A 72089-nucleotide genomic window follows, 5' to 3' on the forward strand; every position below is an offset into this window, starting at 1 on the left:
CTACCTTCGGGATTAGTTTTAGACCTGAATAATTGTTATTTGGTGCCAGCGTTGAGCATGAACATTATATCTAGATCTTGTTTGATGCGAGTGGTTATTCATTTAAATCAGAGAATAATGGTTGTTCTCTTAATATGAGTAATATCTTTTATGGTCACCCTTGAAGAGTGGTCTATTTTTATTGAATCTCGATCATGGTGATACATATATTCATAAGATTGATGCCAAAAGATGCAAAGTTGATAATGATAGTGCAACATATTTGTGGCACTACCGTTTAGGTCATATTGGTGTAAAGCGCATGAAGAAACTCCATGCGGATGGACTTTTGGAATCACTTGATTATGAATCATTTGATGCTTGCGCACCATGCCTCATGGGCAAGATGACTAAGACTCCGTTCTCCAGAACAATGGAGCGAGCCACTGACTTATTGGAAATAATACATACCGATGTATGCGGTCCGATGAGTGTTGAGGCTCGCAGCGGGTATCGTTATTTTTTGACCTTCACAGATGATTTGAGCAGATATGGGTATATCTACTTAATGAAACACAAGTCTGAAACATTTGAAAAGTTCAAAGAATTTCAGAGAGAAGTGGAAAATCATCGTAACAAGAAAATAAAGTTTCTATGATCTGATCACGGAGGCGAATATTTGAGTTACGAGTTTGTCCTTCATTTAAAATAATGTGGAATAGTTTCACAACTGACGCCACCTGGAACACCATAGCGTAATGGTGTGTCCGAACGTCGTAACCGTACCTTATTAGATATAGTGTGGTCTATAATGTCTCTTACCGATTTACCACTATCATTTTGGGTTTATGCATTAGAGACAACTGCATTCACTTTAAATAGGGCACCATCTAAATTCGTTGAGACGACACCGTATGAACTATGGTTTGGCAAGAAACCAAAGCTGTCGTTTCTTAAAGTTTGGGGTTGCGATGCTTATGTGAAAAAGCTTCAGCCTGATAAGCTCAAACCCAAGTCGGAGAAATGCGTCTTCATAGGATACCCAAAAGAAACTGTTGGGTACACCTTCTATCACAGATTCGAAGGCAAGATCTTTGTTGCCAAGAATGGATCCTTTCTAGAGAAGGAGTTTCTCTCGAAAGAAGTGAGTGGGAGGAAAGTAGAACTTGATGAGGTAATTGTGCCTTCTCTCGAATTGGAAAGTAGCTCATCACAGAAAACCGTTCCCGTGATGCCTACACCAACTAGTGAGGAAGCTAACGATGATGATCATGAAACTTAAGATCAAGTTACTACCGAACCTCGTAGGTCAACCAGAGCACGTTACGCACTAGAGTGGTACGGTAATCTTGTTCTGGAAGTCATGTTACTAGACCATGACGAACGTACGAACTATAAGGAAGCGATGATGAGCCCAGATTCTGCGAAATGGCTTGAGGCCATGAAATCTGAGATGGCATCCATGTATGAGAACAAAGTATGGACTCTGGTTGACTTGCCCGATGATCGGCAAGCCATAGAGAATAAATGGATCTTCAAGAAGAAGACTGACGCTGATGGTAATGTTACTGTCTACAAAGCTCGACTTGTTGCGAAAGGTTTTCGACAAGTTCAAGTAGTTGACTACGATGAGACCTTCTGACCCGTAGCGATGCTTAAGTCTGTTCGAATCATGTTAGCAATTGCCGCATTTTATGATTATGAAATCTGGCAAATGGACGTCAAAACTGCATTCCTTAATGGATTTCTTAAAGAAGAGTTGTATATGATGCAACCAGAAGGTTTTGTCGATCCTAAAGGTGCTAACAAAGTGTGCAAGCTCCAGCGATCCATTTATGGACTGGTGCAAGCATCTCGGAGTTGTAATATACGCTTTGATGAAGTGATCAAAGCATATGGTTTTATACAGACTTTTGGAGAAGCTTGTATTTACAAGAAAGTGAGTGGGGGCTCTGTAGCATTTCTAATATTATATGTGGATGCCATATTGTTGATTGGAAATGATATAGAATTTCTGGATAACATAAAAGGATACTTGAATAAGAGTTTTTCAATGAAAGACCTCGGTGAAGCTGCTTATATATTGGGCATCAAGATCTATAGAGATAGATCAAGACGCTTAATTGGACTTTCACAAAGCACATACCTTGATAAAGTTTTGAAGAAATTCAAAATGGATCAGTCAAAGAAAGGGTTCTTGCCTGTATTACAAGGTGTGAAGTTGAGTCAGACTCAATGCCCGATCACTACAGAAGATAGAGAGGAAATGAAAGTCATTCCCTATGCTTCGGCCATAGGTTCTATCATGTATGCAATGCTGTGTACCAGACCTGATGTGTGCCTTGCTATAAGTCTAGCAGGGAGGTACCAAAGTAATCCAGGAGTTGATCACTGGACAGCGGTCAAGAACATCCTGAAGTACCTGAAAAGAACTAAGGATATGTTTCTCGTTTATGGAGGTGACAAAGAGCTTGTCGTAAATGGTTACGTCGATGATAGCTTTGACACTGATCCGGATGACTCTAAGTCACAAACCGGATACATATTTATATTGAATGGTCGAGCTGTCAGTTGGTGCAGTTCCAAGGAAAGCATCGTGGCGGAATCTACGTGTGAAGCGGAGTACATAGCTGCTTCGGAAGCAGCAAATGAAGGAGTTCATATCCGATCTAGGTGTAATACCTAGTGCATGGGGTCCAATGAAAATCTTTTGTGACAATACTGGAGCAATTGCCTTGGCAAAGGAATCCATATTTCACAAGAGAACCAAACACATCAAGAGACGCTTCAGCTCCATCCGTGATCAAGTCAAGGAGGGAGACATAGAGGTTTGCAAAATACATATGGATCTGAATGTGGTAGACCCTTGACTAAGCCTCTTCCATGAGCAAAACATGATCAACACCAAGACTCCATGGGTGTTAGAATCATTACAATGTAATCTAGATTATTGACTCTAGTGCAAGTGGGAGACTGAAGGAAATATGCCCTAGAGGCAATAATAAAGTTGTTATTAATATTTGATTATATCATGATAAATGTTTATTATTCATGCTAGAATTGTATTAACCGGAAACTTGATACATGTGTGGATACATAGACAAAACATAGTGTCCCTAGTATGCCTCTACTAGACTACCTCGTTTAGCAAAGATGGTTAAGTTTCCTAAGCATAGACATGTGTTGTCATTTGATGAATGGGATCACATCATTAGGTGAATGATGTGATGGACAAGACCCATCCGTTAGCTTAGCATAATGATCGTTAAGTTTTATTGCTATTGCTTTCTTCATGACTTATACATATTCCTTTGACTATGAGATTATGCAACTCCCGGATACCGGAGGGAATACCTTGTGTGCTATCAAACGTCACAACGTAACTGGGTGATTATAAAGATGCTCTAAAGGTATATCCGAAGGTGTTTGTTTGGTTGGCATAGATCGAGATTATGATTTGTCACTCCAAGTATCGGAGAGGTATCTCTGGGCCCTCTCGGTAATGCACATCATGATAAGCCTTGCAAGCAATGTGACTAATGAGTTAGTTGTGGGATGATGCATTATGGAACGAGTAAAGAGACTTGCCGGTAATGAGATTGAACTAGGTATGAAGATACCGATGATCGAATCTCGGGCAAGCAACATACCGATGACAAAGGGAATTACGTATGTTGTCATTACGGTTTGACCGATAAAGATCTTCGTAGAATATGTAGGAACCAATATGAGCATCCAGGTTCCGCTGTTGGTTATTGACCAGAGAGGTGTCTCGGTCATGTCTACATAGTTCTCGAACCCGTAGGGTCCGCATGCTTAACGTTCGATGACGATATGTATTATATGAGTTATGTGATTTGGTGACTGAATGTTGTTCGGAGTCCCGGATGAGATTACGGACATGATAATGAGTCTCTAAATGGTCAAGAGGTAAAGATTGATATATTGGATGATAGTATTCGGACACCGAAAGTGTTTCGGATTGTATTGGGTACATATCGGAGTACCGGGGGGGTTACCGGAACCCCCCGGGGGAAGATATGGGGCCATATAGGCCATAGGAGGGAGGCACACCAGCCCACTTAGGGGTGGCGCGCCCCCCACAAGGGAGGAGTAAGAATTGGACTAGGGGAGGGGGTGGCGCCCCCCTTTCCTTCTCCCTCGCTCTCTCTCCTTCCCCCTTCCCCCCTCCAGTAAAAGGAAGGGGGGGAATCCTACTAGGAGCCCAAGTAGGACTCCTCCTACTTGGTGCGCGCCTAGGGCCGGCCTCCTCCCCTCTCCCTCCTTTATATATGGAGGTGGGGGCGCCTCTAACACACATCAATTGTTCCAAGCCGTGTGCGGCGCCTCCCTCCACAGTTTACGCCTCCAGTCATATTCACGTAGTGCTTAGGCGAAGCCCTGTGCGGATCACATCACCATCACCGCCACCAGGCTGTTGTGCTGACGGAACTCTCCCTTGACACTTTGCTGGATCAAGAGTTCAAGGGACGTCATCGAGCTGAACGTGTGCAGAACTCGGAGGTGCCGTGCGTTCAGTGCTTGATCGGTTGAATCAAGAAGATGTTCGACTACATCAACCGCGTTAAGCTAACGCTTCGGCTCTCGGTCTACGAGGGTACGTGGACACACTCTACCCCTGTCGTTGCTATGCATCTCCTAGATAGATCTTGCATGAGTGTAGGATTTTTTTTGAAATTGCATGCTACGTTCCCCAACAATTAGTTGAAGAACTCTTACAGCTGTGGAATGAAAAAGGTGTACGTGTGTGGGATGAGCACAATCAGGAGGAATTTGACCTACATGCGTTGCTGTTTGTGACCATCAATGATTGGCATGCTCTCAGTAACCTTTCAGGACTGACAAACAAGGGATACCGCGCATGCACGCACTGTTTTGATGATACCGATAGTATATATTTGGATAATTGTAAGAAGAATGTGTACTTGGGAGATCGTCGATTTCTTCTAAGCAGGCATCCCGTAAGAAAGAAAGGCAAGCATTTCAAAAGGTGAGGCAGATCATCAGAAGAAGCCTCGCCACCGTATTGGTCGTGATATACTTGATATGGTCAAGGATTTAAAAGTAATCTTTGGAAAGGGTCCTGGCGGACAATCTGTTTCGAATGACGCTGACGGACGCGCACCCATGTGGAAGAAGAAATCTATATTTTGGGACCTACCCTATTGGAAAGACCTAGAGGTCCGCTCTGCAATCGACGTGATGCACGTGACGAAGAATCTTTGCGTGACCCTGCTTGGCTTCTTGGGCGTGTATGGAAAGACAAAAGATACACCGGAGGCATGGGAGGACCAACAACGTATGTACGGAAAAGATGACATACATCAGGGTCATGCCAACTACGCTCTTACCAAAGAAGAGAAGGAAATCTTCTTTGAATGCCTGCTCAGTATGAAGGTCCCATCTGGCTTCTCGTCGAATATAAAGGGAATAATAAATATGACAGAGAAAAATTCTAGAACCTAAAGTCTCATGGCTACCACGTAATTATGTCGCAACTGCTTCCGGTTGCATTGAGGGGGCTTCTACAAGAAAACGTTTGATTAGCGATTACGAAGCTATGTGCATTCCTCAATGCAATCTCTCAGAAGGTAATCGATCCAGAAATCATACCAAGTGTCACAGCCCTAGACTCATGTTTGTAAATAGTGGCATTGCATCCATGCATCATGTCTATTTTTATCTGGAACTTGAATTGGGGATGTTCAAACCCTAGCACTAAATGAATCCAAATAGGTTCAAATAAAATCATTTTCAATGAACCCAAAATGCCCTTTGAAAATGTTCATGATTTCTGATAAAGGTGAAAACCTCTGCCAAAAGTGATGAACATATTTCTAGGTCATTTCTGGATTTTTTGAATTAAATCTTAGTGTATTTGAATTTGAGCATTTACTTGCTATACCTATTTTAAATGCTCAAATAATTCTGAAACTAAATGTGGGCCACTGAAATAATTCAGAAAGTGTCCACAAGTTATTACAGGATTTTACAAAATGCTTTAGTATTTTATTGAAGCCAAAAGAGATTGCAGAAAAATAGAAAACAGAAACAAAACAACAGAGGGAGAGAGAGAGATAGTACCTGTGCCACTTACGTGTGCGGCCGATGAGCCGGCCCAGCGCACCTGGCCGTTGCCAGTCGTCTCCCACCTCTACTAGTAGGCAGAGGCAGAGACAACGCACGGGCGCGCGCGAGCGCCACGCCACCAGGCTACCTGCCTGCGTCCGAGGACAGCGCGACACCGCGAATCCCCTCCTCGGTGTCGTCCCAATCCCTCTAGCTCGCTCACTCTTCCCCCTACTATCTCCCTCGCCGTTACCGACCTCACCGAACGCGCCCGCCGCCGCCGACGAGCACCACCGCGGCCATCGCCTCTCCCTAGTTCCCTCGAGCAGTCCAGAAGCTCCTCCTCGTCGCCCTAGTCCTCTCCGCTGAGCCACGCGGCACCGGACGCCTCCGAACGCCGTCACCGCGGTCGTCTTCTACCTCGGGCAACTGAGATCGCCGGCGCCCGTTCGTCGTCCACGGTGCCTCCCTGAGCCCGCCGAGTCCTCCATTGGAATCCCAGTGAGCTCCTCCGTCTCCCCCCCGTGCTCTAATTTGCGTGCTAGCCACCGCCCCGCGAGTCCCAAGCGCCGCCGTCCGCCATGGCTGATGAGGTCCTCGCTCCTGAGCACCTCCGCTCGGTCCAGTGGCACCAGCGTGCTCTTGGAGCTCCCAGGAGTCCGCCCTGCTGCTTAGCTCGCTATTTTGCAGGATGTCTCAAATTTTTTTGAGCATTTACAGCCGTTATGCTGTCCGAGGCATCCCAGGTTTCTAAATAGTCTGCTGCAAATGCAAACCCCTTCTTTCTGTTCCTGATGTTTATTTGGGCCAGTTTAACCACACTAATCGGTGAGTTGAGGTACTCTGTTGCCTCGACATATATGTTGGAGCTATTATTATGACCCTAGGTGTCATAGAGGATCACCTAGTAATCTAGCCATGTTTCGTATTCCTAGTGTGATGATTCTGGCCACCATTCTCGAAAGCATCCCGTGATGCCATTTAGTTAGTAGGCCTTCTATTTCTGGGTTCTTAGGCCCAAGGTTCACTCTACTTACCTCGTGTTGATAGTGTTGCTCGTACCTTTAGGATATTGGTAACCTTTGCGATAGTCCTCGAGGTCCGTGGTATTTCCTTCTTCCAAATACCATGAACTGCTTATGGCAGAAGTTCTTGAACCACAAGATCACAACAAGAGTGCACTCGATGAGTTCCCCATTCTATATTGTGACTCTGCCAGTTCTACCTTTCTACATGGGTTATCCGGAAGAAACTTGTTGAACTTTGTTCGACATACTAACCTATGCATCCACAACTCAGAAAGATATATGTCCCTTTGAGTTGTCCCTCTTTAGTTGTTTTTCGACCAACGTCTATCAATTGATAGTCAGGAGTAGTTGTGCATTCGTGTTCATCATTGCCTTTTACTCTTGAGGTCCGTCAAATCGTTCTATTCCGGAATGGCTAGGAGAAACAAACTCCAGTACCTCATCCATATCTAGGATTTGGTCAAAGCAGTTGTATTCCGCAGATCAAAATGCCAGTCCAGCTTTTGTTCTGTTCTACCTGGAGTATTACCGTCTTATGCCAAGAATGTCATGGGAATTGCACACCATCTTATGAATTCTTGATACAGTGATACCTCTTGCCATCATTGTTCATTCCTCGGTCCCCGTGTTATTGTAACCGGAACACCGACATGTGAATCACGATGTGTGAATTCAATACTCCTAGCAACTCCGTTGCTTGGTAGTTAATGGACAATAACCTCATCCTCAGCGTGTTGATTATTGAATCGTCACCCTAAGGTTGATCGTGCTACCTAGTTCATATTTCTGGTGCACTCCTCGATCAATGAGTTAGGATTGTGTCAACCCCTTGTTTATTTGATCACATCGTCTTGCCTCGAAAGCAATATTGTTCTCGAGCTTAATAACATATCGGTGGTTCCTGATTTTTCGAATATCTTCTCGGAAGTATCACCAGGTTGTTCCCTGACCGTTATGGTTGAGCTCGTGATCAAGTTGGTTTCCTCTGAACCATCCCTTCTCCAAGAATCTGTGTTGGATACCCTGAACTAGTTAGTTAAGCTAAACAACAACTTGGAGAGTTGGAAGGTAAAAGCTTTGCCTAACTTAGTTCATTTCAAAGGGGTATCTTTTGTATGTGTGTATTGAAGAAGACATCTTTCATCGATTGACCTTCGTGATCAATTGATGGATCTATTGTCTTGTCCAAACTTTGATTTGAGTGTGGGCTATCGTCAAATCAAATCAGTACCAACGATGTTCGTAATGTTGTCTTACTCGTGGTTGTTTCCTCGAGCATACACCATTATATCCTTTGGTCTGACCAAGGCTACCACCGTGTTCACTTAATTGTGGAATTCCATCTATATGGAAGCCTGGATGGATTGTTGTTGAGCCCATTGACAACATTTTCATCCTGTCCATGATTCATATTGAACATCAAAGTTAGTGTTGGAAACTTTTGAAAGCATTTTCTTCATGCTAGCTCATGAAGTATATGTTATGGTGAAAGAAGTGACTTCCCCTGAGTTCATGTGCATCTGATGCAAGTTGCCGCCATGGATTCGAGAAAGTTATTTTTCTTCCTCCGGAATCATCCCAAGCCAGTCATGCATATGTGCGAAGTATTATGTGGTTTGGAGACTTGCAACCTTCATTCTATGTGTATCCCTAGCACACCAAGCCACTGATTGATTTGTTCAAGGATAAGAAGTTCAAGTGTTATTCCTGAAGGGCCCGGACAGATATGCACAAGACTTCGTTATTTCAATGATGGTTCCCAATCAGAACTCGGTAGTGTTTCGTTGCAAGACTACTATGTGGTCATGCTTGTCTTGGACAACATGTTCACATGTATGTAGCAGAACCAGCTCATGTTTTGGAGCTTGCTATCGTAGTTCATCTCCCGAGAGTCTCGCAATGTTATCTCGTCGATTTGTGTTGCAACTCTTCTTTTCAGACTGTGAGTCTGAAGTATCCTATTTCTAACCAGATCTGAATCTCAGGCAGATATGATGGTTGGAACATTTTCCCAAGAACTATAAGAATGGTCTCTGTAACCCGGTAACGTGGATGTTGTAGCCAACACACCCAGCCGGAAGACCTATTATTGTAGTATCTTGATTGAGTAAGTTGGCCACCTCCCCATAAGGATTTCGTAGGAATTACTCCAGTAGTTATTCCTTATGGACTCTTGTGCTCCCGAAGTCCGACCTTTTACTTGATGTTCTAGATACCGAACCATATCTATGAATGGGTTACGCTAGCACATCAAGGAGAACATTAGAAACGGAGTGCTAAATGTCTCTCGGTCGATTATCCAGATTCCGTTCCCCTGGCCTCGCTAAGGTGAATCCTGAGAAAGTGTTGTCTTCCTTTGCATATGCATTGTCCATCACTATTCATCATGGTAGTATGATGTGTTATCAGGATCCTCGACACGGATGTTGGTAAGACCTTGATGAGTATGGAAATGCTCAAGTTCTTGAGAGCACGCTCAGGCACTAGGTTATATCCTCGGTACGAATTGAAGTGTGCCTTCCGTTTGCCGAGTTGTTCTATAATCATAGTTCCTTTCCGATATGAGTACGCCATTTCTTCAAACTCCTTCAAATGATCGTTTTTGAATTTCCTTAGGCTGGTATAGAGACTTTCAATGATTTCTGTATCAAAAGTAATTCTTTTGCCACTTAAGGGAATAATTTTACGAGTCACCTCCCCCAAGGTGTTCCGTTATGGAATCATGGCAATTATCTCCTCGCTACTATGAAACCATGCACCATCTTCCTAAGCATGGAATTGTTGCCTACCAAATTGAACCCAGCCATATGCTCCTTTCCATCACCCCTGATGTGTGCTTTGTGTCTTAGCTTAAGAGATGTTCTTACATCTCACTCCATGAGTTGATCTTGAGTGCTCGATCTTCGAGGATATCGTTTCCTCTAGAGTTTCTTTCTGTCGTCAACGCGTTGAATGAAGATCTCGAAAGCAAAGACGTCAAGATCAATATGAAGCAATGAATTAACATCTCCGAGAAGGACAGTTGGATCATGAAGATTGTGTAGTTTTGGGTCCCCTCTGTCTTCTTACCTCACGTCTGAATCTCGGGACGAGATTCTTGTTTAGTGGGGGTGAGTTGTCACAGCCCTAGACTCATGTTTGTAAATAGTGGCATTGCATCCATGCATCATGTCTATTTTTATCTGGAACTTGAATTGGGGATGTTCAAACCCTAGCACTAACTGAATCCAAATAGGTTCAAATAAAATCATTTTCAATGAACCCAAAATGCCCTTTGAAAATGTTCATGATTTCTGATAAAGGTGAAAACCTCTGCCAAAAGTGATGAACATATTTCTAGGTGATTTCTGGATTTTTTGAATTAAATCTTAGTGTATTTGAATTTGAGCATTTACTTGCTATACCTATTTTAAATGCTCAAATAATTCTGAAACTAAATGCGGGCCACTGAAATAATTCAGAAAGTGTCCGCAAGTTATTACAGGATTTTACAAAATGCTTTAGTATTTTATTAAAGCCAAAAGAGATTGCAGAAAAATAGAAAACAGAAACAAAACAACAGAGAGAGAGAGAGAGAGAGAGAGAGATAGTACTTGGGCCACTTACCTGTGCGGCCGATGAGCCGGCCCAGCGCACCTGGCCGTTGCCAGTCGTCTCCCACCTCTGCCAGTAGGCAGAGGCAGAGAAAATGCACGGGCGCGCGCGAGCGCCACGCCACCAGGCTGCCTGCCTGCGTTCGAGGACAGCGCGACACCGCGAATCCCCTCCTCGGTGTCGTCCCAATCCCTCTAGCTCGCTCACTTTTCCCCCTGCTATCTCCCTCGCTGTTCCCGACCTCAGCGAACGCGCCCGCCGCCGCCGACGAGAACCACCGCGGCCATCACCTCTCCCTTGTTCCCTCGAGTAGTCCAGAAGCTCCTTCTCGTCGCCCTAGTCCTCTCCGCCGAGCCACGCGGTACCGGACGCCTCCGAACGCTGTCACCGCGGTCGTCTTCTACCTCGGGCAACTGAGATCGCCGGTGCCCGTTCGTCGTCCACAGTGCCTCCCCGAGCCCGCCGAGTCCTCCATTGGAATCCCAGTGAGCTCCTCCGTCTTTCCCCTCTCCCCCGTGCTCTAATTTGCGCGCTAGCCACCGCCCCGCGAGTCCCGAGCGCCGCCGTCCACCATGGCTGATGAGGTCCTCGCTCCCGAGCACCTCCGCTCGGTCCAGTGGCACCAGCGTGCTCCTGGAGCTCCCAGGAGTCCGCCCCGCTGCTTAGTTCGCTCGTCAGCCAAGCGTAGCGCCTCTCCCACGCTAAGCCAAACTCCGGCCGCCGCATCACTTGAGGTCGTGCTCAACCCTGGCCACCCCCGCCTCCGTTGTTTGCTCCATCGGATGCGCGTCACTCCCTGGAGCACGTAGGTGCAAGCTGCTCTTCAAATCGGGCCCTGTAGCGAAAGTCCGACGCCCTCCGTCGCAGATTTGGTCACCGGCGTTTACACGCCGGTGGTGATGACGTGGCACCGTCATTAGGGATTAATCGCATTTAATTTAAACACACCAGCCGCTGACATCGGGGCCCCACCCGCTAAATAACCTCGGGTTATTTTTTGATTAGATTTAGTTAAACCAGGCGGGACCCACACGTCAGAGTTGACCGTGCTGACGTGGCCGTTGACCAGTCCCACCTGTCTGTGACTCGAGCCAGCACCGTGAGACTGACCAGTGGGACCCACTGATCAGGTTTGACCTGGACCGCCCCAGTTGACCTGCCGACGCAATGCTGACGCAGTAACTCATTTTCTGGATTTATTCTTATTCAGGAAATTCCAGGAAATAGTGCTAACTTCTAAAAATCATAGAAATTAATCTGTAACTCCAAATGCAAAGTGTTATATATGAAAAATGATCAGAAAAATCCAATCTATCGATCTGCACTGGTTTCATGCATGTTTAAACAAGTTAACTTGCTGTTTAGTGCAAACATGATAAAGCACTATTTAAGATCACAAGTGAGTTTGAACTTTGAATCTTTGGTTCAAAATAGCTCAAACCCATCTGGTTGTGGTTGCATTAGCCCAACACACTCATTTTACCATGTCATGATCATGCATCATATGGTTGCATTGCATTGATTGTGTTTCTTCTCTGTTGCCGGTATTTGTTCCCCCTCAGTAAGACGTGGTTTCGACGATGAGTTCGATGAGACCGATGAAGAGTTTTACTATCTTCAAAAGTGCCAGCCAAGCAAAACCCCCTTGTTCATTCCGATACAATCCCACCCTCTCACTCCTGCTCTCTTTTACTGCATTAGAAGAACAACGATTCAACTGTTACATGTTGCGGTAGTTGAACCCCTTTTCCTCTGCATGACCTGTCATTGCCACAGTAAATAGATGAAACCCACTAGCATGAGTAGGAGTTGTTTGAGCCCTGATGTGCCTACTCATTCATGCTTGTTTGTCATGCCTGCTACTGCTTAGAGTTGAGTCAGGTCTGATTCATCGGGGATGAATCAAAATGCGGCGAACATGTCCTACTGTGTGTGAGCTAAGTGTGTGAACACGACTTGGTAAAGGTATCGATGAGAGGCCATGTAGGAGTACATGGTGGGTTGTTTCATTGGAACCGTCCTTAAGCACTGAGATCTGTACGTGTGATTTAAGATTCAGCTACTACCATGCATTGGGCCCTGAAATATGACCCCGCTCGACTTATTGACCGCCCTTGTCCTCTGTCCAAGAGTTGCAAGTAGTTTCTGGTGTTTGTAGTATACTGGAGGCCGTGCACAGCGCTGACCCTCAGGGTGGGCTGTGATGTGGTAGGTACGTGGCCGGGTATGCCAGGCGCCCGTTTGGTGACTCGGGAACCCTGTACACATCGTTTGGGGCCGTTGAGGACACCCCGGCCGGATTTCCTTGCGGATGGAACCCGAATAGGCGATAAACCTGGACTAGAGACTTGTGTGGTTAGTCAGGTCGTGGTCTACACCCACGTCGGCTTTCGCTTGAAGTCTGCCGAGCACATGTCGTGTGCAGACGCTAAGTGGTGGAAACATGTATGAAGAAGTACACCCCTGCAGGGTTAACATCATCTATTCGAATAGCCGCGTCCGCGGTAAAGGACTACTTGGTTGCCTATACAGTTCATAGACAAGTGAAAGTGGATACTCTAAAATGCGCAAGATAAGCGTGAGTGCTATGGGTGGCGTTCTCGTAGGGAGACGGGAGTGGATCCATAGTGGTATATTGATATGGTGAATATGTGGACTCGTGTGCGCCACCTCAAAAGAGTTACTTGCAGTCGTAGATTAGGATAGCCACCGAGTCAAAGCTGGGTTTCTGCAGTTAAACTCCACCACCCCCTTTGTTGACACCGATGCATATGTAGTTAGTTCTGATGTAAGTCTTGCTGGGTACATTTGTACTCACGTTTGCTTAATTTATGTTTTGCAGAGATACTTCAGTCTCGCTAGTAGTTCCGCATGGACTTCGACGTTTAGCTTGTTACCTCAGCTACGATCTTGTGCCCTCGGCAGGGTCTTGTAGATAGTCAGGCTTCTCAGCCTTTTCCTTTTGTAGTTGTCTGTACTCAAACAAGATAAGCTTCCGCATGTGCTATTGCTTGTATGCCCTGAATGCTGGGTCAGGATACCCATGTTTGTAATATATGGCTCTTCGGAGCCTAATGAATAAATACTTTGAGTCGTAGAGTTTTGTTGTGATGCCATGTTGTATTTGCACATATCGAGCATATTGTGTGTATGACTTTGAAATGCTTGGTATGTGTGGGATCCGACAACCTAGTTGTCTATCCTTGGTAGCCTCTCTTATGGGGAAATGTAGTCTGGTGCTTCCACTGAGCCATGGTAGTCTGCTACAGCCCGGTTTACCGGAGTCCTGCTAGCCCAGTTACTACTGCTCCGGAACACCTAGACTGGCCGGCATGTGATCCACTTCATTCCTGTGTCTGTCCCTTCGGGGAAATGTCACGCGGTGACTTCCGAAGTCCTGCTAGCCTGCTACAGCCCGGGTTCCCGGAGTCCTGTTAGCCCAGTTGCTACAGCCTGGATTCACACGCTGATGACCGACACGTTCGATGCTGGTTCATGTATGCCTATCCCCGTAAGTTAGTGCCACTTTGGGTTCACGACTAGTCATGTCGGCCCAGGTTCTCTGTCATATGGATGCTAGCGACACTATCATATACGTGAGCCAAAAGGCGCAAACGATTCCGGGCCAGGGAAGGTGGCACCCGTGGGAATACCGTGTGTGAGGCCGCAAAGTGATATGATGTGTTACATGCTAGATCGATGTGACTTAGAATCGGGGTCCTGACACCAAGGTTAGAGAATGATTTGGTGCAATGTCCTGTCAGTTTCGAGTTGGTGTTCCCACCATCCTTCTTCAATATCATGACACACGTCCTAGTTCACCTAGGCGAAGAGATTGCCGTTCTGGGTCCTGTATTTCTACACAATATGTTCCCCTTTGAGAGGTTCATGGGAGTCTTAAAGAAATATGTTCATAACCGTGCTAGGCCAGAAGGAAGCATTTCCAAGGGCCATGAAAATGAGGAGGTCATTGAGTTTTGTGTTGACTTTATTCCTGACCTTAAGCCGATTGGTGTTCCTGAATCGCGGCATGAGGGCAGACTGGGTGGAAAAGGCACGCTAGGACCAAAAGTAATAATATGTATGGACGGGCATTCTCTCACTCAAGCACACTAGACAGTTCTACAAAATTCCGCCTTGGTGGCTCCGTATATCGAGGAACACAAGAATATTCTACGCTCCAAACACCCGGAGCAGTCTGACGTCTGGATTACACGTGAATAAACAGGGACTTTTGCCGGTTGGTTGCAAACACGTGCCATGCATGACGACGCTGTTGAAGATGACCTGTACTTGCTGTCCCAGTTACCATCTTCAAATAGAATGACTTTCAAAGGGTACGAGATAAATGGGAATACATTTTACACGATCGCCCAAGATAAAAAAGAGCACCTACCAAAACAGTGGTGTCCGCTTTGATGTAGCAACCAAGAGGGGAAAGGACACATATTATGGTTACATAGAGGAGATATGGGAGCTTGACTATGGATGTGGTTGTGAAGGTCCCTTTGTTTCGGTGCAAATGGGTCAATCTGATAGGAGGCGGGGTAACGGAAGACCCGCAGTACGGAATGACAACAGTGGATCTCAACAATCTTGCATACGCAGAAGAACCATTCGTCCTAGCCAATGATGTGGCGCAGGTTTTGTATGTGAAGGACATGTCTACCAAGCCGAGAAAAAGAAAATATAAGGAAGCGAATACATCATATGATGAGCCAAAGCGCCACATAGTTCTTTCAGGGAAAAGAAACACCGTGGGAGTGGAGGACAAGACATACATGTTAGAAGATTATGAAAAGTTTCATGAAATTGCTCCCTTCACAGTGAATATTGACCCGAGCATCCAGTTAAATGATGAAGATTGTCCATGGTTACGGTTAAATGATGAACATTGTCCATGAATATCGACTCTCGGATGTGACCGTCTTCACTGTCATCACTTTCTTCTCTAGTGAGTTTCTGGACTGATATATCTGGAAAGTCCCACTTCGGACGAACCGAAGGGAATGTTTGTAATAGTTAGGGTGCTTATGTGTTTTGGCATTTGAAACGCGAAGAAATATTATGTACAAACAGATATTATGCAAAAACTGGATGCACTTCATGTGCAAAATGGACAATCTCTTTTGAAGTATCAGGGTTTTGGACGAAAACTCATCTGTTACAAAGGCATTTCATTTTTTCAAACTTATTTCAACTCCAGACTTTTGTGCGTTCAGTATGCACCATTCGAAGCCACGTCATCAATTTTCAACCCTTCCTGACTTCATTTGCTATTTTTCATGCATTTACTGATTTTTTTTGAGTTAAAGGACCCTGAAATTGAAAAGAACTACAAATGAAGTCTGAAAAGGTGGAAAGTTGGCATGGTATCATCATTTCACCCACATAGCATGTGCTAAAAAGTTGGGAGGGTTGCGGAAAAATCTGGATGCACTTCGTGTACGAAATGGACAATCTCTTTCCGAGTATCAGGGTTTCGGACAAAAACTCGTGTGTTACAAAGGCATTTCAGTTTTTAAATAACCTAAGAATTACCAAATTGAATATAATGATAAAACACACTAATATTAAACAACAGAACAAAGAATCATTGAAAAATCTATTTTTAAAGTAAAGTTATTCACAAACTAGTGATTCACACAAATTTCAAATAATTCAAATTTAAACTATTCAAATTTGAAAACTACTGGCACTGACAGAAAGTTTATAATTTTTTTACCTTAAGAAAAAAGATTCACAAAGAAACTCTAAATAAAGCAAAAAACAACTCAAAAACAAAAGAAAATAAATAAAGCAGAAAACAAAAAAAATGAAAAATAAGTAAACAAAAAAAGCCCGCCTACTGGGCCACCACGGCCTGCATACGACTAGAAACCCAACCTCTAGTTGGGCCAGGATGCAGGCCCGCAAGGCCCAGTAGGCCCAACAAGGCAGCGTAGGTGCGGTAGGCCCAGAAGGCCTGCATTAGAGAGGAGCTCGATGGAGAGGCTGCGCCGGGGCTTATAAACAGGTGCTGGCTCCTCTCAGCTAGCAAGGTGGGACTAAACATCCACCGTGCCCCTCGCCTGGCAGCACACCACCTTTAGTCGTGATTGGTGGCTCCAACTGCGACTAAAGGCCTGCTTCCCGCCGCTTGGTCTGGCCAAAATTGACCTTTAGTCCCGGCTGGTGGCTCCAACCGGGACTAAAGGTGCCTCCTATATAAGCAGCACTTACAAAAATTTCCTCAAATCCTCCATTCTTCTCGACAATGCCGAACGCCACCACGCCGCCAGGCTACCGGAGCTCGCCATCGCCGTCCGTCCGCACGCCCCTGCCCCTCGACGTCGTCGTCCATCCGCGCCCCTACCGCACCTCGCCGCCACCGTCCGTCTGCGCCTCTGCCGCACCTCGACGTCGTGGCCGCCGCGCCCCTGCACCTCGCCGTCGCCATCCGTCCGCGCCCTTGCCCCTCGACATCTCCGTCCGTGCGTCCGTGCCCCTGCCGCACCTCGACGCCGCCCTCCGTCCGCTGTATGCACATGAATGTTTGATGTTTTATTTAGATGTTTTAGTTGTTTTAGATGATTATTTAGTATATATGTATCTATAGAATTTTTTTTCACTATACATGTTGGTATATTAGTATATATAGAAAAAAGTTGAGGAAATTTTGACATTTGAAGAATTAATTAGTATATTAGTATATATGTATGTATAGAAATTAATTAGTTTAGATGTTTTAGATGATTAGTTTTTCACTAGTATATATTTATGTATGAATGCATGTTAGATGGATATAATTAGTGTTTAATTAGTATAGATTTTTTTATATAATGTTGTTTTTATGTTTTTTAATGGATGTATAGAAGTATGCTTAATTATTTTTTATTTTTCTAATTTTTAATTTTATATAATGTTGTATATCATAGTATAGAAAAAAATTGCATATAAAAAGTAGCATAGGAAAAAGTTGACCATATATATATTTGTTAGAAGGACTATAAGTGGGAAAAGTTTCGGAATTTTTTGAGAAAGGAATATTATATAGGGTAGTTATAACCTAGGAATGGGACATTATAATTGAAAAGAGGATATTTCGCATATATAGGAATTTTTTTCATAAGAATTTGTTCTCGACATCAACGATGCCCGGCCCGCATCCTCGTCGTTGACTTGTTCGCGACGACGTCCTGCTTCTGAGGCGCCATGTCCGGGACTGGGCTCCGCCGGGCTGGCACTAGGAGGTGCTACCTTCAGGGGCGCGCAGCTTAGTGAGGAACCCGGCCCCGGGTCCCGTCGTTGACCCGGAGCTCCTTTGGTGGCGTTCGCGTGGGCCACTTTCGGTGCAGAGGCAGCCGGCCCCGCCGGAGGTGGTACGTCGCCGTGTCAGGGAGGAGGACGAGCGCGTCTGTGGCTACATGGATGCGTGGACGTCAGGTTCTCCAATACCTGGCAGGTTCTTTAGGATATCACCCAAGCTATGATCCTGTGATCGTTCTTTCGCTTTGGGTGTCCACCGCCCGCGCCTCAGGAACCGCGAGTGAACTAGATTCTTTGATAATATTCGAGATGATGTATTCGAGAATATATTATTCGATGATATTTGAGACGATGTATTTGAGATTATATTCGATGATGCATATTAATTATCTGGATTATTTGAGATGCATATTATCTACTATGATTCAGTTTTTCCTTATTAATTGCATGCATGCATTCTAATTCGAATACAAAATTGTTTTATCTTTCTTTTAGATTAGTTAAATAAAAGCTATGGACAATACCGACAGAGAAGGAGAAGAGACTATGTTCGACATCATACGCTCCCCGAGCCCAGATGGGAATGAAGAAGATGACGGCTCGCAATATCTGAACAATACTGGTGAGGGTATGATATTTGATGAAGATGAATGAATAGATGAAGTCTAGAACAATGATGACGAAGGAAATGTTGTTCTTCAAATAACAAAGACTGGCGAGGTATATTTATATAAGCAGGCATCTGGTGATCATCACATGTTTTAATTGATTTGTATATATATTAACAAATCGATCTTTCTTCTTTTAGCCCCCTGGGTCGAGCAAATCTTCTACAAGCAGCAGGACAGTTCGAGGCCCGACCAAAAAGTTGAAGGATGGCGTAAAGTACAACATCGATGCCATCAAACCTAATGGTGAACCGCGCGAACCTAAGAAGAATGCGAACAAGTTCATTCGTCAATGCGGAGTTATTATCAGGGACCAAATCCCGATCTCCGTTCAAGAATGGAAAAAGTCAGCAAAGGAAGATCCAGATGTTACTTTTGTCGACCAAAGAGCAAAAGATCTGCTTTGGGAATCTCTCATGTCACATTTCACCCTACCAGATCATTTGATAGATGCAGATCTGGAGAAAGTCAAGAACTGTGCTCTTAAGAAGATGGCGATATCATTCAACAACCACAAGAAAAATATATGGGCCGCGTATGTCGATGCAGGAAAGAAGACTCCAGAGTTCAAGGGAACACTGGAGAAGGCAAGAGATCACTGGGACGCTTTCGTGAACTTCAAGGAATCGGAAGTAGGTCAAGAACGGTCGAGAAAAAACAAGATTAATGCCACGAAAAAGCAGTGGCACCATAATCTGGGGCAAGGTGGCTGCGAGGTGGCCCGGCCTAAGTGGGATCTCACTAAGCAAGAGATGATGCTGCAGGGGTCACTCTAGTTACATTGAGCTGGCCCCACAAGTGCAGGACTTGGTTCTATGCGCATGGGGGGAAGTTGGACCCATTGACATGCGAGGTTTTGGAGTGGGCAAGTCTTAAAGGAGCCACCGATAGTTTAGTTGTTGCAATAGAAGATGCTCGAATGGGTGTGTTCACACCCAACAGAGAGAACGACGAGCTTACGCGCACCCTAAAGAATCCTGAACACCCGGGAAGAACACAAGGCAAAGGCGTTGTTTCGTGGTTTGAGGGGTTTGCGGACTAGAATGCCGACTACAGAAGCCGTGCGAGAAAGAAGCAGCAAGAGGAGGAGCAGAGGAAGCTGGAGGAGGAGCAGAGGAAGCAGGAAGCAGACCGCCTTCGCATCGTAGAATCAAAGCACGCGGAGTTGGAACTCGCTTTCAAGCGACAACAGCAGTGGATCGACTCACTTAGCTATGAAAGGGGGTCTCAACAGCGGCAACAGCTAGCGGATCCATCATTGGATAGCACCGTCACATCCATGCCGAGAAGCAGCGTGGGTTCTGCCCTGGGTGATGATGCATTGCTGGGTAGATACCACGTGGATGATATCATAGCTACGACAACTTGTGAGCTACACATAAAAGTGAAGAACATATCCATGAAGGTGGCGGATGGCTATGCTTATACAAATCCCCCTAAAGCAACCTTCCATTGCAATCCGATTCCAGCTGGCTATGCTCATGTCGGGGTTGATGAGGTGGTGATAGGATATTCAGGGCTAGATCTTGACATTCCTAGAGGTGACGAGGAGCACACACTGGGAGAGGCCATACATCATATCATTCTATGGAGAAAGGATTGCACCGTCTTTCCAAGGCCATCCACACCACGTCAGCTGGCTCCTCCTCCAAGTCCGCCACCGCGTCAACAGACTCCTGCTCCTCCAAGTCCGCCACCGCGTCAGCAGACTCCTGCTCCTCCAAGTCCGCCCACTACAACGAGAACCCCCCTACAGCTACGCATTCACTCCAACAAAACATCGATGCGTTGCTAGGATTAAAGTCCCCGCTTGCCACTTCCCACTTCGCACGACTATTGACCACTTTGTTGAAAAAGGAAAAAGAAACACATCCTAGCGATAAAGTACCCACATCGCCGCCGCCTACCTTCATCCTATCGTGCGAGGCCGGATCCGGTTCCTCCGGTCCCTCCTCCCTCCCCACTCAGGCCGCCTCAACCGTGCTCCGCGATCCCAACGTCGAGGGTTTCCTCATCAGTCCGGCGCCACCCTTCCCTCCCACCCCGAACGGCAACCCCGCGGAATCGGAGGAGCGACACGATGTCGACCGCGGCGATGGTGTAGGTCGGCGACGTGCCGGACCCGAAGGTGCGGAACCACCTGGAGCAGGACACCCTCGAGTGGATCTTCGTCGGTGTCATGGGCGGCGTCGGCAAGACCATCTGCAGCTCCATCGTCTCCATCTGCGTCTGCTAGTCCGTGTTCGTCATCTCCAGCGACCCTGTTCTTCATCCTCAGGGACGCCTTCCAGCAGTGCTTCACCAAGTTCTTCACCCTCGTCAAGGGCTTCTGCAACCTTTACGCCAAGGTGATTATTTTCTCCCCTCTCTGTTTGCTTTCCTCCAGTTCACTCCATCGGCCCTGGGATCTGCGTTAGTACTTAATTTGAGGTATGTGTGGCTGGTTGCCTACTGATGAACCTGTATCTTCACGAACAGAATGGAGATTCTACTTGTGCTTCTAATATGGCGGTGATTTCATCTTATGCTTTCCTTGAAAATTACAGTTGACATAAGTTCTATGACTAGTGGAAAATAAGTATGCTGTTTGGAAATTTCCTTTTTTTTTAATATATTCTGCCGAGGAGACTTTCAGCAGTCAAAGATTGAGGTGGCTGACTTGGAGAAAAAAGTGTACCAATTATCTAGCAATTACCTCTGGTTCGCCACAAAGAGATATTTCATGTTAGTTGAACCCTTATTATTGCATCAGTTTTCGTAACTTTTATGATCCATGTTATATATATACTCCCCTAGTCTAACATTTGTTCTCTTACTGTAGATTAGTCCAATGGAGTACTATTCTGTAGTTTTTGATACAGCTCCTACAATCATACATTATTATGGTTACTAAAGTTGCAGTAATGCAGGAGAAGGGTCTAGAGAAAATGACAGACTTAAAGAATAGATTCAGTCATCTGTTGAATCAGGTATTCCTTAATATTGAGAAATTTCAACCTATTGGGAAACTATGATTGTTGTTTGTCCACACATGTATGCCCATGGTTGTGTGCGGAGGATAAATTTTATTTAGGGTTGGGCGAACACTAAAGCTGTCCGCTGCTCTTGCCGATGTTCGCTTGCCTGCCGTCGCCGACCATTGTCCGTTTAGCTGCCGTTGCTGCCACAATGGACTAGTCAGCTAGCCGGTAGGGTCCATCACTCTCACTCGCATGGTGTCGCTACGTGCGCATGATGCCTCATAGCTTGGTCGCTTCAGCTTAGGGATTAGCAGTCTGTGGCGGTTACCAAACAATGACTAGGCCAGCATCAGGACCATGCCCATATCTCACCAACGGTCAAGTGCTTACATATTACTCCCTCCGTCCCATAATGTAAGACGTTTTTTAACACTAGTCTAGTGTCAAAAGGCATCTTAAATTATGGGACGGAGGGAGTATATATCAAATCACTCCACATTGGTTGTAGTACATTGTATAACTTAAAAATAATTAGCATGAGTGCGTTTGGTTCATCAGAGTATGAACTAATTCTGTGGAATATGGAGGTAAATCAATTCTAAATCCAATCAATTGTAACCTCTACTTGTGAGTACTGCAGGGCACATCTTGTTTCCATCCGAAGACTACATAATGACAAATGGATACACTCTTATAAAAGCAAGTTGGCAACCTTTTTTCCTATAAAGATGTAATAAATTTGGCTGTAGCTTTTGAACTTATTGATGTTATTTGTGTTTCTCTGCCATCTTACCAAGAAATGAGACATGCTATATTGTAAGTGAACATTCTGTTATTTGGTGACAAACTAACAAAATGCACGCACATGTTTTCCATTCAATTTCACCACTACTTTTTTTGTATATGTTTTTAATTCTACTAGTAAATGTACAGTTTGTGCATCTGTCATGTTTTCTTGTCTATTTGGTTGAGCAAATAGTGCATCTAAAATTGGAAAAGGGTCTGTAAGCATTCTGTATGGCTGGATATTGAAGTTTCAATTGTTTTCTCCTGTAGGGTTTCTTATGTTTGCAATTCAACAAACAACGTAGCTTTAAATTTTAGTACGGTAAAGAGGTGTGATAATCAAGCTATCTTCTTAGTTCTTTGTTAGTATTATTTGCGCAATACTACACAATGCACATTGTATCAGGTCATTCATTTCATATACAAGGTGGAAAAGTGTTGATGGTTTAGAACATGCCACTAAATATATGTAATAGGAATAATTATCGCATGACCTTCAACCTTTATATGTTGCTTCTTTAAATTTTATGTTTCTATCAACCTGGTTTTTCTCTACCATAAGTTACTGATCTTGTTTCTTTGTTGTTGTAGATTGCCAAGAAAAATAGATGATGCATGGCACATGCTGATTGCGAGGTCAAGAATTGGGCTTCTACTAGATAGTTTAGCATTATGTTTTAGAACATCACTTTCATGGTCACATTATGTTCTACAATGGCTGAAACATTGATTGCATGGTCAATAATTGGGCTACTACTAGATAGTTTCACAAGCTGTAATCTTTGGATTATGTTCTTTGTAATGCCAAATGCAACAGAGTTAATTTTATATATGAGATCTTTATGTTTATTATATCATGACTTCTGTGCACTGTTTGAATTGACCTAATAATTTTGGATGTAAATATATGAAATGCCATTAATTGTCCATGCTATGTAGTTGTTGCAATGATCCATTTGGGAATCCTCATATGTAGGGTAACCAACAATGCATATGAAGCGTTGTTATGGTCTTACTATATACGTTGCTGGTGTTGCAACGCATCTCCACATTGCTTACCAACGCATGTGTATACGTTGTTGTAGACTCTTGCAACGCCACCAAAGGCAATAGATATTCATCCGTTGGTGTAGACCTCAGCAACGTTTATACGGGCATACAACAACGCATCATTGCGTTGCTAAAGGGGGGTTATTGTTGTAGTGGCCACCACGTCAGCCCACTCCTCCTCCAAGTCCGGCACCGCGTCAGCCGACTCCTCCTCCAAGTCAGGCACCACGTCAGCCGTCTCCGCCGCCTCAGTGTGCTTCGCCGCCTCAGCAACAGTGGAAGAGAGGCGCCGCAGCTATGACGGCTAGCGGTACAACATGAGGCAAGAAATACAAATTTGGTCCAAGCCTCAAGCCTCTTCCGAAGTTGCCTTACCACTTGACTGAAGAGGAAAACGAAGCTGAAGTGGCTGCCCAATTGGCGGCACATTTTGAACCGACCCCCCCCCCCTCCACCAAAGGAGAAAGTACCTGAGAAAGTGCAACAACACTTTATTGATAATGATCAGCCGACTGTGAAGCATAGGGACTCAGGCTATGAGCGCCAAATCAAGAAGTCCTATCATGCACAAAACTCGAAGGCGTCGAGCTCGAGCTTGAGCCAAGCAGCTGTTAAAAAAAGCGGGAAAACTATTACCCAGCTGGGAGAACAGGCGGTGCAATCGACCCCCCCGCTCATTGTACAAACACATGTGAGTACCAGCGCTGATTAGCTGGTAATAACCGATGATCATAGAAGGCAGGCTAAAGAGGCCGGTGTCACTGTAGAACAACTCCTAGGCATCAAGGACTTCCAAATGTTTAAAGAGGAGGAACTACAATGGAAATATGTCCGCGGCCAACCTATGGTCAAGCCTGGGCAGACCCCGCTTCTATCAACGAGAATGTATGAATTGCATCAATGGTACATGAGAGAAGTAAAGACTACCGATCGAGAGTCCCTCATGGTGAAAGTCAAGGCAGAGCATTACTTCCATGAAAAAGATATGTGGGTTGAGTTTCAAGAAATGTTTCAGTTATTCAATCAAGACGCACTCAACAAATCTATCGTCAGTTGCTATCGTCTATAAGTGATTTCTTTCTATAATTTAAGTCTGTAGCTAGTTGTAGTGCTCGTTCATTACCTGTAATTATCCTCACTATATTCTTTTATGTGGTATTATGCAGAATGAAGATGTATGAAATGAAAAGAGATGGACGCTATGGCATTGGGTTCATTGACCCAAATACCATTAATCAAGAGACATGGTCACATGATTATGATCGACCATACACAGAGAAAAGCTTGCTAGAGTTCTAGAAGCACCTAAATACCCAACCAGAAATACTACTTCCTTACAACTTCGGGTGAGTCACACTATCTTGTACTACAAATTCTGTTTTTGCTTACTAGATGTTAATAAGTGTAGTTGATGAGTTATGCACATGTCCGCTTAATTGTACAAACGTGTGCGCATGCAGTTTTCACTGGATCCTGCTAATCATTGCAGTTGATGAGGGAAAAATTCAAGTACTGGACTCACTACTTGAAGACATTGATGACTACGCAATCGTGAGGGAGATGGTCGACAGGTAATTTCAATCATTATCGCACAATGTCGGCCTCTTTAGTTCATTTGCTAATATCAACTAATTAATAACTCCTTTATTCATTTTCTTAGCCGACGGGCAGGGCTTGGGAAAAGTTCATCAAGCAGGTTGAAGGCCCATGGAAACAAAAGCTGAAATGGGTGCGATGCAAGGTAACTAATTAAGTAGTACTAGCTAGCTACCATCTCTTTAATTCTAGTTTCAATACCATTATCATGCTTGATTGATTATTATCTGATTGAATTATATTCTCGTAAAGACCATGAGGCAGACGCCGGGGACTAATTTATGTGCATACTACATTTGCGAGAACATTCGCATTATGACGTCCAAAAGGACCAAAGATGATAGACAAGTTTGGATACGTTTGCCAGAACACTATTCACAATTTTTCTATCATTATCTAATATATACACACACAACTAATACATTCATGTTGATCTCCTTTCTTTAAAGATGTCGCAGATGCGGGATATGCTCGTACCAAAGGATCGCGTACGAGCAATTCAAGAGGAAATAGCGGGATTTTTGCTCGACCAGGTCATAGATCCCAAAGGAGAATACCATTACAAGTTGTAATGCCTCCATGTAATGATCTGCAAATTGTAGGAGAAATTGTATTTACCAAATTATATATATATATATATATATTTGAATGGTCGTGCGAGAAATTCGATGATATATATATATATATGATCGGTTCTACAAGAAATTCTATTTATATATATGCATAACATGTACAATATGTAGTAGCGTAAAATATGTTTGAAATGAAAAAGAATTAAATGGAAAACACAAAATTAAAAGGAAAAATAAACCATAAAACAATAAACCCCTAAACCTTTTAGTCCCGGTTGGTGTAACCAACCGGGACTAAAGGCCCCCAGCCCCCCGGCGTGGGCTCGTGCCACGTGGTGGGCCTTTGGTCCCAGTTCGTGATGAACCGGCACTAAAGGGGGGGGGAGAGCTTTAGTCCCCACCCTTTAGTGCCGGTTGTAGAACCGACACCAATGGTCCTTACGAACCGGGACAATAGCCCGATTCTGCACTAGTGTGAGACCAAGATCCGTGTCGGTGTGACCGAATCGTCAGGGTTTCTGGCAGTGGCTATGTCAAATGAACTCGATGGCTCCAGGTAGAACAAATTGGCCGAGCCGAGTTGGAGTTTAGGGTTTTGAAATATTTGGATGGAGAAAGTGGCTGAGGGTTTTGGAGCAATATCACTAAGCACTTTGAGCAAGTAGACCATTAAGCAACACCTTATCCCCTTTTAATATTATTGGCTTTCCTATGGACTCAATGTGATCTTGGATCACTAAAATAGAAATGAAGAGTCTTGAGCTTTTGCCAAACTTTGTCCTTAGCATTTTGAGGGGTCCACATCTCTATGTCATGCCAAGCCAATCATTAAATATCCTGAAATATTTATCTTGAACGGATATTAGCTCAATGAGCTATATGTTGTTATGAATTACCAAAACCACCCGGAGATTAGTTGAACTTCCAGTCTCCCCTTTTTTGGTAATTGATGACAATATATAGATCAAAGCTTCGACAAATGATTAAATGAATGAAATACATCATCGCTTTGAGAAGTATGTGATAAGCAAGAGCTCCCGCTAAATTTGTGCATTATTAAAAATTTGTGTTTGAATGAAAATGCACAATCGATTAGGATCATGGGTCACTCTTCCATGTTACATACATTTTGGTGGAGCACACAAAATGATAAGAGTGAAATAACATGCTAACATCTCCAATGACATAAGTGAATGATCATACACAAATAACTGTAGGGATAAGCATTAAGCACACATTAAGCAGAGTATGATCAACCACATAGGGACAAACGTAGTATCTCACAAGCATCAAACGATCAAGTATCACGAATCAAACAAACATAGTAGCAAAAACTCAATAAAACCGAATAGCAAAAAAAGCGAGACTCTCTCTCTCTCTTGAAGCCTATGATCTATACAATTTCTCCCCTTTGGCAACAAGTACCAACAAGCTTGAAAAGGTATAGAGCTATGCGTCTCTCTAGGCATGATCCTCCGAAGCTCCTGAAGGGGTCTTCTGGCTTCTGGCTCCTGTGTGCGTAGATGGCGTTGAGAAAACTACGTCTGCAAATGCCTCTAAAGATGTCTGCTAGATTGGTGGTGTAGACACTGGAGGTAGCACTATAGCAGTAGTGGCAGGTGCAGAGTGAGTGGTCCTTGTGTCTGCAACTGGCACAACTGAAGATCTGGGTGCCCTTAGCACACTCTGGAACCTCTTAGTAGTAGGGTGCTCATTTCTATCCTCAGCATCATCTCTAAGCTTCTCCACAATAGACTGAATCTCTGTGACCTTGACATCAAGATTGTACATCTTGTCCTCCACAATCCGCTCTAAGATCTCCTGGTTCTTGTCTAAGTTGGCAAGACTTCGCTCAATCCTCAGTGTTGCTTCCAGTAGATATGTCATCTGATCCTGCTTGGTCTTGAGATTTGCAATGGGTGCATCTAGAGCTGTAGCTTCTGTTGTTGCTGCTGCCTAAGCCTTCTCTTGAGCCTCAACTGATGTGGGGTGTGAGGCATCCATCACCACCACATTATCCATGAACTCTGGCTGAAGAGGAGGTGCTCACGATCTAGTAGATATGTGTCTATACCAACCTTGGAGTTGACAAGCTTCTGAATGTGTGGAGCATATCCACAAGACCTCTTCTGGTTAGCGGCCGTCCTCTTGACCGTCTCAACAATTAAACTCATAACCTTGAACTTGTGAGATGGGGAGTCAAACAAGTGAAGCAAATTGATGGATGGCCACAGATCATCCTCTCATCTCTAGATTTGGGCAACCGAGTGTGCCTCAAAATGGTGTTTGTGGTGGCCAAACCAGCTACCAGATGCTTGACTGACCCAAGCTTGTGAGTTTCCAAATCATCATCAGGAATGGGCTTATACATATTAGCCATGGAATTGTGGTCCATCCTGGGTTTGCCATAAACATCAACATCATCTTCCTCTTCCCTAGGAGCATTAAGAAGTGCAGCCCACTTAGAGATTGATGACTGGTACTTGGAACCCTCTATCATCCATGCAATTCTCCGATCTGGATAGAAGTGTGTTGTGGAGTAGAATTGCATGATCATCTCATCATTCCACTTGGTGAGCTTCTGACCAACAAATGCATCCACTCCTACAAGTCTAAAGCTCTCATGACATGGGGGAAATAATCTTCATTAGCGTCAATATATTTCCAGTCCACCCATGTCATGTGACTGACAATGGGCTTCTTATCAAGCAAAACTGTCTCATAGAAATCTTGTTGATCTCTGGTGTGGAAATGGTAGTCACAAGTAGTCCTCCTCCTAACTGAATAGGGATCCACTTTCCTCCAGTCTCTAAGTCCCTTATCCTTCCTGAGCATCATGTTTTCTGCAACAGGGTGTGCATTGTCATGATCAGAGATCTTAGGCTTGAGCTTCCTGAGCACTAGTGGCTCATCATCATCCTGAACTTCTAGCACTGGGGCCATGTTCTTCTTAGCAGCTGGAATGTTTCTTGTTGACCTCTTGGGTGCAGAAACCTTGGGCTTGGACTTGGGTTTGGAGGGAGCAACTGTCTTCATGGCATCAGACATGAGTTTTTGTGCCTTAGCAGGAGGAGCTTCTGCTTCTGGTTCTTCCTCCTCATCCATTATCATGGATGGTCTGTCAATCACTCTAGCAGTAGTCTTCCTTATCCTCTTCTTCTTCTTCTTCTTCTTCTTCTTCTTCTTCTTGCTGGCATCACCTTTAGCACCACTTGGCTTCTCAAGTATAAAAGTCATTGTCTCTTGTGGAGCTGAGGATTTTCGTGGTTTCGACATTTGGACTCTCCTGACAGCAGTCCTTTCCTTGGCACCTAGCTTAGTGCTAGTTGCAGAGCCATACTCCTTCCTCAGTACCGCCTTCTTCTTGGAAGTGGCCTCATTAGCCACAAAGTCCTCATCCTCACCGTCCGAGGTTCTCTTCTTTCTTGTTCTAGTGGCAGCCTTTGGCAAATTGCTTGGAGTGCTCCTGCTGCCCTCATCATAGCTCTCATTGGGACTAGAGCCCTCACTGAGCTCAACATTGTGTTCAGGCTGGTTTTGTTTGTCACTGGCACTTGACATCTTGCAAAGCTGACCCTGTGAATAGAGGGTATGGGCAGAGTAGACGAGTTATCAGAAAAAGTAGATAATTTTTCAAAAAATCGAGTCCAAACTTTAGTTTTAGTTATCTACAGAAAGCATTTCGGAGTGACACCGAAGCACTCACAGAGCCTAAACAGACCATTTCGGTTGGACCGAGTTGTGGTTCGGTGGCTCCGAGATGCTAGGGTTTCACTAAAACTTTACTTTTGGTCTCACGGATCAGTACATTTCAGTGGAACTGAGTTGTACTTGTGCAATGGCCAGGGCCAATCGATGGGACCGAAAATCTCAATTCGATCGATGGAAACCTAACCCTATTTTTTTGCTTGAATCTATTCTAATGGATTAATTTGGTGGATAGATCAATCTTAAATGTGGCAAGATACCAGGCAAATTCCTTGTGCATTGAATCAGATAAAGAAAGCACGAGGAGATCGAATCTCACCCTAACTCGGTGACGATACTCTACGGCGGCAACGGTGGAGTAGATTCCATTGACGGCGGCGGATTACTGCGGCGAAGACGCACAAGAGATGACGGCGATGATCCGGAGACCAAGGGGGCGGCAGCAATGGGGTGTAGGCTTGAAACATTTGAAGAAGTTTTCAACCGTATGGGCCACTAGATATATATACCCATGTGCTGTCGGTGTCACCGAGTGGGACAAATCGGTGGCACCAAGATGTGCAACTGCGTGCGGTTACAGCAACTTGTTGTGACCGAGTTGGTCTAATCAGTAACACCGAGATGAAAATCTAGATCAATCTAACTGCTTTCGGTGTGACCGATTTTGAGTGTTTTGGTCTAACCGAAAAGCAATAGAACGTTTTGGAAGGAATCCCTTGTCGGATCGGTGGCTCCGAGTGCTCCTCACCCTGAGGGTCCGAAAAAAAGCTTGTTCAATTTTTGTGATATAGCATGAATAGAGTTTGAGACAAGAAGAACATAGACAGCTAGAGAAAATTCTTAGGCATTCTTGTACATCCACTTGGCCAATAAAAACCAAGACAATCAAAACAACAAATGGATGTCCCCGAATGAAGAAAATATGCAACCAACATGCTCACACAATAAGATAGCAAATGAAATATGTGTCAAAGCATGCCCAATCAATTCTAGCATTTATCAAGCAATTGGCGATGACTAGGTCATCTATATATATGAGTATATTGACTTAGGAGTCAAAGGAGAACATTTGATCATAGGTCATACTCATCGTTTAAGCACAAGTGGGGTTACCAGTTTCACATAAAACATTAATGTCTTCACACCATTAAAGTTGCTTTAGCTCAAATTTGAGAGCAAAGCTCCCTCTAGATGTGATATCCCCCTAAGAGGGATGAACTAACCTTGGGTTTTGTCGATGATGACTTCATGTAGATAGTGAAGACGTGGATGATCAATGTTGATGTAGATCATTCGGAGCAATCCTTTGGAGTGTTGCACTTTCAATACCTACATGGGTTAGTCCCACAAGGACCATACAAGGATATTCATAGACATAGAGTGAATTGCACATATAATGATGTCCATGAAAGCATTAGGTTACCTTGTCCCTTGTCTTACCAACAAGAGGATTTGTGACTCCATGAACTAGTGCAAGATGCGAAAGTTGATTGCAAAAGTCCTTGCCAATATGAATGTGAGTGAAGTATGTTGGCAGAGTCACCCTCAAGAACACTCTAGTTGTTCTTCTTTGGGACCCACATCAACTTGATGGGAATCCTTGGAGTTGTAGTTGTACTTGATGTAGTCTTGGGAACCCACTTGACCATGGACTTAGGAGCTTGTTCAAATGAGTCAATCTCTTCTTGTAGCTTGTCCTTGCCTTTTAGCTTGTGGTCTTGTGGTGGAAGATCATCTTGGGCTTGTGTTCCCTCAAAAGAAGTGGGGTCATACTTCTCTTATTGAGGAATGAACTTTGTCTTAGGGTATTGATCTTCTTCCCATTCAACTCCATTGGCATTGAACTTTCGTTCAAAACCAACACCTTGATTCTTCCGATGTCTTCCTTGCTTGCGTACAATTTCCTCAAATTTCTTACTCCTGGCAAGGCTCTTGTGAACACCTTTATCTGTAATTCCCTTCAATAAGCTATTTTCTTTATCAAGTGTAACTTGGCTAAGAGAATCATTAATGGAATCAAGAGAACTACTAGACGCAACAATATTGGATTTAGCATGGTTATTGTTACTACTAGAAGAAGAATCTTTCTTTCTCTTGTTTCTAGACTTTACTTGTGGCATATAAGTAGACAAGAGGAGACGTTTGGCAATGTAAGAAGAACTCTTCTTTCAAAGATCATCATTGATAGCTTTTAGGACTTGCTCTTGCTCTAAATTTAGCTTCTCAAAGCATAGCTTCTCATTAGTCCTTAGGAGCTCTCTATGATCCTCTTGAGTAGTTTCATGAGCTAACTTAAGAGTGTTTAATTCTTTAGTTAGACGCTCAATATCCTTCTTATCATTGTTATTAGTTTCATCTTGATTTGCATGATTACAAGCAAGTTCATTACAGTTTTCATCACTGGTTTTGTCAACAAGTAAATCATCATCACCTAGCAAATCATCTTCATCACTATCAAAATCAAGATACTCGGGGTGTGATACCTTGGGGACTTTAACCATGAAGCATCTTCCAATTCCTTCATTTGGTGAATCAAATATGTCGTGGGAGTTGTATGACACTAGTGCAAGACCGGCAACACCTTCATCTTGAGTATAGTCGGAGTTGGACTGATAACTTCTCTCGGAGTAGCTGCCAGAGTCGGAGTCGGAGCTGGATACCCATTCACCAACGTGAGCTTGATGTCTTCGTCTTGTGTAGCTCTTTGATGACTTGTCCTTCCTTTCCGAATCCTTACTTCTTTGAGAGGGTCTTCGTTCATAACGATCATCTCTACTTCTTGTCTCTCTTGGAGGTGATTCATCTCTACTACTTCTCCTTTTTGGTGAGTCTTCTCTTTTCTTATAGGGAGCCGTACACTCATTGGAGTAGTGTCCGGGTCTTCCACAATTGTAGAAATTAAGATCACGACTAGAATATCTTTTCTCATTGTAGGACCTTGATTTGGAGCTTCTCTCTTTGCTTCTACTCTTGTAGAACTTATTGAAGTTCTTCACCATTAAGCTCAGTTCTTCATTGGAGACTTGCTTTTCACTTGATGTTGTAGGAGCATAACTTGAAGCTTTGTAAGCACCACTAGACTTGTTCTGAAGCTCTTCCTTATCCTTGAGTGACATCTCATGAGCAACAATTCTACCAATGACTTCCGTGGGCTTGAGATCTTTGTAATTGGGCATCATTTGGATCAATGTGCACACGGTATCATATTTTCCATCCAAGGCTCTAAGGATCTTCTTGTTGATGAATTTTTCGGTCATTTCTTCAGTTCCTAAGCCGACAATCTCATTTGTGATGATAGCAAGCCTAGAGTACATTTCGGTGACTCCTTCACCATCCTTCATCTTGAACTTGTCAAGTTGACTTTGAAGGACATCCAATAGATTCCTTGACGGACTCGGTACCTTCGTGCATATCAACCAAAGTATCCCAAATTTCCTTTGCATTTTCAAGGCGGCTAATTTTGTTGAATTCTTCGGGGCACAATCCATTGAAGAGAATATCACAAGCTTGAGCATTGTATTGCAACATCTTCAATTCCTCCGTGGTCGCTTCACGATCCGGTTCTTTACCATCCTCGAAGATATCAACTTGCAAGGCAACACGCACAACAGCCAAGACGGTGGGGTTATGACCAAGAAAATATGCATTTTCATCTTATGCTTCCAACTAGCAAAGTTTGTACCATCAAAATAAGGACCTCTACAGTGATAGTTACCCTCGCTAGACGCCATACTCTCCTAGGTTGTGAAACCGAGGCTATGATCCCAAAGCTATGAAAATCAAGGCTAACGGAGACCAAAGCTCTGATAGCACTTGTAGGATCGAAAGTATGTCTAGAGGGGGGGTGATTAGACTACTTGACCAAATAAAATCTTTCCTTTTCCCAGTTTTAGTTGTGGGAAGATTTTAGCAATTAACACAAGTCAAGTAATCAACCTACACATGCAATTCTAAGAGTATAGGAGCAGAATGTAAAACATTACATATGAAGGTAAAGGGAAGGGTTTGGAGAAGGCAAATACAATGGTGACACGGAGATTTTTGGCGTGGTTCCGATAGGTGGTGCTATCGTACGTCCACATTAACGGATACTTCAACCCACGAAGGGTAACGGTTGCGCGAGACCACGGAAGGCTCCACCCACGAAGGGTCCACGAAGAAGCAACATTGTCTATACCACCATGGTCATCGTCCACAAAGGACTTGCCTCACTCGGGTAGATCTTCACGAAGTAGGCGATCTCCTTGCCCTTACAAACTTCTTGGTTCAACTCCACATCACAACGGAGGCTCCCAAGAGACACCTAACCAATCTAGGAGACACCACTCTCCAAAAGGTAATGTACAGTGTGTTGATGATGAACTCCTTGCTCTTATGCTTCAAATGATAGTCTCCCTAACACTCAACTCTCTCTCATAGATTTGGCTATGGTGGAAGAGGGATTTGAGTGGAAAGCAACTTGGGAAAGGCTAGAAATCAAGGTTCAAATGGTAGGAATGGAATCTCTAGATCTCAACACATAAGTAGGTGGTTCTCTCTCAGAAAATGAATGGTGGAAGTGTAGGCACATTCTGATGGCTCTCACAAATGGAGAAGGGGGTGGAGGGTGTTGGTGCAATATCTGCCTACCTTGTGTTTTGGAGATTGTTGACAGAAACAAGTATGGACCGATTTGTTTGCTAGTGCATACAGAGAGAAAAAGTCCATACACAATCGAAGAGAATGCTATCTCCGGTGCTAAGTTCGAGGAAATTCACTGAAGTATATCTGCGTTGCAGAGAAGAACGAGCTATATTTGTCGAAGTCATATAGTCGAGAGGATTGATGTGAAGAAAATGACCCCTCAAAAGTTTCTTGCTGAAGCAAAGCTTTTGATTCAGTATAGTCATCCGAAGAAATTGACTATAGTGATGGAAGTTGAAGACAAAGTGAAGACGTAGTATTCATTTCGTTGTTGTTCTTTCACTCAGTTGAGTCATACGACCTCCGTACTATTAATAGGGGTATAGGTTCTCGAAGCTTAGATCCGCTGTGATGGTTAGCCAAAACCTATGAAAGTTTCGAGAGAAATCTCTTTGTGTTCCGAGCACATACTTGTCAGCAAGAGACTGTGATCTTCTTCGCTGCGAGAGATCAAGGAATATGCTTTTGACAAAGAAGATTAATTATGTTCATTTCCTGCTATTTATTATTTCGCTGGTGTGATTGGGATAAGTTTCAAAATATCTGGGTACTTCGACCGCTTGAATCAGTTGGGAGTTAATCTTCCAAATGAAGTAGCGATTGATAGAGTTCTTCAGTCACCGCGACCAAGCTACAAGGGCTTTGTGATGAACTATAATATGCAAGGGATGGAGAAAATGATCCCTGAGCTCTTCGCGATGCTTAAGGCCGCGGAGGTAGAAATCAAGAAAGAGCATCAAGTGTTGATGGTGAATAAGACCACTAGTTTCAAGAAAAAGTTCAAGGGAAAGAAAGGGAACTTCAAGAAGAATGGCAAGGCAGTTGCCGCTCCCGTGAAGAAACCCAAGGCTAGACCCAAACCTGAGACTGAGTGTTTCTATTGCAAGGGGAATGGCCACCGGAAGCGGAACTGCCCCAAGTACTTGGCAGATAAGAAGTCTGGCAATGTCAACAATAGTATATGTGATATACATGTTATTCATGTGTACCTTACTAGTGCTCGTAGTAGCGCCTGGGTATTTGATACTGGTTCGGTTGCTATTTGTAACTCGAAATAGGAGCTGCGGAATAAACGGAGACTAGCTAAGGACGAGGTGACAATGCGCGTCAGAAAAGGTTCCAAGGTTGATGTGATCGCCGTCGGCACGCCCCCTCTACGTTTACCTTTGGGATTATTTTTAAACCTAAATAATTGTTATTTAGTACCTGCGTTGAGCATGAACATTATATCTGGATCTTGTTTATTGCGAGACAATTATTCATTTAAGTCACAGAATAATGGTTGTTCTATTTATATGGATAATATATTTTATGGTCATGCACCCCTTGTGAATGTTTTATTCGTGTTGAATCTCGATCGTAGTGATGCACATAATCATAATATTGATGCCAAAATATGTAAAGTTAATGATGATAGTTCCACATACTTGTGGCACTGCCGCTTAGGTCATATTGGTGTAAAGCGCATGAAGAAACTCCATGCTGATGGACTTTTGGAATCACTTGATTATGAATCATTTGAGACATGTGAACCATGCCTCATGGGCAAGATGACTAAGACCCCGTTTTCCAGAACAATGGAGCGGGCTAGTGACTTATTGGAAATAATACATACTGATGTATGTGGTCCGATGAGTGTTGAAGCATGCGGTGGGTATCATTATTTTCTTACTTCACGGATGATTTGAGTAGATACATGTATATTTACTTGATGAAACACAAGTCTCAGACATTTGAAAAGTTCAAAGAATTCCAGAATGAAGTGGAGAATCATCATAACAAGGAAATAAAGTTTCTACGATCCGATCATGGAGGTGAATATTTGAGTTACGAGTTTGGTGCTCATTTAAGACAATGTGGAATTGTTTCACAACTCACGCCACCTGGAACACCACATCGTAATGCTGCGTCCGAACGTCAGAACCGTACTTTATTAGATATGATGCATTCTATGATGTCTCTTACCAATTTGCCACTATTATTTTGGGGTTATGCATTAGAGTCAGCCGCATTCACTTTAAATAGGGCACCTTCTAAATCCTTTGAGACGACACCGTGTGCATTATGGTATGGCAAAACCTAAGTTGTCATTTCTTAAAGTTTGGGGATGCGACGCTTATGTCCAGAGGCTTCAGCGTGATAAGTTCGAACCCAAAGCAGAGAAATGCGTCTTCATAGGATACCCTAAAGAGACCATTGGGTATACCTTCTATCACAGATTCGAGGGCAAGATTTTTATTGCTAAGAATGGGTCCTTTCTAGAGAAGGAGTTTCTCTCGAAAGAAGTGAGTGGGAGGAAAGTAGAATTTGATGAGGTAATTGTACCTTCTCTCGAATTGGAAGGTAGCACATCACAGAAAGCAGCTCCCGTGATGCCTAGACCAACCGAAGAGGAAGCTAATAATGACAATGCCCTTTGGCCAAAAAAACGCTGGCGCAACAGGATGGCTCTCCTCTCCTCTCCTCTCCTCTTCCACCACCCACCATACCCTACCAATCTACCATGATGTCTACTGATCTAAGCCTCCATGGATGGGCTACTGCATTGGGACTTCCCCCCCGGCCTAGCGGTCGCGACTCAGGTGCGTCGTCGTTTTGGATCTACTGTTCACTTCTCCAACTCTGGTACGGCCAAGGAGTCTTTCTTGGTTATTAGTTTCTCCTCGGCCTCATTCCCTCTCAATGAAGAATCTTTGGCCATTGCGCTTCAATGTTGTATTGGTGGTCTGCCCTCGGGGTTACACGTTCATCATTTGGAGGGCAGAAAGTTTTGGTTTTCAATTGCTTCTAATCGGGTTGGTCATTTCATCTATGGGCTTAAGGATAGAGTGTGGCTGGATTTTGTCTGTCATTTCAGTCTTTTCCGACCAACCATTCATGTGCCCACTAAAAACCCTTTGACTTGGCACCTGGATCAAACCAACCACGAAGTCACGGCTAGATCTCCTGTGGCAGTCAAGTCGCGTTATCTATCGTCTAACAATGTTGGTGATGCTCATGCTTCTTCTTTGGTGACCCTCTCCAAAGTGGGGTTTCCCCTAGATGATGATCGGACTTGTGTCCAGACGGTGACAGCCAGCCGACAAACGCCGGCAAACCGACATGACCCTCCTAGTTTGGAACAATTACCGTCTCCTCATGGGCAGTTAATGCAAAATTCCCTGGTTCTCGGAGCAATTCAAATTAGCATTAATGAGCGGCCATCTGAGAAGGATTCTGTCAATGCTCGACATTTTGAGGGGGTACACTTCAAACTTCATGCGTGGAATCAGATCCCACGATTTATGCTACGTCACATTCTGGATCACCATCGAGCGGGTATCTCGGAGGAGTATATTGCCTCATTATGGAAAATCCCTTCTGTTCCACCCATGGATTACATCTATGAAAAAATGACCATTTGCCATAAGTGCAACGCTAATGATCATTTGGCCATTAATTGCCCAGGGCCCCCTTGCCAAGTTTGTTTTCACAGGCCTTGTACGTGCTCCTCTATGGGCCATGCATGCACTCAACACCCAAAGGAGGCGGTCTGCTATGTTTGTGGGTCCAGGGCCCATCAATTTTTTGCATGCCCGGCTAATTACTATTGTGGTACTTGTGGTTTTCCGGGGCATAAAAAATGCCTGTAATTCGACTGGGGCGACTCGCATGAAATGGAATAAAAAAGATTGTCTTGGATCGGCTTCCCCTTTAACAAATGATTCCCTCTTTAACAATAATGATCCTGCTCGGCCAACACATGGAAACAATATTTCAAGGGATAAGGATCCAGTCTTTTCAGGGTCACAGTTCCAGGAAATAAATGATACTGCCCTTAATTTGGGTCAGGCAGCTAGGCGAAGGCAGACCGTCCGATGCAAATCTTGCGGTTGTCAGGGTCACAGGGCGGCATCTTGCTTCAGGTTGGCGCACCGTAATCGAGGAGTTTGGAGACCAAAGTCTCGGCCTGAGCCTGGCGATACGCATTCTGCTCTCTCGCTGTCTGTGCCCTCCTCTGCTCCTGCTCCACCCACCGCGGCAATGGCCAACTATCCTCTCAATGTCGTCCTCTCCCGCCGGGAATGACGATCGAGCTTGGGCATGCAGATCGGTTGGTTAGGGATGATATGGTGGTTAGCGCCATCCCTCCACTGTGCCATGACTTCTTGGCCATTGCGGAGGCCAATCGCTTCATCCCGCATCATCAAAAGGCCGACATCCGCAACATCATCGAAGGTTTGCTACATGAGTCACACTATTTCCCAACAGAAGTATCAGATCATCCTCTTGGTGTGGGTATTTTCGGTTTTGTGAACTCTGTAGTCAGAGATACTGTAGTTGGTACAACTTTTGAACTGGATGAAAATGAAGTAGAGGAGCACACTGTGATCTCTTTTGTCCCGCATGATGCTGCTCTGAACATGCGTCTCACCACCTTTGGCCCTGAGGTGTGGCTCCTATATGTGGGTTTTCCATATTATTATCAAACCCAGCACTATATGCACAAGTCAGTCGACAAGTTTGGTGCTTTGGTAGATTGGAATAACCCTAGAGGGTATAGAAGATTTGTGCTCATTAAGGCCAGAGTCATCCATATGCGTCTGGTTCCTAAAAGTCTTGTGGTCCGTCAGCTTGGTGGAGCCCGTCAGAGTTGGACTGTTGCTGTCACCATGCTCCATAGTAGTGATTAGAACGCTCACTTGCCGGAAGTGCCACTGGCTGGGGAAGACCCACCTCCAGAGAATAGCATTCCTCATCCTTTGCACGGTGATGGGCTTAATGCTGAACAGATGTACCAGCAGCAACTACAGAATTGGTTGGCTCAAAACGCTGCTCCCAATGATGATCCTAATTTGGCAGATGAGTATGTTGTTATGGATCAGGATAATGATATCGACATTCATCCTGAATGGGGTGTCTGACCTCCCCCTCCCCCACAGGAGCCACCAATGCTCTACAACTTCCAGGAATGGCTTGCTGGTGAAGGTCTGCAGGTGGATCATGACATTGTGCCTCCTAATAATACTCATGACAGCCCTGCTACTGCATGGAATGATTCCATCTCTATGAGCAATAGTACTGATTCTAGTGCCACTGTGTCAGATTCTTATGTTTTGGTGCCTCTAGCTCTCATGAATCAATTCTGGCCATAGGAGGCTTCTAGCTCTGCACCACCTGCATCTGCATCTTCTGAACTAGTGCCAGTTGACAATATATTGCCCAATAACAATCTTGACATTCCTCTTACTGTTTCTGCTGCTGGTTTGCATGTGGACATGGTCACCCATGGCAATTTTACTCCTGCTATGCTGTTAAGAGACTGCATTCTAATGATCATGCTTAACACTTATCTTAATGCAGCAGTCAGGCCTATAATTGCTTCCTTTGGCCCTTGGTGTGATCATTATGGTTTCAGGCAGAACTCTGTAACTTTCAATATCACTGTTGCTGAAACTGCAGGTACTCTGAATATTATCTTTGCTTCCAAAGCCACCACCAAGTTTGGGTCCTCTTCTGTGCATATTGAGGAAGTCACTGAGGCCTCTCATTGGGAGTTAAATTATTCTCAGGAGCTGACCATCACTGCTGGTAGTGAGGGCCAGACTGAAGAGATACAGGACATACCAGACATTATCTCCTTTTTCACTCCAAACCCGGAGCCGTTGACTACTTCTGCTGCCATTCTTGAGATCACAGAGACGCACATACAACTCTGACTGAACCCCCAGTGTTCACTGAACCTGATACACAGATTGAACAAGTTGTGGTTAACTCTATGGATGAGGTGAGGAACTCAGCCGTGGTTGATAATCACAAGGGGAAGAATCCTATGCCTACCTCCTCTGTTTCTCTTCATCGGAGCACCAGGTCCAACAAGTATGATGGTTTTAAGGTCCCTGCCATAATTGACAGCAAGCCAAGAGCCTCCAAGGTGAAACCTAGGATCAATCCATCAGCTAAATCTTCTGTGGTTATTACTGATCTCGAAGACACTACTGAAGTTCCACCTCTGATGCCCATTGCAATGATCCAGCTTGTTGGCACAGTCAAGTGTGCCATCCCTGCAGTGGAGCTCTCTGAAGATGCTCTCAGTGATGATAAGGAGGATACTTCTTCCTCCTCGCCTAGTGCTTAAGCTTTTTCAGTTATTTCATGGTACTTTTGGTTAATTGGAACGCGCTTTGTTGGAACGTTCGTGGCTTAAATTCAGAACAAAAACAACTAGCTTTGTTTAGTGCCATCACCTCTAGTGGATGTGCCGTAATATGTTTGCTAGAAACTAAGAAGCAAGAGTTTGATAATAATTTTATTAAGTCTTGCTGCCCACGCTGTTTTGATAAGTTCAAATTTATTCCCTCCCGCGGGGCTTCAGGTGGAATTGCCACTGTTTGGAATAGCTCCATTTTCACAGCCACGGTTCTGGCCTACATAGATTTTGCTCTGGTTATTCGCTTTCAATCCACACAATCAGCACAGTTTGGGACCCTAGTGAATGTGTATGGCCCTTGCCAAGGTGAAGAACACAGAGAGTTCATTCAGTGTCTCCTTGATTTGAACATCCCTCTCAATGAAGATTGGCTCCTGTTGGGGGACTTTAATTTCATTCGAAGCCCAAATAACCGTAATAAACCTGGTGGAAATTTTGGGGACATGATCACTTTTAATGACTTCATTCGCACCCAGAGTTTAGTGGAACTCCCAATCAAAGGTCGAGCTTACACCTGGAGCAATATGCAGGTTGACCCCCTCCTAGAACAAATTGATTGGTTTTTTACGAGCAACAATTGGACATCAACTTACCCTAAAACCCTAGTTAAGCCCCTAGGTCGGCCGGTCTCTGATCATATTCCTTGTGTTGTCAGCATTGAGACTTCCATCCCCCGGTCCAAAATTTTCAGATTTGAATCCTATTGGGTTCACCACCCTGGTTTTCTGGAAACGGTCAGTAAAGCTTGGTCCAAACCTGTTCGCTCTGAGAACATGGCCACTGTTCTATCTCGAAAGTTCAAACTGCTGAGGCATGATCTTAAGAACTGGAGTAAAGGTATTTACAAACTATCCATTGCTATTGAAAACTCTAACAGAGCACTTTTTGAACTTGATGAGCTCAAAAATAAAAGACGTCTCACCATTCCTGAGGCCAACTTTCGTTGAATTCTCAAAAAGCACATCTTGAGGCTTCTTGCTTACCAGAAAGAATATTGGCGATGATGATGCACCATCCGTTGGGTCAAGTTTGGTGATGAGCAACCTAAGTTTTTCCAAGCCATGGCTTCAGAACGATATAGACGAAATAATATTGCCTCACTTACCACAGATGATGGATATTGTGTGGAATATCATGGATGGAAAGAGTCAGCTATTTTACAAGCATTCAGAAAGCGCCTTGGTTCATCTGCAGAACAGGAAATGAAGTTTGACCTAGCTAGAATCATCAAAAGGGTAGAGGATCTATATCAACTCATAGTGCCATTCACACGCCAAGAAATTGACGATGTGATAAAATACATGCCTGCTGATAGAGTGCCGGGTCCGGATGGTTTCACTGGTCACTTCCTCAAAACTTGTTGGCACGTGATTAAAGAGGACTTCTACAAATTATGCAATCAATTCCATGATGGAAATCTGAACCTTGAGAGCATCAATGATGGTTTCATTACCTTGATACCAAAAATTAATGCACCAACTTCAGTCAATGATTTCAGGCCCATCACTTTACTTAACTGCTGTCTCAAGATAATTACAATGTTACTTGCCAATTGATTACAAAGCTTATACTAAAGATTGTGCGTCGAAATCAATACGGGTTTCTGAAAGGTCGATCGATCCAAGATTGTCTGGCATGGGCATTCGAGTATATCTATCAATGCCAAGCTTCGAAAAACCAATAGTCCTACTTAAGCTTGATTTCGCCAAAGCATTTGAGACAATTGAACATGACGCCATGTTAGATATAATGCAGCACATGGGATTTAACGATAAATGGCTAGACTGGATCAAGGCTAGGTCGACAGTTTCATTGCAAAAGTGGAGTGTGACAGGGAGACCCATTATCTCCTTTAATTTTTGTGCTGGCAGCAGACCTACCAAAAGCCATAATTAATGATGCTTTCGCTCAAGGTGCAATTCAGCTGCCTTTCCCGTGCACCACTCAAAAAGACTACCCTGTCATCCAATATGCCGAAGACATAATCATAGTCCTTCCTGCTTGTGAAACACAAGCAACAACGATCAAGCAAATCCTATCTGACTATGCCACATCCATTGGATTGAAAATTAATTTTCACAAATCAACTCTTATGCCAATCAATTGTGATGACACTCTAAGTGACAACATCACCCAAATCTTCGGTTGCATCGTTGGCAAAATGCTATTCACTTACCTTGGGTTGCCTTTGGGTTCAACAAGGCCCTCAATTCATGATCTAATGCCAATGGCATGTAAAGTGGAAAGACATCTTACATCTACTCTCAACATGATTTCTTATGGAGCAAAACTTTCACTATTTAACTCAGTGATCACCTCACTGACAATCTTTGCTCTATGCACACTCAAACTACGTACAAGTATAATTGAGCTGTTAGACAAGATCAGACGGAAATGTTTGTGGACCAAAAAGACAGAACAAGGAGAATCATGTAACTCTCTGGCTGCCTGGAGCATGATTTGCAAGCCCAAGAAATGTGAAGGGATGGGTATCCTAGATCTCCGAACACAAAGTGAAGCCTTGCTGCTTAAATACCTCCACAAATTCTATAATCATTGGGACCTACCTTGGGTGGAACTAATCTGGAACACATACTACACCACGAAAATCCCACATGCAACTAATGTATGCGATTCCTTCTGGTGGAGAGACATCACCAAGCTCATGCCCATCTATAGAGGCATAACTAGGACCACCATCCAGGATGGACACAATAGTTTTTTATGGAAAGATCTATGGAGAGATGATGTACTTGTTGACAGTTTTCCCAGGGCCTTCTCTTTCACCAGAAATGAGGATATCTCAGTTCAAGCCTGTTTAACGGCCGAAACGCTAGGGGAAACATTCCATCTTCCCTTATCAGAACAGGCACATGCAGAATTGCTTGCAATGCAACAAATGATGGCTCCTATTAACTTGATCCAAGGAGATGAAAAATGGACATGCATTTGGGGCAAAGGAGATTACACAGCCAAACAATATTACTCACACTACTTCAGAGAGATCAGTACCCACCAGTCTTACAAGTGGCTTTGGAAATCCAACGTAACCATGAAAATCAAGGTGTTTGGTTGGCTTCTTCTACCAGAAAGGCTCAACACAAGAAATATGCTCAAGAGGAGACATTACAACATTGGAGATAACTACACATGCCTTCTGTGTGACTCCCCCCCGAGGAAACCTTGGAACACCTCTTCTTTACCTGCCCATTTAGCCAAGAATGCTAGTCACCTATTAACATAAGCTGGATAACGCAAGGCACAAGGCTTCAATGGATAGAAAAGGCAAAATATACATGGAATAGACCTATGTTCATGGATATCTTTCTGCAGGATGCATGGAGCATATGGAAAGAGAGAAATAATAAGCACTTTAGAGGGATCATACCCTCAAAACAATCCTGGCTGGCTCGGTTGAGAGAAGACCTCTCCCTACTTTGTTATAGGGTGGGAGAAAAACACAAACCCTTCTTGACCTCTTTTGTAGCTAGCATCTAGTTTCCTTCTCCTATTTCTTTTGTCTCCACCAACCCCCCTCTACTTTCTCATGGCAATGGATGTAAGGTTATGACTTTGTAAGACCTTTTTGATGCAAATTTAATACATACAGTAGGAGCCTCTCCTACTGTTTTAAGTGTAAAAAAAAGAGGAAGCTAATGATGATGATCGTGACACTTCGGATCATGTTACTACTGAACTTAGTAGGTCGACCAGGGTATGTTTCGCACCAGAGCGGTACAGTAATCTTGTCCTGGAAGTCAGGTTATTGGACAACGGCGAACCGACGAACAATGAACAAGCAATGATGAGCGTAGATTCTGACAAATGGCTTCAGGCTATGAAATCCGAGATGGGATCCATGTATGAGAACAAAGTATGGACTTTGGTGGACTTGCCCGATGATCGGCAAGCCATTGAAAATAAATGGATCTTCAAAAGGAAGACATACGCTGATGGTAATGTCACTGTCTATAAAGCTCGACTTGTAAGGTTTTCAACAAATTCAAGGAGTTGACTAAGATGAGACTTTCTCACCCGTAGCGATGCTTAAGACTGTTAGAGTTATGTTAGCAATGGCCGCATACAATGATTATGAAATATGGCAGATGGACGTCAAAACAGCGTTCCATAGCGGTTTCCTTAAGCAAGACGTGTATATGATGCAAACGGAAGGTTTTGTCGATCCTAAGGATGCTAACAAGGTATGCAAGCTCCAGTGATCCATCTATGGACTGGTGCAAGCATCTCGTAGTTGGAATTTATGCTTTGATGAGGTGATCAAGGCTTTTGGATTTATACAAAGTTTATGAAGAAACCTGTATTTACAAGAAAGTGAGTGGGAGCTCTATAGTGTTTCCGATAAGTATATGTGGATGACGCATTGTTGATTGGAAATGATGTAGAATTTCTGGAAAGCATATAGGGTTGTTTGAAAGGAGTTTTTCAAAGCGAAACCTAGGTGAAACTGCTTACATATTGGGCATCAAGATCTATGGAAATAGACCGAGACGCTTAATAAGACTTTCATAGAGTACATACCTTGACAAAATTTTGAAGGAGTTCAAAATGGATCAGTCAAAGAAGGAGTTCTTGCATGCATTGTAGGGTGTGAAGTTGAGTGAGACTGAAAGCTCGACCACGGCAAAAAAATGAGAGAGGATGCAGGTCATCCCCTATGCCTCAGCCATAGGCTCTATAAAGTATGCCATGATATGTAGCAGACCTGATGTGTGCCTTGCCATAAGTCTGGCAGGGAGGTACCAAAGTAATCCAGGATTGGATCACTGGACAGCGGTCAAGAATATCCCTAGGTACATAAAGAGGACTATGGAAATGTTTCTCGGTTATGGAGGTGATAAAGAGTACGTCATAAAGGATGACATCGATGCAAGCTTTGACACCAATCTGGGTGACTTTGAGTCTCATTCCGGATACGTACTGAATGTGGGAGCAATTAGCTAGAGTAGCTCCATATAGAGCTTTGTAGACATAGAGATTTGCAAAGTACACACGGATCTGAATGTTGCAGACCCGTTGACTAAATACTCTCTCACAAGAAAAACATCATCAAACCCCAGAACTCATTGGGTGTTAATCACATGGCAATGTGAACTAGATTATTGACTCTAGTGCAAGTGGGAGATTGTTGGAAATATGCCCTAGAGGCAATAATAAAATGGTTATTATCATATTTCCCGTTCATGATAAATGTTTATTATTCATGCTAGAATTGTATTGACCGGAAACTTAAATACATGTGTGAATACATAAACTACACTGTGTCCCCAGTAAGCCTCTACTAGACTAGCTCGTTGATCAAAGATGGTTACGGTTTCCAAACCATGGACAGGAGTTATCATTTGATAACGGGATCACATCATTAGGAGAATGATGTGATGGACCAACCCAACCGTATGCTTAGCATAAGATCGTTTATTTATTTGCTATAGCTTTCTTCATGTCAAGTATCAGTTCTTTACACCATGAGAGCATGCCACTCCCAAATACCGAAGGAATGCCTTGTGTGCTATCAAAGGTCAGTTCGTAACTGGGTGATCACAAAGGTGCTCTACAGGTATCTCCGAAGGTGTCTGTTGGGTTGCATGGATCAAGACTGGGATTTGTCGCTCCGTGTGACAGAGAGATATCTCTGGGTCCTCTCGGTTATACATCATCGTAAGAAGCTTCATGTGACTAATGAGTTTAGTCACGGGATCTTGTATTATGGAACGAGTAAAGAAACTTGCTGGAAAAGAGATTGAACTAGGTATGGAGATACCGATGATCGAATCTCGGGCAAGTAACATATCGCCGGACAAAGGGAATTGCATACGGGATGGACTGAATCCTTGACATCGTGGTTCAACCGATAAAGATCTTCATTGAATATGTAGGAACCAATATGGGCATCTAGGTCCCGCTATTTGTTATTGACAGGAGAGGAGTCTCGGCCATGTCTGCATGTTCTGAACCCATAGGGCCGCACGCTTAATGTTCGACGGTGCTTGGCTAGTATTGAGATATTAATAGTGGAAAATCCAAAGGTTCTTCGGAGTCCCGGATGGGATCCGAGACGTCACGAGGAGCTCCGGAATGGTCTGGAGGTAAAGATTTATATATGGAAAGTTGTTATCGGGGTTCCGGAAAAAGTTCGAGTTTTTTCAGTATTGTACCGGGAAGGTTCTAGAAGGTTATGGAGTGGGGCCCACCTGCTTTGGGGGACCCGCATGAGCGTGGGTAGTGGGGAAAGTTCCCACAACCCTTGTCTAGGCGCACCAAGATCCTCCCTTAAAAGGAATAGTATCATATCCCAAAGGGATATGATCAGGATCCCTAAAAAAGTGGATAGCGATGTGTGGGGAAGGAAAGGAGGGATTTCCTTCCTCCCCTTTGATGAACGACCCTAGGGCCTCGGAGCGCAAGCCACCAGACCCCTCCATGCCTATATAAAGGTGGGGAGGCATTGGGGGCAGCCCCCTTCAACCCTTGCCCGCTACCTCTCCGAACTCCTCCCACGTTTCACTGGTACGCGCTTCGCGAAGCACTGCCGGAGTTCCGCTGCCACCACCACCACCGCCACACCATCGTGTTGGTTCAGATCTCATCTACCTCCTCTCCCTCACTTGCTAGATCAAGAAGGAGAGGATGCCGCCAAGCCGTACATGTGCTAAACTCGGAGGTGCCACGCGTGCGGTACTTGGATCGGATTGGATCGCGACGTGAGTACGACTACGCCAACCACGATCTCTAGATCGTTAATGCTTTCGGTCTACAAGGGTATGTAGACACCACTCCCCTCTTGTTTCTATACATCTCCTAGATTATATCTTGGGTGTTCGTGGGATTTTTTTGATTTTCATGCTTCGTTCCCCATCACAAGTGAAGTGCGCCACAAGGAACTTCCACGACTACGCGTCGAGATGGTGTCTTCACACACCTTCGAAGAGCTTCAACATGAGTTGGCCCAAGATGAAGAAAGCTACGTGTGAGAGTTTTTGCCTTGAACCTACACAGAACAACTTCTTCGCCAGTTGGAGAACATCATACAAGGATCCAATTCCCTCGACGAGTACTTCATGGAGATGAAGAAATCCTTGCGACGAGCTGGTGTGGATGACCCATCTGGATGAAGTGCCACTTCACCATGAGATTGAACTATGACATCACCAAGACTATCTTCACCAACAACTACGAGTCTCTCGACGACCTATACATTGGTTCTCTCAAGGCGGAACAAGAACTCATGATGGCCAAGGCTTCTCCACCTAAAGCACACTTCACGATGACCAAACTCCACGACGACAAGCATGAGGATAGTACCACCAAGATGTCCAAGCCCAACGAGCTCCAAGATGATGCTCCAAAGTTCGACTTCACTGCCATCCCTATTTTTGGCATTGACGATGCTGAGTCTACCATGACTCTTTTTGAAAATGACGCGGCGACGAGTACGACTATGGAGCCACTCAAGGACCAAGATTTGGAGGTGAGCGATACGGTGGCGAGCAAGGATGATGCTTCCATCTTTGGAGGCGAGAGTGAGATGTCCGAGCATCCTTCAGTCATGGAGGTGAGTGATGATGCGCCATCTTTAGCCGTCATCCACGGCAACGGTGATGAGATGGTTGAGCATGGGATTTTCCCTTCAACCACGTCGATGTATGATGATGAGTTGAGACTTGTGAACCCATAGTGAGAGTGAGAGTAAGTTCACCACTAGCCCCATATATGATGAGATGTGTCACGACTCGGTCTATGAATGGGGCCCGAATCTCTACGCTTGCTATGTTAATCCCTGGACAATAGCTAATACGCATAGTCGTCAATGAAATAACAAGAATACATCACATGTCATAGTATTACATCACTACAAAAAAAGACACATCCGTGACATGATGGCCCGAATGAATTTTTTCCTCTCATGGTTATGACACTTCTATGATGATAATTGTGACAAAACACATATCATCATAGATGTGGTGGGCTCCTACTTCTATGACAGAAAATGGGCTTTTCGTCCTGGGCGGGCCGGAGACGCACCTGCATGGCATTCTTTGGGCCGTCCATGACGTAAAAAATCATGGTAGAAGTGAGTGCGAGGCAAATTTCGGGGAGTTCCCGGTTATGGTGGGTGGTCGGGGCCGAGCGATGCAGTGTGGTTTCTGCATTTTTCTCTCGTACGCATGTGTGCGTGAGGCGTTGGGCTAACTGAACCCGAGCGAGGCGTTCACTTACTGAACCTGAACGATCATAATAGCTAGCTACGTACTGAAGACGAGCGATCCCTTGGCTGCTAACTGAACCCGAGCGATTCCTTTGCTGCTAACTGAACCCGAGCGATCCATTCTGTGCTGCTGCTAACTGAAACCGAGCGATCGATCCGCTGTTGCTGCTTAGTGAAGCTGATCGAGCACCCATGCGAGACATAGCTATCCAGTGTTGGGTTGCCTCTCAATGAATAGTGCATGTTGTTGACGCACACGTGATACGTAGAATGAGTCGAGATGTGGTGAGTCGAGACGGTTGGTTGGTTGTGGATGAACAGTTCCCAGTGGGGGTTCGATGAACAGGACCCCGTGGTTGCCGCTGGATGAACATGACCCCGAGGAGGCCGCCACACCCAAGCTGGTTGGGGGTGGATGAACAGAGCCCCATGGAGGCTGGATGAACAATAGTCGGTGGAGTCTGGAGGAAGTCAACGGTGGATGAACAATAGCCCATGGAGGCTGGAGCGAGGCACTCAACGGTGGATGAATAGTAGCCCGTGGAGTCCCATTTTGCGGTACGCCACACCCCTCCCGATGAACAGGACCCCGTTTCGATCTTAGGCGGTTGGAGAGAAGTCTGTTTCCTCCATTTTGCGGTACGCCACACCCCCGGTGAACATGACCCTGTTTTGACCGTAGGCGCTCAAAGGGAAGTTAGATTCCTCCTTCTGCGGTACGCCAGACCCTGAGCCGGTGGGGGGGGGTCGATGAACATGACCCCATTTTTGGCAGTTCTATCCAATCCGGTTGGCCCCCGATGAACACGACGCGTTCTAACCCAGTCGGTTGCCTCCCGCTGAACGCGGCGCTATTTCTCTATTTTGACCCAGTCGGTTGGCTGCCGATGAACAGGATGCCATTGCTGCCGTCCGTTGCCTCTCCATGTACACGAGCACTGGTCATACATATGAAGGAGTACGCGTTCGAGTCCCCGCCAGTATGTACGTACGTGGGCGTATTTTTTGCCGTGTGGCTGTACTTACGTGTACACAATTTAGACGGGACTGCATGAACTGCTATGTCGGGGGCTGGTGTGTCCATTTTGCATCATGTTTTCCTACTGTTATATATAGTGTTTTTATGCATTATAACACTTTGCGGACTAATTATAATTCCTTTTCTCTCCTAATGTGCAAGGTTTATACAAATAGGGAGAATACTAGCAGCTGGAATTCTGGACCTGAAAAAGCTATGTCAGAGATACCTATTCTGCACATCTCCGAATGAGCTGAAATTTTACGGAGAATTATTTTGGAATATATAAAAATATTGGAGAAATAAAATACTAGAGGGGGCCACCCAGGTGCCCACTAGGCACCAGGGCGCGCCAACCCCTCCAGGCGCGCCCTGGTGGGTAGTGGGCCACCTGGCCCACTTCTGGCGACCATCTTCTGGTATATAATGTCATTTACCCTATAAAAAATAAGGGGAGGACTTTCGGGACGAAGCGCCGCCGTCTCGAGGCAGAACTTGAGCAGGAGCACTTTTGCTCTCCGGCGGAGCGATTCCGCTGGGGATACTTCCCTCTGGGAGGGGGAAATCAAAGCCATCGCCATCACCAACAACCCTCTCATCGTGGGAGAGCCAATCTATATCAACATCTTCAACACCACCATCTCATCTCAAAACCCTACTTCATCTCTTGTGTTCAATCTTTGTATCAAAACCCCAGATTGGTACCCGTGGGTGACTAGTACTGTTAATTACATCCAGTAGTTGATGCTAGCCTTTTATTTGGTGGAAGATTATATGTTCAGATCTATCATGATATTCAATACCCCTCTGATATTGAGCATGAATATGTTTTGTGAGTAGTTACTTTTCTTTCTTGAGGACATGGGAGAAGTCTCGTCATAAGTAATCAGGTGAATTTGATATTCTTTCAATACTTTGATGATATGTATGTTGTGATTCCCTTAGTGATGTTATGGGAACGTCGACTACATGACACTTCACCATCATTGGGCCTAAGGGAATGCATTGTGGAGTAGTTATTAGATGATGGGTTGCTAGAGTGACAGAAACTTGAACCCTAGTTTACGCGCTATTTCGTAAGGGGCTGATTTGGATCCATATGTTTAATGCTATGGTTAGATTTTATCTTAATTCTTCTTTCGTAGTTGCGGATGCTTGCGAGAGAGGTTAATCATAAGTGGGAGGCTTGTTCAAGTAAGAACAACACCCAAGCACCGGTCCACCCACATATCAAATTATCAAAGTAGCGAACGTGAATCAAACCAACATGATGAAAGTGACTAGATGAAATTCCTGTGTGTCCTCAAGAACGTTTTGCTTACTATAATAGATTGTTTTGGCCTGTCCTTTGCTACAAAAAGGATTGGGCTACCTTGGTGCACCTATTGTTACTATTGCTACTTGTTACTTGTTACAAATTATCTACCTATCAAACTACCTGTTACCGACAATTTCAGTGCTTGTAGACATTACCTTGCTGAAAATCGCTTGTCATTTCCTTCTGCTCCTCGTCAGAGTAATCGCCACTTTCACTTCCCTCGGGGTAGGAGCTACCACTGCCGCTACTGCTATAGCCAGAGGAGTGACTGCTGCTGTCACTGTCTCTCTCCATGCAGCACTCCTGGCGGTCGCCGGCCTCCCCGAAGATCTCCACGAATAGCATGGAGGTCCCGTCGAACTTGACATGGAGGGTGTGCCCCCCTTCAGGCCGCGGGCACGAGTGAATGACTTCCACCCCCGCTTCAAGAACATGAAGCCGAAGGAAGAGAACTCTGTCGCCACCCAGGAGGCCCTGTTGCAGCAGCCGTCCGGCTGCAGCCACAGGCCTAGGGGCGCGCCGTCCATCATCTCTTCGGCAAAGGAGTCCGAGAGCCGGAGCCAGGTCTAGGGCTGGTCGTCCATCCCCACGATGAACTCATGGGTGAGGTTGGTGGAGTGACTCCACGATTGGGGTGCCTGGGCGCCGGCGCCATTCCTTCCCCCTCGGGCACGGCCGCCTCTGCCTCTGCGCCCACTCCCGCGGGCTGAGTTCTGGCCACGGCAGCTCGAGCCGCCGTAGGTGGACAATGGAGGGCGCCCGCGTCCCCGGGGAACCGCCCCGGGCCCGGCGACGGACTTGCTAGGACGGCCCCGACCCCTCGCCGGCTGCGGCTGCTCGGCTCGCTCCAGCCCATTTTCCCCTTCTCAGCGGCGGAAAACCTCCTCAAGGGCACCATGGCGATAGCAATGATGGTGGGAGATGGAGAGGCGAGAAGACGGTGTCGGATTTCGGGTTCCGGCAAAACCCTTAAGGTTCGAACACTGGGGTGCGCACAAAGATTCCCCCCTACCTAATCACGCCCTCAGTGTCACCGCGATCTCAAAGCCTAGCTCGATGAACTCGCAACACAAGAGACACAAGATTTATACTGGTTCAGGCCACCGTTGCGGTGTAATACCCTACTCTAGCGTGGTGTGGTGGATTGCCTCTTGGGCTGAGGATGAACAGTACAAGGGGAAGAACAGCCTCCTGAAGAGAGGTGTTCTTGTGGTGGGTGTGAGGATGGTCTCAATCTCTCCAAGATGAGTTGGGTTGAGGCTCTGTTTAGATCAGTTGCCTCCTACTGTGGTGGCTAGTCCTATTTATAGAGGCCTGGTCCTCTTCCCAAATATTGAGCGGGAAGGGATGCCACAATGGCCAATTTGAAGGGGGACAACTAGTGCAAGCTATCCTCACTAAAGGTGGTCTTCGCCTGCCAAAGGCTCTGGTGGTGACGCCGTCTTGGGCTCCACGGTGACCTCCGTCCTGCCGTCCTGCTGGTCTTGGTCTCGTTGCACCGATATGGAAACCTTTGCCTGATGCCTCGGTACTCCTCGCCTGCGCTTGCCTCCTTAGCACAAAAGAGGAAACGAGGACACTGTGCGCGCTGGCGCCCGCCTGGCCTTGGTCGTCATGGCTTACGTCATTGGAACCTTGCGAGGTTCGCCTTGCCTTGATCTCTCTGCCCCTCGCGAGCCAGCCTGGTGTGGCCACTCCCGAGGAGGTCTTGTGTCGTCCGCCTCGCGAGAATTGGCCCCTCGCAAGGGTCTTGAGTGTTTGCTGGTGAAGACGGGCCGTACTGGACCGCGAGTGGAGCCATGCCATGGGCCGCAGGCAGGCAAGTCTGGGGACCCCCGTTCCCAGAATGCCGACAGTATCCCCCGGGCCCAAGGCGCGCTCGGACTTGGCTTCGAGGCAAAGCCAAAGGGCAAGTGTGAAGCGCCGCGGGCCCCAACAGCCTGCGGCCTTGGTCGACGCGTGGCGATTGATTGGACGTGGGCATCTCCGCTTCCCCACGCTGCCTCGGCAACTGCCCGTCTGACAAAAGGCTGGCGCGGGCAACGCTCGCCTTCATTGCTTTCTTCCGCCTTGCTCCAGATCCCCTTTCTCGCCCCTCACTTCAGAAATCTCCAGATCTGCTCCCATCCCCTTCCGAATTAGGGACCAACGGCGCCCCGAAAGGTCAAGGTTCCTTCGTCGCCCGCCTGGTACGAGCCGGCTCTGGATGCGCCCAATGTCTCAGAGAAGAACCTCGCGGTCACGCGCCTACTGACGGTAGGAGAGAGCAACGAGAGGGGGAAGACCGAGCTCTGGGCTGGCTCTGCCGCGCCGGAGCCTGCGGGAAGCACCTTCTTCCCCTTCTTCATGAGCAGCGTCATCGCGGGGCTGGTTCCCCCTTTCTCTGACTTCTTCTATGAGGTCCTTGGCCATTATGGGCTGCAGGCGCTGCATCTTCATCCCAACTCTGTTCTCCTTCTGTCGATCTTCGCCTTCTACTGTGAGGCGTATGTCGGCGTGATGCCGTCCGTGGCTCTGCTGCGCCACTTCTTCTTCCTTCGCATCAACGATGGTCATACCTTCGGGTGAGCCAACTTCATCGCGGCCAGTAAGGCCAACTCGATCTCGAAGGCTAGGAAGAAGGCCGATAGCTTCAGGAGCAAGTGGGTCATGATGGACACCAAGTGCGTCCACCCACGCTTGGTGCTGCCAATGGAGATGCCCCAGTCCGATGCGGGGTGGTCTCGTGCGAAGCTCACTGATGACCGGGTGATGTCGGTGCTGGAGAAGATGAACGCCGACCTGAAGTCGGGCAACGCGAAGGCGGCGAAGGTGATAGGGGCCATGCTCCTGAGGGAATTCCTGATGCTGCGCATGGCCCCGCTTCAGGCGCGTACGCGCCCCTTATGGAGGCTTGGGGGCGAAGAAGACAAGCTTCGCTTGAGCCCGGAAGCCTTGCCTGGCGAAGAGCTGGCTGCGGCTCTCCGCCTCCTGGTCGGGGACGACCAGGAATACCCACCGAGTGCCTTCGTTCCCTTTTTCTGCCGCAAGGACGGGGCGCAGGTCGTGGCTGCCAGGCCAACCTTTGATGGGCGCGGGCTGGTGCCGCCAGCGCCTCCTGCGGTCCCGGCTGTGACGGCGCCGGTGGAAGTGTCTTCTGACGACTCTCGCAAGGAGGAGGAAGAGGAGGAAGACGAGGATCGCGGCTCGGAGGCGACTCCCGAGGGGATGGGGGAGAGCTCCCCCTTGCGCAATGCTGACCTCCTCCGCACCATGCCCGACGATGACGACGAGGCCGGTGTCCTCCAGAGGGGGGAGCCACCCGTGATCCCGACGAGGGGCAGGTCGGCGTTGGTCTCTCGAGACGACGCCCCTGTTCTGACTCCGCCTGGGGCTGCTTCTGGTCCATCTGCTGCTCCTTCCTCTGCCCCTGGAGCCCGTGCGCCCGCGCCCCAGGCTGGGAGGCTCTCGGGCTTCAATCTTAGCAACAGGAGGGTGGACTACACCACGGTGGACCAGTAAGTGCTCTTGCCTTGTTTTGTTCTTGCTTCTGCTGCTTGACCTTGACACTTCTCCGCTGTGCGATTAGGCCGACGCCTGTGGCGAAGAAGAGAAAGGAGGAGGCGCTGGTGCTGCTCGGGACCAACCTGCCTGCTCCGACTGCGTCTCCCTCCGTGGAGAAGGGCAGCGTTGGTGCTCATGTCTCTCCGGCTCGGTCGTCCTCACGAGGCCTGGGGGAGAATCCTCGGGAGGAGTCAGCCCCCGTGGCCCCGCTGGCTCTGGTGGCACCGGTGTCCGGCTCGGCTGCTGAGGTCTCCAAGGCTCAGGAGCCCCCAGTCTCCCAGGCTATGGTGACGATACCTTCTCCTCCTCCTCCCACTGCATCGCGGATTCCAGGTCCTTCCGCCTCCCCTAACGTCTTGGAGCGCGCTCTTTCTGAGATGACCCGACTGCGAGAAGATCTTCAGGGCGCTGACCCCCACCTGGTGGCTGGGCTCCTCGAGCTAGTCTCTGGCTGGCTCCATTCTGACGTGTCCGTTCGGGCGGTGCTGAGCCAGGCCACGGTGACCTCCGAGAAGGAGAAGCAGGCCGCCGCCCAAGCAGCGGCTGCTCGCGAGGCGGCGCTGAAGGACGTCGAGGCCGCCCAGGATCGCTGTCGGGCGCTGGAGGCCGAGCTGAAGACCCTGCGCAACGAGCGTGTAGAAGAAGCCCGTAGCCGCAAGGCGGAGGAGGAGAAGATGAAGGCCCAGGAAGATGCCATCAAGGGTTGCGACGCCGAGCTGGAGCAGTCGGCGATGGCGCAGGCCACTGAGCGCGGCCGGCTGGAGGAGCTGGAGCGGAAGGTGAAGGCGGAGAAAGCCGAACTTGATGCCAAGGCGAAGGTTCTGGCCGAGGACCACGCGACCTTCGCGCTCCTCAAGGAGAGGTCTCGCGTGGCACTGAAGGCACTCTATGAGAAGGGCTTGGAGAAGCCGCTGACCACCGACGAGGACGGCCCCGCCCAGCTGCTTCCCTACTTGGTCGAGGTGCTTGAGGAAGTCGTGAGCGACATCGGCCCCATGGCAGAGGAAGAGGCTCGCGTCCTTTCTTCAGCTGCGTTGACGCGCGTCTTCAGCCACTTCCATCTTCGCGATCCTGCCGCCCGCCTTGATGAGCTGCTGGAGCCTGTGGACGACGAGCACTGCGCAACTGCAGCCGTGAAGGGTCAGGTGGAGACCCTGCTGAAGAAGTTCCACGCCTTCGCTCCCGCGCCTTCGACCGGCGGTGCTACTAATCCTGCAGCCCCGGCCGGTGGTACAGGTGAAGGCGACGCCACCAAGGAAGGAGCGCCTCTTGCGGGCGCCGACGGTGTCCAGGGATGACTTGCTTGCGGCTCCTTTCCTGTTTAAACTCCTTCAACATGTACCGTGCCTCGTGGAGGCGTTTAAACTTGCGTTTGATACTCGGAGAACAATATGTCTTGCAATATTTGCTTTGAGATTTTGCGATTTCCTTCCCATTTGCTTTACGTTCTACGTCGGCAGAGCCTGACCCCGCGCATACCTCAGCCGTCGTTGGGTCGTCCGGATCACCAGGACGAGACCAAGGTGTGAGGGGCTACGTGGCCAGTTAGGCTCCTGAGTTGTGATGCTCAGGAGTCCCCCTTGACGCGCAAACAGCTTATGGAAGGGAGATGCAAGGGTAGGTCCAGTGTTCTACGTCGGCAGGGCCCGACCCCGCGCACACCTCAACCGCCGTTGGGTCGTCCGGATCACCAGGATGAGACCAAGGAGTGAGGGGCTACGTGGCCAATTGGGCTCCTGAATCGCGATGCTCAGGAGTCCCCCTTGACGCTCAAATGACCTTCATACCTTTGTCCTCGTCGAGGCTCGGCTCGGGAGGGGCGCACGACGACCAGGTCTAGGGGACCTGGCTGGGTGGCGTACGCTTGGGCGTGACCCAAGCGCAGCCCCCGTGCCCAGCCCCCTCGCGTGACTCTCCCGAGGGGAGGTGTCGCGATGAGGCCAGACACTGAGCTCAAGGGCTCCCTGAGGTTGATACGGCCGCGAGGCCGCCCTCAGTTGTTTATCACCAGCGCGGAGCATAGCGCTTCCACACTTGCACGGGCATAGCCGATCCTCGGCAGTGTCGATGGCCAGCGCGGAGCATGGTGCTTCCACTGGTACGTGGGAGGGGACTCCCTACTGCGGAGATCCCCCGGGGCATGTACTGCCCCACCCTGTCACGTGGCTTGCAGGCAGGGCTAGACGAGGTGTGTCTGGGCACTCGTGAGCCAGCGCGGGACTCACGAGGCCCTACCTCAAGGCGGGTTGCGCCTGGTCTTGATTCTTGATGGCTGTGGTGGTCCTGCGAGATAGTTAGACAACCTGCGCCGAACGAATCTCCTGAGGTTATCACGTGAGAAGGCCAAGCACCAACGACCCCAGGAGGTGACATGAAAGGGACTGGCCCGCCAGACAGAGCTCAGCTGTTGGATTTATCGACGCTGCAGGGACGGGCCCGAGCACAGACGCCGTGCCTAGACTTCTTATGCGAAGGGTCCTTAAGAAAGACGATCGGCGCGCGGCTCCCATGGTGGGTGACAGTCAAGCAGGTGATAACCATAGATAGATTATGCATGAGAAGCAAACTAGCTCATGTAAATGCAAGAACGATACATGCCACTGGGTCAGGAACGAGCGGCTTGGGGATGATGCAGCCCGAGGGGTGCCCCCAACAGAGTAAGCTGAAGATGTAAAAGGATACATGCCACAGGGACGGACCCACGCAGCCTGGGAATGATGCAGCCCGAGGGGCGCTCCCAGCTAAATAAACTTGGAAAATGTCACCTGGTTCTGTTGTTGAAGGAATGTTGGGGCAGCTGAAGACGCGTGATGAAGGGGTTGCTCCTCACGAGCCACCAGGGCCCTGAGCCTCAGGAGGCTCTGGGGGTCCAGGTGGCTCTTTGAGGACCGTCTCCATCTCCGCCAGGACTGCGTGGTGCCTGGCCTCCTGAGCCACCCGGATGATTCGCAGGTTATGCTGGAAGGCAGACGCCATGCTCGGCAGGCCAAAAGGCATGCCAACGTAGCTGTGAGGTGGGCCCTCGCAGTGTCCCACGCGTAAAGGCCAGAAAAGCTCCTGAGATGCGGCCCTGTTGAGCCCTGGGACGTCGATGCAGACGCGCAGCCCGCCATCCTCGCCTGGATGGGGAGCCGCGCCAGGTGAGCGGCGGTCGCCGCGCATGGCTCTTGCATCCTGCAGTTCGAGAGTGTTCTTGGCAATGAACTCCTGAGCGCCGGGCGCTCCTCGTCCGGTGTCCTCCTAAGGGAAACATGCTGCGAAGCACGCCTCCACGTGGTGCCCGAGCACCTCCCTCATGACGTTGGCAAGGTCGGAGGCCCTCCACAAGAGAGCCCCCGAGCCCTGCCCGAGGAGGGCGCCGGGCGCGCCTTCCTATGCAAGGGAGGGAGGCGCCCCAGGCGTGGGCGCTGACCCTGACGTGGCTCCACTTGCGGCGTGGTGGAACCGTTGGTCACTCCTGAGAAGGGCTTGGTAGGCTGAAGCTGATCGTAGGGCACTTGAAGGCTGTCAAACATCTCGACGGACTGGACGTTAAGCCCTACGCCACCGTCGATGAGGGTCTTGTGACTTGCATGTTGCTGATGACGGGTGAGCAAAGCATCGGGAGAGCGCCAGCGGTGGCCGCGCACTTGAGCTGATCTACCGAACTGAAGGTGATGGTGCACTTGGACCACCTAAGCGGGCATGTGGCCTCGAGCCTGGGGAGGACTGCGTTCACCTCGCGAGCAAACTGCTTGAAGATCCGCTGAGAGGCTGGGGCTTGAGCTCCGCCCAGGATGCAGGTGATAGCCTGCGGCTCCACGAAGCCCCCAGCCCCCTCGTCCTGATGGTGGTCGTCGTTCCTTCTTGGTGGCGGCGGCAGCAGAGGAAGACCAGCGTTGCCCTGGGGGCGGTCCTTGCGAGGATGATCCCTCCAGGCGCCCTCACGAGGCTGGTCTTGCCAGCGGTCCTCACGAGGCCGGTCGACTCCTGGCGAGGGCCACGGTCGTCCCAGCGTCCTCCGCCACGTCCTCCTCCTCGGCCGTAGGTCCGGTCGTTGCGCTCGGGGCGTCGGCCGAGGCGTCCATCTCGGATGGCCCTGAGCTCTTGATAGTTGTTGGTGTTGTGGCTGTGAACGTTGTGTAAGGCGCAGAATGGTCGGCTGCTCTTGGATGACTCGGGCTGGTCCCAGCCGCACTTCGTGTCTGGCTCCGCCGCAAGTACGACCACTCCCTTGCGCTTCACGCCTTGGCCTTGGCTTTCATCTCCTCCAGGTCGGCAGTTGGGAGCTCGAGGAGGGAAAGGCGCCCTTCCTCAGCCCTTGCGCACTTGGTCGCCAGGTTGAACACCTCCAAGGACGTGCACATCTCCTCGTGGATGGCGAGTTCCTCCTTCATCTTGACGTCGCAGACGCCATCGGAAAACGCGGAGATGATGGCCTCGTCCGTCACCTTGGGGATCTTGAGGTGAACGTTGTTGAAGTGCTGGATGTACTTCTGGAGGGTCTCTCCTGGCTGCTGCTTGACGCGGCGCGGGCACCCGCGGCCGGAGGGCGGTCGCGAGTGCCCTGGAAGTTGGCGACGAAGCGGTCGCGCATCTCATTCCAGGAGGAGATGGAGCCTGGAGGCAGGTTCAGGAGCCATGAGCGGGCACCATCCTTGAGAGCCATGGGGAACCAGTTCACCATGACTTTTTCATCGCCGTTGGCCACCTCGATGCTCACCTCGTAGAGCTGCAGGAACTCCGCGGGGTCGGGGGTGCCGTCATAGCGTGGAGGCAGGTTTGGCTTGAACCTGCTCGGCCATGCGACGCTATGCAGCTCAGGAGTGAAGGCGCAGCATCCCGCGGTGGCCACCGGGACTCTTTGCTGATGTGGAGCCTGCCCTTGATGTCCGCGCACCGCCACCGCAGGCGGCACATGGTCTTGTCGTAGTGGTGCTGGGAGCGCGGGAGCATTTTCTTGTGGACGAGGAACTTCTTGGCAGCTTCCTTCTTCGCGCACGGGCACCTGACGCGGTGGGTCGCGCGGGGGGGGGGGGGGGGCGCACGCCATGGCACCGGGACGCCGTCTTGGTGCGGAGGTGGTGGTGGTGGCGCTCCGTGAGCCACATCGCCCGCAGTTGGCAGAGGGCGAGGCAGCGAGAGGGATGACACAGGGGAGCCCCCTGCGGCGCTGACGAGCTCGGCGATGCGGTCCACCCAATCCTCGTAGGGGTCATCGGCGGGGCGGTAGCGCAGGAGTTAGCGTGCCATGCACAATGCGGCCTGCGCGTCCGTGGGAGCGCGACGAGCGTGAGACGACGAGCCAGCCGGGGTCAGCGATGGAGTGGCGGTGCAGCCGTCCCGCCGTAGGTGGACAATGGAGGGCGCCCGCGTCCCCGGGGAACCGCCCCGGGCCCGGCGGCGGACTTGCTAGGATGGCCCCGGCCCCTCGCCGGCTGCGGCTGCTCGGCTCGCTCCAGCCCATTTTCCCCTTCTTAGCGGAGGAAAACCTCCTCAAGGGTGCCATGGCGACAGCAATGATGGTGGGAGATGGAGAGGCAAGAAGACGGTGTCGGATTTCGGGTTCCGGTAAAACCCTTAAGGTTCGAACACTGGGGTGCGCACGAAGATTTCCCCTACCTAATCATGCCCTCAGCCTCCCCGCGATCTCAAAGCCTAGCTCGACGAACTCGCAACACAAGAGACACGAGATTTATACTGGTTCGGGCCACCGTTGCGGTGTAATACCCTACTCCAGCGTGGTGTGGTGGATTGCCTCTTGGGCTGAGGATGAACAGTACAAGGGGAAGAACAGCCTCCTGAAGAGAGGTGTTCTTGTGGTGGGTGTGAGGATGGTCTCAATCTCTCCAAGATGAGTTGGGTTGAGGCTCTGTTTAGATCAGTTGCGTCCTACTGTGGTGGCTAGTCCTATTTATAGAGGCCTGGTCCTCTTCCCAAATATTGAGCGGGAAGGGATGCCACAACGGCCAATTTGAAGGGGGACAGCTATTGCAAGCTATCCTGACTAAAGGTTGTCTTCGCCTGCCAAAGGCTCTGGTGGTGACGCCGTCTTGGGCTCCACGGTGACCTCCCTCCTGCCGTCCTGCTGGTCTTGGTCTCGTTGCACTGATATGGAAACCTTTGCCTGATGCCTCGGTACTCCTCGCCTACGCTTGCCTCCTTAGCACCAAAGAGGAAATGAGTACACTGTGCGCGCTGGCGCCCGCCTAGCGTTGGTCGTCACGGCTTATGTCATTGGAACCTCGCGAGGTTTGCCTTGCCTTGATCTCTCCGCCCCTCGCGAGCCAGCCTGGTGAGGCCGCTCCCGAGAAGGTCTTGTGTCGTTCACCTCACGAGGCTTGGCCGCTCGCGAGGGTCTTGAGTGTTTGCTAGTGAAGACGGGCCGTACTGGGCCGTGAGTGGAGCCACGCCATGGGCCGCAGGCAGGCAAGCATGGGGACCCCCGTTCCTAGAACGCCGATAGACGGAGATGGGCCTGAGGGGTCCGACCCCTTGCCCTTTTGTAGCGGTCAGAGGAGACTGGTCCGTGCCCCTTCGCCTTTGGAGCAATGATGGCCCCGAGTGCCGCCAGGCTTTATGTCAGCCTAGGCAGTTTCCGAGGCGTCGTAGGGAAGTGTGGGCGTCCTACGCCCCATCGCGCGCCACGCGTCAAGCTTGGCCCGCAGGCGGTTGGGGCCCGCGTTGCTTCGCCCCCTCTTCTGCTCCGCCACAAGCGGGATCGTGCACACCATGGGCCCGGGGGCTACTGTCGGGCCCATGGGACTGGGGGTACTTAGGCCCGTCTACATCCATTTTGCATCATGCTTTTGTACCGATATTTATTGCATTATGGGCTGTTATTACACATTATGTCACAATACTTATGCTTATTCTCTCTTATTTTACAAGGTTTACATAAGGAGGGAGAATGCCGACAGCTGGAATTCTGGGCTGGAAAAGGAGCAAATATTAGAGACCTATTCTGCACAACTCCAAAAGTCCTGAAACTCCATGAAAGTTATTTTTGGAAATAATAAAAAATATTGAGTGGAAGAAATACATCAGGGGGCCTCCACCTGGCCACGAGGGTGGGGGCGCGCCCTACCCCCCTGGGCGCGCCCCCTACCTCGTGGGCCCCCTGTTGGCCCTCCGGTGCCCATCTTTTGCTATATGAAGTCTTTCGCCCGAAGAAAAATCATAAGCAAGCTTTCGGGACGAGACTCCGCGGCCACGAGGCGGAACTTTGGCGGAACCAATCTAGGGCTCCGGCAGAGCTGTTCTACCGGGGACACTTCCCTCCGGGAGGGGAAATCATCGCCCTCATCATCACCAACGCTCCTCTCATCGGGAGAGGGCAATCTCCATCAACATCTTCACCAACACCATCTCCTCTCAAACCCTAGTTCATCTCTTGTATCCAATTCTTGTCTCTAAGTCCGGGATTGGTACCTGTAGGTTGCTAGTAGTGTTGATTACTCCTTGTAGTTGATGCTAGTTGGTTTATTTGGTGGAAGATCATATGTTCAAATCCTATATGCATATTCATACCCCTCTGATTATGAACATGAATATGCTTTGTGAGTAGTTACGTTTGTTCCTGAGGACATGGGAGAATTCTTGCTATTAGTAGTCATGTGAATTTGGTATTCGTTCGATATTTTGATGAGATGTATGTTGTCTATTCTCTAGTGGTGTTATGTGAACGTCGACTACATAACACTTCACCATTATTTGGGCCTAGAGGAAGGCATTGGGAAGTAATAAGTAGATGATGGGTTGCTAGAGTGACAGAAGCTTAAACCCTAGTTTATGCGTTGCTTCGTAAGGGGCTGATTTGGATCCATATGTTTCATGCTATGGTTAGGTTTACCTTAATACTTTTGTTGTAGTTGCGGATGCTTGCAATAGAGGTTAATCATAAGTGGGATGCTTGTCCAAGTAAGGCAGCACCCAAGCACCGGTCCACCCACATATCAAATTATCAAAGTACCGAACGCGAATCATATGAATGTGATGAAAACTAGCTTGACGATAATTCCCATGTGTCCTCGGGAGCGCTTTTCTTTATATAAGAGTTTGTCCAGGCTTGTCCTTTGCTACAAAAAGGATTGGGCCACCTTGCTGCACTTTATTTACTTTTGTTACTTGTTGCTCGTTACAAATTATCCTATCACAAAACTATCTGTTACCTATTATTTCAGTGCTTGCAGAGAATACCTTGCTGAAAACCGCTTATCATTTCCTTCTGCTCCTCGTTGGGTTCGACACTCTTACTTATCGAAAGGACTACAATAGATCCCCTATACTTGTGGGTCATCAAGACTCTTTTCTGGCGCCGTTGCCGGGGAGTGAAGCGCCTTTGGTAGGTGGAATTTGGTAAGGAAAAATTTATATAGTGTGCTGAAATTTACTGTCACTTGTTACTATGGAAAGTAATCCTCTGAGGGGCTTGTTCGGGGTATCTTCACCCTGACCAGTAGAGCAAAGAGTTGCTCCTCAACCTACTAAACCTACTGAAAATGAAAATGAAAATGTCCACTTTGAGATTCCTTCGGGTATGTTAGAAAAACTGCTAGCTAATCCTTTTGCAAGAGATGGAACAAAGCATCCTGATGAGCACCTAATATATGTGGATGAAGTTTGTGGATTATTTAAGCTTGCAGGTATACCCGGTGATTTTATTAAGAAGAAGGTCTTCCCTTTATCTTTGAAGGGAGATGCATCGACATGGTATAGGCTATGTGATGATGCGGAATCATGGAACTACAAACGATTGAAATTGGAATTTCATCAGAAATTTTATCCTATGCATCTTGTTCATCGTGATCGCAATTACATATATAATTTTTGGCCTCGCGAAGGAGAAAGCATCGCTCAAGCTTGGGGGAGGCTTAAATCAATGTTATATTCATGCCCCAATCATGAGCTCCCAAGAGAAATAATTATTCAAAGTTTTTATGCTCGGCTTTCTGATAACAATCGCACCATGCTCGATACTTGTTGTGCTGGCCCTTTTATGATGAAGACTATTGAATTCAAATGGGATTTATTGGATAGAATTAAACGCAACTCTGAAGATTGGGATATCGACGAAGGTAAGGAGTTAGGTATGACACCTAAGTTTGATTGTGTTAAATCTTTTATGGATACCGATGTTTTCCGTAAGTTTAGCACTAAATATGGACTTGACTCTGAGATAGTAGCTTCTTTTTGTGAATCCTTTGCTGCTCATATTGATCTCCCTAAGGAGAAGTGGTTTAAATATCATCCTCCCATAGAAGTAAAAGTAGCGGCACCTATTAAAGTTGAAGAAAAGACTATCACTTATAATGATCCTATTGTTCCTACTTCTTATGTTGAGAAACCACCTTTCCCTGTTAGGATAAAAGATCATGCTAAAGCTTCAACTGTGGTTCGTAAAAGCAACATTAGAACTTATACACCTCCTGAGCAAATTAAAGTTGAACCTAATACTGCTATTGTTAAAGATCTCTTGTCTGATAATATTGATGGGCATGTTATTCATTTCCGAGATGAAGCTGCTAGAATTGCCAAACCTTGTGCTAAAGATAAACATAGACCTGTGGTAGGCATGCCTGTTATTTCTGTTAAAATAGGAGATCATTGTTATCATGGCTTATGTGATATGGGTGCTAGTGCTAGTGCTATACCTCATGACTTATACAAAGAAATTATGCATGATATTGCACCTGCTGAGATAGAAGGTATTGATGTTACCATTAAGCTTGCTAATAGAGATACAATATCACCCATTGGAATTGTTAGAGATGTTGAAGTCTTGTGTGGGAAAACTAAATATCCTGCTGATTTTCTTGTTCTTGGTTCCCCACAAGATAGCTTTTGTCCCATTATATTTGGTAGACCCTTCTTGAACACTGTTAATGCTAAGATAGACTGCAAAAAGGATGTCGTTACTATTGGCTTAGGTGATATGTCTCATGAGTTTAACTTTTCTAAATTTAGTAGACAACACCGTGAAGAGGAATTGCCTAGTAAGGATGAAATAATTGGTCTTGCTACTATTGCCGTACCTCCTAGTGATCCTTTAGAACAATATTTGCTAGACCATGAAAATGATATGTTTATGAATGAAAGAAGGGAAATAGATGAAGTATTCTTTAAACAGGAACCTATCCTGAAACACAATTTGCCTGTTGAAATCCTAGGGGATCCTCCTCCACCCAAGGGTGATCCCGTGTTTGAGCTCAAACCGTTACCTGATACTCTTAAATATGCTTATCTTGATGAGAAAAAGATATATCCTGTTATTATTAGTGCTAACCTTTCAGAGCATGAAGAAGAGAGATTATTGAAAACTCTGAGGAAGCACCGTGCTGCTATTGGATATACTCTTGATGATCTTAAGGGCATCAGTCCCACTCTATGTCAACATAAAATAAATTTGGAGGAAGATGCCAAACCAGTTCGTGATCATCAACGACGGTTGAATCCTAAGATGAAGGAAGTGGTAAGAAAAGAAATACTAAAGTTCCTTGAGGCAGGTATAATTTATCCCATTGCTGATAGTCAGTGGGTAAGTCCTGTCCATTGTGTCCCTAAGAAGGGAGGTATTACCGTCGTTCCTAATGATAAAGATGAGTTGATCCCGCAAAGAATTATTACAGGTTATAGGATGGTAATTGATTTCCGCAAATTAAATAAGGCTACTAAAAAGATCATTACCCCTTACCTTTTATCGATCAAATGCTAGAAAGATTATCCAAACATACACATTTTTGCTTTCTAGATGGTTATTCTGGTTTCTCTCAAATACCTGTGTCAGCCAATGATCAATCAAAGACTACTTTTACTTGCGCTTTTGGTACTTTTGCTTATAGACGTATGCCTTTTGGTTCATGTAATGCACCTGCTACCTTTCAAAGATGCATGATGGCTATATTCTCTGACTTTTGTGAAAAGATTTGTGAGGTTTTCATGGACGATTTCTCCCTTTATGGATCCTCTTTTGATGATCGCTTAAGCAACCTTGACTGAGTTTTGCAGAGATGTGAAGAAACTAATCTTGTCTTGAATTGGGAAAAGTGCCACTTTATGGTTAATGAAGGTATTGTCTTGGGGCATAAAGTTTCTGAAAGAGGTATTGAAGTTGATAAAGCCAAGGTTGATGCTATTGAAAAGGTGCAATGTCCCAAAGACATCAAAGGTATAAGAAGTTTCCTTGGTCATGCCGGTTTTTATAGGAGGTTCATTAAGGACTTCTCAAAAATTTCTCGGCCTCTGACTAATTTATTACAAAAAGATATACCATTTGTCTTTGATGATGATTGTGTAGAAGCATTTGAAATACTTAAGAAGGCATTGATCACTACAACTATTGTTCAGCCACCTGATTGGAATTTACCCTTTGAAATTATGTGTGATGCTAGTGATTATGCTGTAGGTGCTGTTTTAGGGCAAAGAGTTGATAAGAAATTAAATGTTATTCAATATGCTAGTAAGACTCTAGACAATGCTCAGAGAAATTATGCTACTACTAAAAAAGAATTCTTAGCAGTTGTATATGCTTCTGATAAGTTCAGACCTTATATTGTTGATTCTAAAGTAACTATTCACACTGATCATGCTGCTATTAAATATCTTATGGAAAAGAAAGATGCTAAACCTAGACTTATTAGATGGGTTCTCTTGCTACAAGAATTTGATTTGCATATCATTGATAGAAAGGGAGCTGAGAACCCCGTTGCAGACAACTTGTCTAGGTTAGAAAATGCTCTTGATGACCCACTACCTATTGATGATAGCTTTCCTGATGAACAATTAAATGTCATAAATGCTTCTCGTACTGCCCCATGGTATGCTGATTATGCTAATTATATTGTTGCTAAATTCATACCACCTAGTTTCACATACCAGCAAAAGAAAAAGTTTTTCTATGATTTGAGACATTACTTTTGGGATGACCCACATCTTTATAAAGAAGGAGTAGATGGTGTTATTAGACGTTGTGTACCTAAGCATGAACAGGAACAGATCCTACGCAAGTGTCACTCTGAAGCTTATGGAGGACACCACGTTGGAGATAGAACTGCACATAAGGTATTGCAATCCGGTTTTTATTGGCCTACTCTCTTCAAGGATGCCCGTAAGTTTTTCTTATCTTGTGATGAATGTCAAATAATTGGTAATATTAGTAGACATCAAGAAATGCCGATGAATTATTCACTTTTTATTGAACCATTTGATGTCTGGGGCTTTGATTATATGGGACCTATTCCTGCCTCAAATGGATATACACATATTTTAGTTGCTGTTGATTACGTTACTAAGTGGGTAGAAGCTATTCCAACTAGTAGTGCTGATCATAACACTTCTATTAAGATGCTTAAGGAAATTATTTTTCCGAGGTTTGGAGTCCCTAGATATTTAATGACTGATGGTGGTTCACATTTTATTCATGGTGCTTTTCGTAAAATGCTTGCTAAGTATGACGTTAATCATAGAATTGCATATCCTTATCACCCACAGTCTAGTGGTCAATTAGAATTGAGTAATAGAGAGCTCAAATTAATTTTGCAAAAGACTGTTAATAGATCTAGAAAGAACTGGTCCAAGAAACTTGATGATGCATTATGGGCCTATAGAACTGCATATAAAAATCCTATGGTTATGTCTCTGTATAAGATGGTTTATGGAAAAGCATGTCACTTACCTCTCGAACTAGAACATAAGGCTTATTGGGCTATTAAAGAGCTCAATTATGATTTCAAACTTGCCGGTGAGAAGAGGTTATTTGATCTCACTTGATGAATGGAGAACCCAAGCTTATGAGAATGCCAAGTTGTTTAAAGAAAAAGTTAAAAGATGGCATGACAAAAGAATACAAAAGCGTGAGTTTAATGTAGGTGATTATGTATTGCTATACAACTCTCGTTTAAGATTTTTTGCAGGAAAACTTCTCTCTAAATGGGAAGGTTCTTACGTTATCGAGGAGGTCTATCGTTCCGGTGGCATAAAAATCAACAACTTCGAAGGCACAAATCCGAAGGTGGTGAACGGTCAAAGAATCAAACATTATATCTCAAGTAATCCCATAAATGTTAAAACCAATGTTATTGAAACCGTAACCCTGGAGGAATACATAAGGGACACTTTCCGGAATGTTTCAGACTCCGAAAAGGAATAGGTATGTGGTACGGTAAGTAAACCGAGTCCAAAACAGTTTTTATGGCAATATTTCTCCGTTTTGGAATATTTAGAAAAATAGAAAAATAAGAAGCAGTCCGGGAAGGAAACGGGGCCTCCACGAGGGTGGAGGGCACACCCTACCCTACTGGGCGCGCCCCCTACCTCGTGGGCACCTCATGTGCTCTCCGGACTCCGTTTTCTTGCACGATACGTATTTTGGTCGGTAAAAATTCGTTATATAATCTCCCGAAGGTTTTGACTCCCGTATCACGCAATTATACTCTGTTCTTGTTTCGAGCTGTTTTTCTGACAGAACTAGATCATCATGACATCTCCAAGCGCCCCCAAGGACAAGTTCTTCGAGAAGGTCATCAACCCCTACCTCGCGGAGGTGCTGCAACACCCTCAAATCATTGAGATGCATGATAGGTTGCTGCACAACCGCGATGTTGAGGGACCACGGAGGACCGGAAGCGTGGAGACAAGGCTTGAAGCAATGGAGCAACAGGTTTTCAAGTGCCAAGAGATGGTGGAACGTGGACTTGACTCCAATCACATAATGATCACGGAGTTCACCAACAACCACAAGCTGGATGCCAAGGACATTGGGGAGGCCATCTTCAAGCTCCACGAGAAAATCGAGCACCTCCAATCCCAAATCTATGACCTGCAAAATCAAAACTGTGAGTATGAATATAGATTCAAAAGGATGAGTTTGGCTGCAGATTTAAGGATCCCGGAGACTCGATCATCCTTCTATGATGGTGAGCCTATGCCTTGGAAGATGGACGACAAGCCTACATCATCAACAATCCCTTCACCAGCAAAGGAGACATAATCATATGGGTATGGGCACTCCCCTTGGCAACTGCCAAGCTTGGGGGAGATGCCCCGGTATCGTATCACCATCACACTCCTATCTTTACCTTTTTCTTAGTTCGATCCTTTTAGTAGTATCTTGATCTAGTAGAATAAAAGTTTTGGTATGATCTAGTTTTGAGTTTTGCTTTATGATGCCTCTATGATCTTGAGTCAAGGGCCTAATTATCTTGCTATGATCTTGAGTGAATAAAAGAAAAGAGAAAAGAATAAAAAGAAACAAAGAGATCATATTGATCTTATGGAGAGTAATGACTTCACATAGAAAGAGTATGATGATTAAAATTTGTTGAGAGTTGACAAACATAGCTTTGTTCATCGTTGCAATTAATAGGAAGTAATAAAGAAAGAGAGGTTTCACATATAAATATACTATCTTGGACATCTTTTATGATTGGGAGCACTCATTAAAATATGACATGCTAAAGAGTTGATGTTGGACAAGGAAGACAATGTAATGGGTTATGTTTTCTTATATCTGAGATAAAGTATATTGCCATGGATCATCCAACATGTTGAGCTTGCCTTCCCCCCTCATGCTAGCCAAATTCTTTGCACCAAGTAGAGATACTACTTGTGCTTCCAAATACCCTTAAACCAGTTTTGCCATGAGAGTCCACCATATCTACCTATGGATTGAGTAAGATCCTTCAAGTAAGTTGTCATCAGTGCAAGCAATAAAAATTGCTCTCTAAATATGTATGATTGATTGGTGTGTAGGAAATAAGCTTTATACGATCTTGTGATGTGGAAGAAATAAAAGCGACGGACTGCATAATAAAGGTTCATATCACAAGGGGCAATATAAAGTGACGTTCTTTCGTATTAAGATTTTGTGCATCCAACCCTGAAAGCGCATGGCAACCTCTGCTTCCCTCTGCGAAGGGCCTATCTTATAATATTATCTTCTACCTTATGCAAGAGTCATGGTGATCTTCACCTTTCCTTTTTTATATTTTATCCTTTGGCAAGCACATGATGTTGGAAAGATCCTGATATATATATATATATCTAATTGGATGTGGGTTAGCATGAACTATTATTGTTGACATTACCCTTGAGGTAAAAGGTTGGGAGGCGAAACTATAAGCCCCTATCTTTCTCTGTGTCCGGTTAAAACCCCGTAACCACAAGTATTGCGTGAATGTTAGCGATTATGAAAGACTAAATGATAGTTGAGTATGTGGACTTGCTAGATAGCTCTGAGATAGAATCTTTCTGATGTTATGATAAATTGCAATTGCTTCAATGACTGTGATTATAGTTTGTTGGTTCTCAATAAAGTTTCTGATTCATACTTTGCATTGTGAATAGATTATTACTTGAGCATGAGAAATCATATGACAATATTCATATATGTTGCTGTTATGAGAATAATCATGATGCCCTCATGTCCGTATTTTATTTTATCGACACCTCTACCTCTAAACATGTGGACATATTTATCGTTATCGGCTTTCGCTTGAGGACAAGCGAGGTCTAAGCTTGGGGGAGTTGATACGTCCATTTTGCATCATGCTTTTGTACCGATATTTATTGCATTATGGGCTGTTATTACACATTATGTCACAATACCTATGCATATCCTATAGAAGGAGTAGAACAGAATATGCATAAGTATTGTGACATAATGTGTAATAATAGCCCATAATGCAATAAATATCGGTACAAAAGCATGATGCAAAATGGACGTATCAACTCCCCCAAGCTTAGACCTCGCTTGTCCTCAAGTGAAAGCCGTTAACGATAAATATGTCCACATGTTTAGAGGTAGAGGTGTTGATAAAATAAAATACGAACATGAGGGCATCATGATTATTCTCATAACATCAACATATATGAATATTGTCATATGATTTCTCATGCTCAAGTAATAATCTATTCACAATGCAAAGTATGAATCAGAAACTTTATTGAGAACCAACAAACTATAATCACAGTCATTGAAGCAATTGCAATTTATCATAACATCAGAAAGAGTCTATGTTAGAGCTATCTAGCAAGTCCACATACTCAACTATCATTTAGTCTTTCATAATTGCTAACACTCACGCAATACTTGTGGTTACGGAGTTTTAATCGGACACAGAGAAAGATAGGGGCTTATAGTTTCGCCTCCCAACCTTTTACCTCAGGGGTAATGTCAACAATAATAGTTCATGCTAACCTACATCCAATTAGATATATCTATCAGGATCTTTCCAACACCCTGTGCTGCCAAAGGATAAAATATAAAAAGGAAAGGTGAAGATCACCATGACTCTTGCATAAGGTAGAAGATAATAATAAAAGATAGGCCCTTCGCAGAGGGAAGCAGAGGTTGCCATGCGCTTTCAGGGTTGGATGCACAAAATCTTAATGCGAAAGAACGTCACTTTATATTGCCACTTGTGATATGAACCTTTATTATGCAGTCCGTCGCTTTTATTTCTTGCACATCACAAGATCGTATAAAGCTTATTTCCTCCACACCAATCAATCATACATATTTAGAGAGCAATTTTTATTGCTTGCACCGATGACAACTTACTTGAAGGATCTTACTCAATCCATAGGTAGATATGGTGGACTCTCATGGCAAAACTGGTTTAAGGGTAGTTGGAAGCACAAGTAGTATCTCTACTTGGTGCAAAGAATTTGGCTAGCATGAGGGGGAAAGGCAAGCTCAACATGTTGGATGATCCATGACAATATACTTTATCTCAGATATAAGAAAACATAACCCATTATGTTTTCTTCCTTGTCCAACATCAACTCTTTAGCATGTCATATTTTAATGAGTGCTCCCAATCATAAAAGATGTCAAAGATAGTATATTTATATGTGAAACCTCTCTTTCTTTATTACTTCCTATTAATTGCAACGATGACCAAAGCTATGTTTGTCAACTCTCAACAATTTTAATCATCATACTCTTTCTATGTGAAGTCATTACTCTCCATAAGATCAATATGATCTCTTTATTTCTTTTTATTCTTTTCTCTTTTCTTTTGTTTACTCAAGATCATAGCAAGATAATCAAGCCCTTGACTCAACACTAATCTTTATCAAATATAGCTCACGGACTCGATTATACAGAGGGATCATAAAGCAAAACTCAAAACTAGATCATACCAAAACTTTTATTCTACTAGATCAAGATACTACTAATAGGATCGAACTAAGAAAAATGGTAAAGAAAGGAGATGTGGTTGTGATACGATACCGGGGCACCTCCCCCAAGCTTGGCAGTTGCCAAGGGGAGTGCCGATACCCATATGATTATGTCTCCTTTGCTGGTGAAGAGGATGGTGGTGATGATGGGTAGTCGCACATCGAGCGCAAGAGATCCTCCAGCTTGCGGATAATGCCCTTGAGTGCAACAATATGCTCCTTCAACAAAATATTTTCACGTGTGAGATACTTGTTTTGTATACGAGCTAGCTCAATCATCTTGAAAGCTTCGATCTTAGTTGGGGTAAGAAGATTGTGATCAAGTTGAAGGATGTCTTCTGTTGCCGGAACTTGGTCCTCCGTGGCCTTCTTGATCCCTTCATCCTTGTTGATCTCCATGGGTTCTTCCCTCTTCAGCTCTGTCTTCATTAGCCAAGCATCATTGTCACCATTGTTGGAGGAGGGGGACGACATGATGCCTGGCTTTGACAACCCTGACAGAAAACAGCTCGAAACAAGAACAGAGGACAATTGCGTGATACAGGAGTCAAAACCTTCGGGAGATTATATAATGAAATTTTACCGACCAAAATACGTATCGTGCAAGAAAACGGAGTCCGGAGAGCACACGAGGTGCCCACGAGGTAGGGGGCGCGCCCTCCACCCTCGTGGAG

General features: G+C 46.1%; 1 long non-coding RNA gene across 2 annotated transcripts; it reads left to right on the forward strand.

The window, feature by feature from the left end:
- The first annotated feature begins 20380 nt into the window (after nt 1-20380).
- LOC123052666 (uncharacterized) lies at nt 20381-23210 on the forward strand. 2 transcript variants are annotated; one of them, XR_006424899.1, is made up of 2 exons: nt 20381-22683; nt 22945-23210. It is a non-coding gene; the product is annotated as an uncharacterized lncRNA (long non-coding RNA). The 2 variants fall into 2 exon arrangements; XR_006424900.1 differs by having other exon boundaries at nt 20381-22297.
- The last annotated feature ends 48879 nt before the right edge of the window (nt 23211-72089 follow it).

Source organism: Triticum aestivum, chromosome 2D (assembly GCF_018294505.1).
Source record: "Triticum aestivum cultivar Chinese Spring chromosome 2D, IWGSC CS RefSeq v2.1, whole genome shotgun sequence".
In the NCBI taxonomy this organism is placed as follows: Eukaryota; Viridiplantae; Streptophyta; class Magnoliopsida; order Poales; family Poaceae; genus Triticum; species Triticum aestivum.